Source organism: Gymnodraco acuticeps, unplaced genomic scaffold (assembly GCF_902827175.1).
Source record: "Gymnodraco acuticeps unplaced genomic scaffold, fGymAcu1.1, whole genome shotgun sequence".
Classification (NCBI taxonomy): Eukaryota; Metazoa; Chordata; class Actinopteri; order Perciformes; family Bathydraconidae; genus Gymnodraco; species Gymnodraco acuticeps.
In genome coordinates, this window is record NW_022990454.1 from 575,074 (window position 1) to 647,162 (window position 72,089).

At 42.2% G+C, this 72,089-nt stretch overlaps 1 protein-coding gene across 1 annotated transcript; it reads right to left on the reverse strand.

The window, feature by feature from the left end:
* Positions 1–25,476: 25,476 nt before the first annotated feature.
* Positions 25,477–26,898, reverse strand: LOC117552388 (zinc finger BED domain-containing protein 1-like). Its single transcript, XM_034225761.1, has 2 exons — positions 26,007–26,898; positions 25,477–25,670 (listed from the first exon to the last, which is right to left on the reverse strand). The coding sequence occupies exons 1-2, from the start codon at positions 26,476–26,478 to the stop codon at positions 25,477–25,479; spliced, it is 666 nt and encodes a 221-aa protein (XP_034081652.1). The 5' UTR covers positions 26,479–26,898.
* Positions 26,899–72,089: the final 45,191 nt, after the last annotated feature.

Below are 72,089 nucleotides of genomic sequence, written 5' to 3' on the forward strand. Positions count from 1 at the left end.
AAATAAAAACATGGGGATGTTTAGTAAATGATTACATGTCTCTTATTTAGCACAGAATATGATCCTATCCGTGACATATGGATCTTAACAAATATCCGCTATATCAGATACCTGTAGATCAGCTGTTTATTTCACATGAGATCCAGTGTGGCAGCTTTTTAATCACGGCTCCCCCTGGTGGATCCATTATCCATTGCAGCTGGTTTCATTATAATTAAATGTATTTATCAAGGGGGCGTTTCAAGTCCTGCGGGGGGGTTTTCCTTTTCAGCAGGGGCCCACCCCGTGCCGATCACGGACCCGCACGGGTAGGCGTCTGAAATGGAGCGCTTCATCTGTATAAGTACATCAGGTTTCATAGAGCCAAAACATTTCAAGTGCTACTCAACTGGCTTTAGATAAGCCAGTCCTTTATTAGTATATAAGTGCTTTGTTAATAGTTCTATTGCTCGAAGTGGAGTCGAAAGAGATGTGTTTTCTGTCTGCGCCGGAAGGTTTGTAAGCTATCTGCTGTCCTGATGTCAATGGGGAGCTCATTCCACCATTTTGGAGCCAGGATAGCAAACCCACGTGTTTTTGCTGATGGGAACTTGGGTCCCCTTCGCAGCGAGGGTGCAGCGAGCTGTTTGGTTGATGCAGAGCGGAGTGCACGTGCTGGGGTGTACAGTTTAACCATGTCCTGGATGTAGGAAGGGCCAGATCCATTTGCAGCATGGTACGCAAGTACCATTGTCTTGAAGTGGATTCTAGCAGTTATCGGAAGCCAGTGGAGGGAGCGGAGGAGAGGCGTGGTGTGGGAGAATTTAGGAAGGTTGAAGACCAGACGAGCCGCTGCATTCTGGATGAGCTGCAGAGGTCGGATGGCACATGCAGGTAGACCAGCCAGGAGGGAGTTGCAGTAGTCTAGGCGTGAGGTGACGAGAGCCTGGACCAGAACCTGCGTCGCTTTCTGGGTCAGCTGGGGACGTATCTTCCTGATGTTGTAAAGCGTGTATCTGCAGCAACGGGTTGTAGCAGCGATGTTTGCAGTGAAGGACAGTTTGTTATCTAGGGTCACACCCAGATTCCTTGCAGTCTGAGTCGGGGAAACAACAGAGGGGCCGATGTTGATTGTTAGGTCAAGAGTGGGACAATCTTTTCCCTGAAGGAAAAGCAGTTCAGTCTTGTCATACAGTCTTGTTCATATTAATTCATGAGCGCAGTTTAGGAGTATGGAAATGTAGAATACATTCTACTCATCTTTTGGAGATGTACAGTCAGTGTGTAGTAAAGTGAACATAACTTTTCCTGTATGTAACAAGGAGAGGAAGGTAAATTCGGTCCTGAGAAACACTGATGAATGCAGAGCAGATGCAATGGGTGAGGCTTTGGATAGAGGCTAAAGATGAGGCTGTGTTCTGACACCCTATACTTTATTTAAGAGCTTATTGTTAAAGATCAAATGCAAAGCTTTTTGTATAATTGCCAGTACAATCGAAATCATATAGCTACAACACTATCTAAGATATTGCAGTATTAAAATCGGAGATAATATGAGTCTGGCAATGCGCAATATTAATTTTGTTCAACCCCCAACACCAAGTCCGACGATTTATTTTCTCCGCCGCTCCTCCGCAAGATGGCGGCGCGTGACGTCAGATGTGCCAAACATATTTCCACCTGGCTTATCAATCACAGCGGCTTCCGCCGATTGTACAACTAGTTTTGTCTATCATGTCTGATTCTGAGTAGACTATAGACTAAAAGCTTTAGGAATCCAAACTATAACATATAATAAGTACCCTGTATCAAGATTGATGCAAAACAAGTGAAATTTGACCTTTTTAGAGAGGTTTAGAAAAGTAAAGTCCAGGCGCTCTGAGTGAGCCTCTGAATTAGCCCCGAGCGAAAAATGCTCGCAGCGGCTCACAGCGGCTTCCGCCGATAGTACAACTTAGTTTCGTCTATCATGTCTGATTCTGAGTCGGAGGCCACCCAATATCTGGAGTATGTTGTCGACATCCAACCCTATCTATACGAGCCTCTGATGTCGAAGAGGAAATACAAGGAAACGTCACCTGATATCACCGATGAAAGTGCTGATGGCGATGATTCAAGTTCGCCATCTGAGGAAGAGGCCGAGGGTGCTGAGAATTGGTGTAGATGTGGAAACTGCCAGACCATGCCTACAAGCCAAGAAAACAAGTGCTGCCACAACTATGGGAAAGTGAAGGAAGAGATGGGAGAAGAAGTCCGCATCACCGACTGTAGGACGTTCGACATTTTCCGTTATGAGTGGAGGAGCGATGAATGAGCTGCAGATAAACTACAATGCTAACAGTGAATTAGCCCCGAGCGAAAAATGCTAACCTATCACTCCTAGCGCCCTTATTACTTATCCTAGCTCCACATCCAACACATTGTTTATGATCGTAAAGACACAGAATCTAACGGTGCCCACCTCTGTAAGCAATAAAACTGCAATTCTGTTATCTGCGTTATCTGCTGTGCTCCGTGCGCTTTGAAATCTAATCAAAAGTTGTTTACCTCAATTATTTGGCGTTTCTGCATCGCCCGGCTCTTTCGTTCTTTCAGTGGTTTCTTGTGCTGAAATATGGAGGGGACGGCTCCGGGTTTCAGCCTCCGACATACTATTAATGCTTCTGCACCAACAGACTTCATGATAGCAGGATCAACGTCGTATGCATCACACGCGAAGTGATCAGAACACAACCTGCTCCATTTTGTCGGTTGCCATCCAACACGATTCACTAACAAAATCCTTTTTTTGCGGATGATTTGGTCTTTGGGAAATGCATGTAAAACTCTCCCAGATCCCGCACCGTTCGTACAACAAAAAGCTCAACAATAACCCATGTTAATTCAGTTTTCTTTTCGAAAAACATGTGACCGAGACTGCCGAGTCGGGATATTTGGTCCAGAGACTGTTTGGCCACTATTACGTCACGCGCGCGGAGGCTGCTGGGAATTACATGTCAGAAATTCAGACGGCTTTGGGTCGAGTTTTGGATCAATAAAAAGCTTTTTTTTGGGTGTATTATCTCGATTTAAATAAAATAAAAAAATACAGGCAGTCTTAAAAACAACATTTCTATAAAAATGTAGCATATTTGGAAGCTTTGCATTTGATCTTTAACAGCATTTATCTAAACTGACTGACAATAACACACTACAGGAGCTACAGGATCAAAGCAGGCTAATTAATTTTGACACAACAATAAAAAATAGGTTACCAGAAAAGGAGATTTAATTATCTCATGCTGATGTTTGTAACCCAACTGATGCTTCATAATTGATATACATTTATGGTAAATATTTTTATTGATTTTCTCAGTTTTTTAACAAAAGCAAGTGATACAGATTCAGTCAAGATATATACACACATGCTGATAAATCAAAAACTTCATTTCAATCCCACCACTCGAACCACCCACCCACCACCCCTTAACCCATTGAGTTACAGGATACAGAGCCCTTTAACAGTAAAATACAGTATTTTCATTAGTTCAAGGGGGGCAAAGGAGGAGAAAAAGAAGAAAAATAAAACAACACAGAGATAAACACAAAGAAAGAAAATAATAATAATGGAATAGGAAAAAAAATGATGAATCAACTGCTCACCGCTCAATCCAACCTTATTCTTTATGAAGTGGATCTTGTAAGGAGTCATAGAAGTCCAGAAAGGGTTTCCATGTTCTAATAAAGGTGTTAGAGGAGCCCCTGAGTAAGAACTTAATTTTCTCTAGCTGTAAGAAGTACATAACATTTTTGACCCACCGAGAAAAGGATGGAGGGGAATGTTGCTTCCATTTTAGAAGAATCAGACGTCTCGCAAGAAGTGTAGAAAAGGCTATAACTACCTGGGCACTGTTTGGTAGGGATGCACAGGTCACCTTTGGTGCCAAACCAAAAAGGGCACAGACCGGGTCAGGCTCAACACGAGTTTTAAACATTTCACTAAAAGATTTAAAAGTACATCTCCAGAAAGTAAAGAGGCTGGGACATACCCAAAACATGTGTATTAGGTCTGCTGGCTGGCTTCTGCATCGGGGACAAGACGGTTCAACCTCTGGATACATTTGAGCCAATCTAGCGTTGGTTAAATGAGCTCTGTGTACCACTTTCAGTTGTATCAGGCTGTGTTTAGCAGAAGAGGAAGATGTGTGCACCCGGTCCAGGACTGATTCCCACTGGTCATCCGTCAAAGTTCTTCTCAGATCAGATTCCCAAGCAGCTCTTAAATGTTCATTAGGGTGCGGATTGACATTACCAATGAGATCATAAATCAGGGAAATCAGTCCTCTACGGTCTGACTTCAGTTCGAGGATATGGTCAATATGTGACTTTATGGGCTTATTTGGAAAAGAGCTGAATGTCTTAAATACAAAGCTCCTAATTTGTAGGTAACTCAAGAAGTGATTCTTAGGTAGGCTATACAGTTCAGATAATTGAGAGAAATATGCAAATGTGTCCTCAATGTAAAGATTATAAATTGATTTAATCCCATTATTAAACCAAACAGTAAAAGCCGGGTCTGTACAGGATGGGGTAAACATGTGGTTTGACTTAATGGGGGAGAGAACAGAAGCACCCTGTAGTCCAAAGTGCTTCCTAAACTGAGCCCATATTCTTATTGAATTACTTACTATTACACTCGACCAGGGGCGGACTGGCCATTGGGAATACCGGCCACTCCCTTTTTCTTTTTTTGCTTACCTAAATCCTACCGGCCCACATTTGTAAGTGTTCCGGCCCAGCCCAGCCCAGTGGGGTGTGGCCAGGGTTGGGTTGTAACGGAATACATGTAACGGTGATCAGAATACAAAAATCAAGTAACTGTATTCAGCTCGCGTTACATTTGAAAAACGAGTAATCTGATTACAGTTACTTTCGTAAACCTGAAGTGAATACATTTTGGATTACTTATTGGAATTATTGGTGGAAAGATTTCCTCACAACATTTAATATTCATTACTAAAGGTACAGCCGAATCATCACAGCGCACAAAACCGCGCAGATGGACCAAAAAGGGGAGCATTTGAAAAGAATGTGCGGGTCCGCTCAGTGAAACAATAACAACGTAACATGGAGGAACAAAAGTCTGCGTTTAAATCGTGTGTGTGTGTGTGTGTGTGTGTGTGTATGTGTTTATAGAGGTGTGTGTGGTTAAAACACATCAGCCACACTGCTCTTTAGCCTTTCTAATGATTCTGAAGGTAAACACAGTGAAGGCGGTGCGTGAAAGGCACTGCGCGCTCCTCTTCTCAGAGGTTAACCCTCCCGCTGCCTCCTGGTGCTGCAGAGATTTCATGAAGTGAAGGAGGTTTTCCTTCTATAAAACAGCTGTGGGCAGCAGATACTGTGAGGGTCACATACATGAATACATAGATCAAGGCAGACTGGTGCACACACTTTCCTGTTTTGCCGATCCGGTGCTTAAACAAATATAGCTCTACACCCCTGGCCGAAATGTCCTTAAAATGAAGTCCGAGTTCGACATTTTAATTCATGTCCTGCCAACACTGGCAGGACAGAAGGCGACACGCCCTTTCTAAGCCATGTCCTCACATCCCAAGCTGCATCCCCAAAAAGTGTATTATGTTGTTACAACAGGGTTCAGGGGGAGTGGCTGTACGGCTGTACCCGTAGGATAGAAAAGGGGGAAGTGACGTCTGACTCAGAGGTTGCGCGGCTGTGGAGAAGAACGTGTTGCCCACATTCTGTTACTGAGTTTAGGCTAGTTAGCTAGCAGGTTTATTGTTTTGGGTGCAGTCACTTTTGCCTCCACTTGCTGTTCAAATAAATGTTGAAAGAAAAAGTTAATCTGTTTACAGTTCTGTTTTATATGGGTGTTGAAGAAGAAGAAGAAGAATTGGGAGGGATGAAACCCTCTTTAATGGTCACACATGCAGAGCACACAGCACACACAGTGAAATGTGTTCTCTGCTTTTAACCCATCCTAGTACCAGGAGTCTAGTACTAGGAGCAGTGGGCAGCTATTGTACAGCGCCCGCGCAGCAATGGGAGTGAGGGGGGAAGGGGGATGTCTGGTGCCTTGCTCAAGGGCACCACGGCAGGAGGTGAACTGGGACCTCTCCAAGTAGAAGTCCACACTCCAAATAGGTCTGGACGGGGACTTGAACCGGCGACCCTACGGCTCACAGTCCAAGCCCCTACTGACTGCCATAGATTTAGTCCCTAATTTTGCTCTCAAAATGGACCAGATTGATGCATTTAACTTCAACATTTAATAAAAAATCTTCCCGGGGGAACAAGCCCCCGGACCCCCCTAGAGGAGGTGAGGTCCACCACCTGCCCACACCCCCTGTTAAATTGTCTCACCCACATTGAGGATGCTTCCTACGCCCATGTTTTATTCCATGTGTCAAGTCAGGCAAATTGGGTCAAAATGTTATTGCATCAATGATCTGTTAACATTAAAATCACTAAATATATGCCGTAACTATTTTGCTCTAGGCAACTCAAGGGCTCAGGTAATGTGATTACTATATGAATAATTGTCCAAAATTACATAAAATGCATAGGGTTTTTTGTTAAGTAACATACTTTCGTCGCCGGCCGGCCGATACATACCGCGCATTAAGTAGGCCTGTCTGTCAATTAATCCCCGGGCCACTTTTTCCCCCCAGTCCGCCCCTGCACTCGACTTCAAATTAGTGTTGAGAAGGGGTAAGCCTGTGCAAACCACTGAGCCCAGGTGGTGTTATGAAGAAAACTCTAATTTCACCCAGTCCGCTTTTTCTGACATCGGTTTGTTTTCAAACCAGCGTATCAACTTCTGAATGTTGCATGCCCACTAGTAGAAAAGGAAATTAGGTAGAGCGAGACCTCCTGATCGTTTTGGCCTTTGTATATGAGCTTTACTGATCCGAATAGGTTTATTCCCCCATAGGAAATAAATAATACATTTATCAAGAGTCTTAAAAAACAATTTCTTAATAAAGACGGGGATGTTTTGAAAAAGATATAAAAACATTGGTAACACTATCATTTTAACAAGATTGACGCGCCCTGTTAGAGATAATGGTAAGGAGGCCCAGCGGTTCATATCTTGTTTACACTTATTGAGAAGAGTGGTAACGTTTTTAGTGAAAGTAGTAAGGAGAGAGCGAGTGACCTCAATTCCTAAATATTTGAAGCCATCTTGAGCCCTTTTAAAGGGGAAAAGGGGCGAGTACATCGGCTGCAGAGTTTAAAGGGAAAAGTTCGCTCTTTTGTACATTTAATTTATAACCGGAGACTTTCCCAAATTGATCGAGGATATCCAGGATATAGGGAATTGATGAGGCAGGCTCGGATACATATAAAAGCAGGTCATCCGCGTAAAGGGACACCTTCAACTTTTGTCTTGCCCGATCAATGCCTTTGAAATCCTTACATAAACGGAGTTTTGTTGCCAAAGGCTCAATTGCTAGCGCAAAAAGAAGTGGGGAAAGCGGGCATCCCTGTCTTGTAGCCTACCTCTTCCAAGGGGGAAGTAATTAGACCGAGTGTTATTAGAGATTATAGCAGGCAGGGGAGAGGAGTAGAGAAGTCTAATCCACGCCAGAGTTCCCGTTAGCCGGTAATTACCGGACTATGACCGGTAAAATATGCTGAAGACCGGCAAATCTAAATCTCTCCGGTCAAAGTGTCCATCCAAATAATTTCCGTTTAGCGCAATACCGCATCAGTTGCGCAACTTGCGCCACATATGTGACAGACAAAAGAGTATGTGACAGACAAGAATAGTCAATTATAATGTTTAACACTTAATGTGGAGAAAGAGATGTCCTGTATGGGTTGATTGTGCGTTGATCTGTTGGTAATGCCTCGGGGTTCCGGTGGGCATGTAAACAAATGCATAATGCTGCGCTATACTTTGCTGCCTCACCCGGTTGCATAGCGACGCTTATTGTTTAGGTGTCTTTTAATAAGCAGGTAGTCCTATCATTAGCTAGAACTAGCTAGATCTGATCGATATGGAGATAAACGCGAGTAAAGTCTAATCTGACGGGAGAGAGAGATCAGCTGCTGCTGACGAGTCGACACGCAGCTCTGCATAACCACATGCAGCGGTGAGCGGAACAAAACACACACTTCAGGTTAGAATATCACACGTAGCTATTTTAATGACCTCTCAAACTACCGTAACTAGTTATAGATATGTTTAGTTTTACTGTCGGTTTACTGTTCCGCCTGCTGCATGACGGGCTGTCAGGAGAGGGAGAGAGCGCTCCGTTTATTATTCCCGTGTTATTGTAAATTACTGTACACTTTTGAATAGTTAATCTACTATAATTAGTTTGTTTAATATCGAATCATCCATTTGTTTTAAAGCTCAATAAATAACAAAGAAGACCTTTGACCGGCACTTTTCAAATGTTGTCCGGAAGATTTAAACTTTAACAGACATGTTGACCGGCGAAAAAATATTCTAACGGGAACTCTGATCCACGCAATTAATTATTTTTTAAAGCCACATTTTTGGAGGGCAATGAATAGGTATCTCCATTCGACCCGGTCAAAGTCCTTTTCCGCATCAAGTGATATTACTATCTCTGGGTCTGGTGACCGGGCCGAGTGGACAATATTAAATAGTTTTCTCAAATTTGAATACGAATGTCGGTTCTGGATAAATCCTGTCTGATCAGGAGATATAATATCTAGATTCACATTTTCCAGACGTTTAGCCAGGACCTTAGACAGCACTTTAAAATCTACATTTAGTAGGGAAATAGGGCGATATGAGGAGCACAACAATGGGTCTCTGTCTTTTTTCACAAGGAGGGAGATAGAGGCTTGTCGTAAAGTCATGGGCAGGGAGCCTGAAGAGAGTGCTTCTTTAAACATTGTCTGAAAAATTGGTGCTAGTTGAGGGGAAAACTTTTTATAAAATTCAGTAGTGAATCCGTCTGTGCCGGGTGATTTATTGTTTTGCATTGATTTAATGGCCATAATTATTTCGGGTGTTGAAACATCTGCGCTCAATTTAATGTTTTGTTCCTCTGACACAGTAGGAAGAGTAACATTTTGAAAGAAGACCTCAGGGTCCTCATTACATTCTGAGGCATAAAGGTTAGAATAGAAATGTAGAAAAGCTTCATTTATGTCCTCATGATCTATCAGTGTCTCTCCTGTATGTGACAGAATTTCAGTAATTGACCGAGCGGCAGCTGTTTGACGAGCTTGCAGGGCCAGGAGCTTGTTCGCTTTGTCTCCAAATTCATAGACATTATGCATGGATTTCAAAATAAGACGCGTTGCCTCATAAGTAGTTAGAAGGTTGTGTTCAGTTTGCAGCCTTACGCTCCTTATAAAGATCTGGGATTGGCGATAGAACATATTTCAAGTCGATAATCGCGATTTGATGGGATATCTCTTGTAGCTTTGAATATTTGTCTCTATTAATTCTAGAGGAGTAAGCTATAATATGCCCTCTGAGGTAAACTTTAATGGTCTCCCACAGTGTGGCGTTAGATATTTCAGGGGAGGTGTTTGTTTCTAGACATTTTTTTATTTGGTCCTAAATGAATTCAACAAAGCGATCATCAGATAGTAGGAGAGGATTGAGTCTCCAAACTCTGTTCGGAGGGGGACGATTTGGAAGATCCAGTTCGAGTACCATGACACTATGATCAGATATAACTATGCTATTATATGAGCAAGTCTTAGCCCTGGGTAATAGTCTATTATCAAGCAAAAAATAGTCTATACGGGTGTAGGTAGGGTGTGCGTTGGAGAAAAAAGAGTAAGCTCTATTGTGGGGAAACTTAAATCTCCATACATCGGAGAGGGCACAATGGCTCATGAAATCCTTCACAACTCCAGCTGATTTTGAAAGATTTTGAGGGGAATTTGACGACCTATCCAGGGTCGTGTCCAGTACACAGAGATGCCAATGTCTAAGATTTGGCCGTAGCAACTACGATTTTTAACCTAAACTACGCTTCTACGATTTTTCAATGTTTTGCTACGATTTTTTTACACAAGATATTATGTCTGAGAAAATAAAGTGGCGCCACCTATCGAATGCATTTGAACGAACATCTTTGATCCCGAAAGTCCGGGTTTCACTTCCGGCGCCCCATGCGATTAACCCGTAGCATTCATATAGCTATAGTAAGCTTAATGATACCAGATCCGGATATCCGTGTTTAATGAGACTAAACCCCGGACAGGCAGGCGCGGGTGAATAGAACACGATCGAGTCGATGAGTGTCACGAGAATCTTATAAAATCGGTTTAAATCCGCGAAAAATTGTCCCCAATGCGATGGCAGCACCACCCGCTAAAAAGCAGAGGACTAACGACCAACGATTTCTGCCAGAATACTCTGTTGTGTGGCCTGTGATTCATAGGTCAAAACTCGACGAGTTTCATGCGTACTGCACGCTGTGTAGCTGCGATGTCAGCATTTGACATGGCGGGAAGAGTGATGTCGAGCGACATACAAAAACGTTAAAACATCTCTCTTACAAGAAATCTCGCGAGTCGACATCAGCCATCGGAGGTTACTTCGTAACAGAGAAGGATTCCAGTGTAATCAACGCTGAAGTGCTATGCGTGGACTTTTTGGTGGAACACAACATCCCGTTAGCAGCCGCGGATCACATGGGAGCACTCTTCAAAAAAATGTTCCCTGATTCAAAAATTGCAGGTAGGTCTGAACGAAAATAAATTATCTTGTCAACGAATGAAAAGAGATTCTGAAACGTGTTTTCAATGAACCAACCGGCCGCCTTGTATACATGTAGGTCTAAGCATTGGCCGGCTCTGTTATCAGTTTGGTTGTGCCCGCGAAAAACCACGTGCTTTTTTTTTCAGGAAAATATGGCTCGGGGAGAACAAAAAGTGGTGCCATTGTGGGTGTTCTTGCCAGAGATGATGCTTGTGCAATAGCCACTGCAATGCAACATGGCGCCTACTCCTTGGCTACAGATGGCAGTACCGACTATGGGGACAGTAAGCTCTACCCGCTTGTGGTCAAGTACTACAACAAGTCTATCGGCCGTATTTTAACTGTGCTGCTATGCATGCCTGAGTGCAAGGTGGCATCAACAGGAGAAAACATTTTCCAGTTGATGGATTCGGAACTGTCAAACCGCAACATTCCCTGGGAAAACTGTATCAGTTTTGGTGCAGATAATGCCATGGTGATGCAAGGCATGAATAAGGGCTTGGCAGGTTTTTTGACAAGAAAATATCAACCCATCTACATGCTAGGCTGTCCATGCCATCTGATGCACCTGGCAGCAGAGAAAGCTGCTGCTCAACTTCCAGTTCCTTTGGAGGAGTTGCTAGTTGACATTTATTATTACCTGGACAAATCCAGCAAACGAAAGCAGGAAATGGTGCATTTCCAAATGCTGTGTGGTGTGGAGACCAGGAAGATCTTGAAGCATGTCAGTACACGATGGCTTTCTTTGGGGAAATGTATTGAAAGACTGCTTCAGCAATGGCCTGCTCTGTTAAAATATTTTGAAACTGAAAAATGCAAGATAGAACAGAAGCCTCACAAGCAACAAAGTAGTGTTGATAGCATCAGCACCCAGTCTGACAAGGGGCACAGCGCCAGCACCGCCAAGGGGCACAGCGCCAGCACCGCCAAGCCTGACAAGGGGCACAGCGCCAGCATCGCCAAGGGGCACAGCGCCAGCACTGACAAGGGGCACAGCTCCAGCATCGCCAAGGGGCACAGCTCCAGCAACGCCAAGCCTGACAAGGGGCACAGCGCCAGCACCGCCAAGCCTGACAAGGGGCATAGCTCCAGCATCGCTAAGGGGCACAGCTCCAGCACTGACAAGGGGCACAGCTCCAGCACCGCCAAGCCTGACAAGGGGCACAGCTCCAGCATCGCCAAGGGACATAGCTCCAGCACCACCAAGTCTGACAAAAGGCACAGCACCACCAAGCCTGACAAGGGGCACAGCTCCAGCACCGCCAAGCCTGACAAGGGGCACAGCTCCAGCATCGCCAAGGGACATAGCTCCAGCACCACCAAGTCAGACAAAAGGCACAGCACCACCAAGCCTGACAAGGGGCACAGCTCCAGCACTGACAAGGGGCACAGCTCGAGCACCACCAAGCAGTTTGACATCTCTTCGTACCTGTTTAAGCAACAGGAACTTGCAAAACTGAAACCAGTTCAAGAAACTGAGAAGAAACTTCCAACAAAAGAAAGGGGATATGCCAAATCCCTACCTGAAAGTAGAGTGTATAGGGTGTGTGCCCACATGCAGGATGAAAACATTCAGCTCTACTGTCACTTTCTTGATGCAGCACTACCGGTGTTTGAGAAGGGTAACGTTCTGCTACAAAAGGATGAGCCCTCCATTCACCTGCTGTTGGGCACCTTGCTCAGTCAACTGAAAGAATTGTTAAATAGGTTTGTGAAACCTGACGTTATGAACGCTTGTGACAACATCATCCAAGTGTCATACAAGGAAAGGGAAAATCAAAAGAGCAACAACAGTCTGTTCGTGGGGCAGAGAACCAAACTTTTTCTCGAAACCCATGGTGAACACCTTGACCTGCCCAGCTTTTATGAAGCTGTACGCTGGTATTATGCAGCAGCAGTCTGTTACATGCTAAAAAAGTTCCCATATGAGGACCCACTACTGTTGCATGCTACTGTGGCAGATGTGTCAAGGAGGGAAACTGTTGGGTTTGATTCGGTTGTTTACTTCACCAGGAGGTTCGCCTGCTTGGCCACGACTCCCGTTGAAATGGATCAGTTGGAAGGCGAGTTCCTGGGCTATCAGACAGATGGTCTCCCAACAAGCGTCACCAGCTGCGAGAGAGCTGATATGCAGTGGCATCTGCTGAGTCAGCTGAAGGACGGAAATGGCCAGCCCAAGTACTGGAGACTAGCCAAAGTGATGCTGGCTATCCTATGCGTATTTCATTCGAACGCTGACTGCGAAAGGGTTTTCAGTTTGGTGACCAAGAATAAAACGGAGTTCAGGCCAAACATGAAGGCAGACACCTTGAACAATCTCATTATACATAAACAGTTCATGATAGCAACAAAATCTGTGTGCTACCAGCAAACGTACAGCAAAGATACATTGGCAAAGGCCAAATCTGCCACCTATGCATCCCTAAAACAAGTGACTGCAGATTAGGTAATCACTACCAAAGAGAGATACCCCGGAATATCATATGGATAGTCGAGTGTGATGTTGGAGGCAGGGGGGGGGGGGGGGGGGGGGGGATTCTAAGATGTGTACAGTTCTATGCGTTATGTTGTAATCCTGGCAGGCCATTGCATGATGGTAGTCAATTCTGACATTAGGAATGGGGCAGCATGCTGAAGTTGTTACGTGCTAAGCTATGTAAAGGATTGGCGGGGAGGTGGGGGGGGGGGGGATGAATAAGTAATTGAGATTGTATATAAACATTGAGATTGTATATAAACATGCACTTTAACCAGTGCCATAGATTAGTACTAGGATATTCATGTATATATAGTTGAGTGTGATGTGGTAGTAACATAGTTATTGATGTGCAAGGAGTCGAAAATGCCATCAAGAAATAAGATCCAGGTAGTTTAATCTTATTTTCCTTTTTTTTTAGGTTAACTTAAGGGAATGATAGCACATATATATAGCTGAGTCATTGCATTAAGATTATGGATGAACATGTGTTGGGGTGGGGGCAATGTTGGGTACACTATATCTGACCTACATAAAAGAATACTTCACACTGGATCTTAGTAGATGCTTCCTAGCATCTACTAAGTTCCAGTGTGAAGTATTCTTTTATGTAGGTCAGATATATGGGAAATGGTCTCCTTGAATAACTTTACTATGAGTACACTTAAACTTAAAGTAATATCAGTTGTACATATATGTTATATTGCATGTTTGTGAGCAATTTATTACTATGGATTATGATATGACTGATCAACATGAAGAAAATAGAAACTGAAGCTCTATGGTTGGTTTAATAAAATGACAAAGGTTGCAGTGCTCACTCTCTATTTATTGTGTTCATTTAATGTTTATATAATTAGCTGCATTGTTTTCAATAGCATTTAAGGAAACATTGGATAGATAAACATTAAAATAGGTCAGGGATCCCGGATGAATTTTTTTTGCATCTGTCCACTATTTCACCAAAAGGTTCTGCTTGAAAACAACACCTGATGAGAAATAATAGCAGCTCACAGAGCCCCTGAGAGCCTTTAATATAAAAAAAAATCTCGGGGGCTTACAGCGCCCCCCGAACCCCCAGCTGGTTCTTTGCTCGCTTCGCTCGCAAATGCTACTCTTTTTACATATTCAATGTTGGCATTTCTGAGTACAAGGTTAAAATCACCTCCCATAATAACAAATCCATTCTCAAGCCTTGGTATTTAAAAAAATAGTTTCTTTAAAAAACTACTGTCATCGCAATTGGGGGCATATACATTTACCAAAATCACTGGGTTAGCAAAGAGCTGCCCAACCACAATAATATACCTAATAATAATAATATACGTCACTAATCATTTCCTTTGAGTGGAAAGAGATGTTCTTGTTAATCAATATGGCTGTTCCTCTAGCTTTTGCATTGAACTTGGAATGAAACACTTGACCAACCCAGTTTCGTTTGAGACCATTAACATTGATATTACACAGATGAGTTTCTTGTAAGAAAGCAATGTCAACCTTTAGTTGTTGTAAGTGGGACATAACCCTCTGCCTTTTATTTGGGTTATTAACTCCTTTTACATTCCAAGACACAAACTTGGTAGGGTTGCTGATCATCCTAGTGGATTTACCTGCCATATAAACCTAGGATAAGAAAAACGAGGGGACCAGCAGAGAGCAAAACATAAAATGCATAAAAAAATAAATAATAAAACCTCGGACTCTAAACCTGTAAACTCTTACCTTGTGTGATAACTCACTCTGTGCTTGTTTTGCTCACTACACTACAAACTCTGTCACCAAGAGAAAACAAAAAAGGATTTAGCAATGAAAAGTAGTAATATGAACTTGCTAAACCATTGCTTCCCGGGTAACAAAGTGACCATGTGGGAAAACCACCTTAAACTATTGGCCACGAACAATCAGCACGTCCTTAGAAACAGAGAAAGATAATCAATACAAAATAAATAGTAGGAACAGCCCAAATAAAATAAAATAAAAAAGTTACCTGATAAGGCGAGCAATGCAACGTATGGGATCACTAGGACATGCTTCTATATCAACTCTCATAACTCCGTAACAGCCGACAGGAAAGCTGTATTTTGAACCTTACTCCGTACCCGGTAAGGGAGACCCGACAGCTTTTATCAGAAGAGGAAACATAAAAGCCCGAGCAAGATATGTGCTCAACCACTGTCAAAAATTACCAGGTAAGATGACTGGAATTAATATTAGAAACCAATTAACAGTTGAGCAGCAATAGCAATATGTAACTTTTACCTCCTGACGAGTAATTCGTAACATTGTCTGTTATGTCTTATTTTCGGAGCACGATGCTCGTAAACTACGAAAGAATATACTCAGTGTCCACTTGCCGGTCGGCTTAATTAGCCAGCAGCTTAGTTCACTCACCGGCTAGTCCAACACATCTAGTTTTCAGCAGGTTGACGGCGCTTCAAAAAAGCAGCAACTTCAGCCGGAGAGTTGAATTCGTGCCTCGTTCCGTCCACAACAACCCGGAGTTTAGCGGGGAAGAGGAGGCTGTAAGCGAGCCCGGCGTTTCTCAGCGAGGATTTGATGGGGGTAAATGCGGCTCTCTTCCTGGCTACTTCTGCACTGTAATCCGCATATATGTGGATCTCTGCGCATCTGTACATCAGGGGACCCTTCTCCCGTGCAAGCTGCATTATCCGTTGTTTCAACTGGAAGTGGTGAAGGCAGGCTATGAAGGGACGCGGTGCGCCGTCTTGTCTCCTCTGGGCGGCCAGCCGGTGTGCTCTATCCACGGTCAAGGGGCGAGGAAGCGCGTCAGGGCCGAATATTTCAGCCAGAAAGGATTCAATGAAAGTAGTTGGACGGGCACCCTCAGGTATACCTGAATATATACGAATATTACACCTCCTGGATCTGTTTTCAAGGTCGTCAACTTTCAGCTTCAGTTGTTTGTTCTCCTGCACTATATCAGCCAGTGTAGACTCCACTGTAGTTATTCTTCCTTGGAAGTCGTTCATTGACGTTTCAATGGCCTGGATTGTCTAATCGGGCCTGATTATAGCTGTGTGGTTGGATGTTATTTGTGCTTTCAAGCTTCCAATTATACGCTCTTCCATGCGGGTGAGTAGTTTCTGTATGTCAGAGAGAGACAGCGCCTGGTTGCCGACCTCGCCATGTGCGGAGTTGTTGCTAGCTTGTGAAGCTAACTCACAGCCCTCCTCGCCTCCGCCGTCGCTTTCATCGCTTTTCTTGTTCTTCCTCCCCATGACAAATCGTGTACAGTCGACACCAAGTCAAAGTCACTCTTAGAGGCAGGCCTTGCAAGTTTAGATGGGAAATTAGTAGGGCAAATGACAAATAAATGTTAAACGGTATCTTCCGGCTAGCAGCTTACTCCGCCATTCGCCAGACTGTTTGTGAGGATCTGCAGTACTTCCTCCTTCTTTTCCCCCTTCTGTGTTTGTTTTGTCTGTTTGTCTGTCTTCCTGGCTGGGCGCGGCTGACCTACATTCTGATTCCCGCCAACTCACCTCCTCAGCTGCTGCTCATCTCACTGATTGCCACTACTCACCTGCACCTGCTTAAAACAGACTTCGCCAGTTCTTCTTTTATTCTTCAGTGGTAAACTATCGTCCAGGCCTACTAGTATTTTTCCTAGTGAATTTTTGATGCTCCTTGTGAAAGGATATTCTTTCCTAATCCTACTTGTTTTTCCTGTTCCAGATACACATACACCTAGTGATGGCAAAATGAAGCTTTGAATGAAGCGTCGAACCACTTGGACAATTGTGTCGGAAATAGGTTCATTTCTCGAAGCTTCAGTTACAGCGACCTCTCCTGGCGAAGTGCAAGGCTGCAGTGGGTTTATCGTATCATTGCCTTGAAAAATATTCGATGCACACACACTAAGACTGAATATCATGTTCTATTTGCAATTAAAGATTGATAATTGTGTGTATTGGGTTATTGAGAAGAGACTAGAGAGTGCTAGACATGTTTTTGGGTGGAGAGGGCCTTTTATCAGTTATTAAAGTTGAAAAGCAATGATTAAAATACGTCCATTCCGGGATTTGAACCAGCTGCGCGGAGGACATCGCCGCATTCGGGCCGCCGGCTGTACCCACTGGGCTATCTATTGCTTGAAATATTTAACTGTTTTTATATTACTGATAATTGTCTTTTTGTTCACAACTTCTCCACATTTCGAAGTGTTTCCCGAGCCAGAACGACCTATCTTACTTCCTGGCTTGCTCTATAATGATACTACAATTCAAATGCAATACCAACAACAACTCAACAGCAACAACGCAAACTACGACAACAACCCACACATTGCGCATTGTTTAGAGCGGTCATAAAGTGTTGAAGCGCTCAAATTTGAAACTGTTTCAACCTGTCACCTGTCAGAATCGAGACGAGGCAGTGCATTGAATCGCGTGAATGGACCGTGAACCAGTCAAGTGATTCATTCAGGAAATGAAGCAGTTGCTGCTTCTGACATCACATGTCACGTGATTTGAAGCAGTTGCTGCTTCGGACGTCATATGTCACGTGATTTGAAGCAAGCTTCGAAGCACTGCTTCTATGGAATAGGAAGTCCAGGGTTGAAGCTCCGTTCGAAGCTTCAGTGTCAAACTGCCATCACTACATACACCAGCCGCTCTGCCTGCCACGTCCAGCCTCCCCTCCTGGTCAGCCCAGCTCCACGTCTCCCCTCTATGTGCTCTTCGTCAACTCCTTGCCAGTGTCGTGGACAAAATAAAGCCCTTTTTTGACACTTCACCACTGTCTCAGTTTTAGTGCTTGCATAGCGGGTTCTCATCTCCAGTCCCTTCTCGGGAAGCCTAACAGAATAACTGGCCAACAATGAACCCCGCAGACACTGGAGCGGATCCCGCCACAGTCCATCATGCCCTGTCTAGTCAGGGTTTCCTCCTGGGTCAACACGACCAGCTCATGCGGGCGTTAGTAGAGAGTGATCAGTCCATGGCTCATCATGTCTCTGAGTTAGCTTGCTAGATCTCAGCTCTAACTACCTCGGCTGCAGCTTCTCATGCCACTCCCAATCCAGCTATTTTTCCTACTCCACGCCAGGATTTCCCCATCACCGACCCTGAGCCATTCCACGGAGAGGTGGAGAAATGCAGAGGATTTCTTTTTCAGTGCAACAAGGTTTTTCGCCAGCGTCCTGTTTCGTTTGCCGCTGATGTTACCAGGATTAATTACGTTCTGAGTTTGCTCCGTGGCAAGGCTTTAACCTGGGCAGAGGCTTTGAGTTCTTCAGTGGATTATGACTCTGCGTTTTGAATGCTTCTCAGATCGTTTTTCTGCTGTTTTTGATCATCCCAATTATTCTGGCTCCGCCGAGAGTCAGCTGCTCAGTTTACAACAAGGAAACCGCACTGTAGCCGAGTATTCCATTGAGTTTCACACACTCGCTGCAGAGGCTCGATGGGACGAGGCGGCTCTTAAGGCGGTGCTTTTGAGAGGATTAAAGGATCAGCTCCGGGATGAATTGGCAGCACGAGACGTTCCAGCGGATCTCCCAGATGTGATTTTCCAATCTTTATTCCAGACTCAAGGTCCATATCACATACAAAAAGACAAAACACACATTTCCTTGGTGTCCCGCCTGGACTGTCGTTTGCGTGAGCGCCGAGCTGAGCGGACACAGTAAGCCCAGTTTTTCCACCTACCCTGTTCCCTCAGTGTTTAAGTCTCCCTCCGTTTTCTCGCCGCCCAGCGTGCGCACCTCTTCTCACGAGGAGGCTATGCAACTGGGGCGTGCTAGACTCTCTCCGGAGGAGCGTCAGCGCCGGATGTGTGCTGGCCAATGCATGTATTGTGGCAACGCTGGGCATGTCATTGCCAACTGTCCAGTACGCCCAAAGGTGGGAGCTCGTCAGTGAGATTGGGGGTCCTGACGAGTCCACAGCCATCATCTTTACCCCCTTCCTTGAGTCGTTTTCTAATACCCGCCAAGATCTGTGTTAACACTATGACTTTGCCTCTCCAAGCCCTCACTGATTCTGGTGCTGAGGATAGTTTTTTGGACCGTGAGCTAGCTGAACAGCTGGGACTCTGCCTGGAGCCTTTATATGAACCTCTAACAGCCTATGCACTTAATGGGCAAATAATCTCCTCTGTAACAGCACAGTCAGCCCCTTTGACATTGATCATCTCCGGCAACCACAGAGAGCTCATCCAGTTAAAGGTAATCTCTGCACCTTCCACACCTCTGGTATTGGGTTATCCGTGGCTTCGCACCCACAACCCACACATTGATTGGGCTAAGGGAAAAATCATTGAATGGGATCAGGACTGTCTCGCTAACTGCCTGTTATCTGCCGTGCCTCCTGTCTCTGTCTCCCCAAACCCTGCCTTCTGCTCTGCTGCTTCTGTAGACTTAACTGGAGTCCCTACGACCTACCACAACCTGATATTGGTCTTCAGCAAGGAGAGGGCTATCTCCCTTCCTCCTCACCGGCCCTACGACTGCTCCATAGATCTGTTTCCTGGGGCTCCTCTACCCACCAGCCGCCTCTACAACCTGTCCCGTCCGGAGAAGGAGGCTATGGAGCTATATATCACTGACTCAGTGGCTGCTGGGATTATTCGTCCTTCCTCCTCCCCCGTGGGTGCCGGGTTCTTCTTCGTTGGCAAGAAGGATAAGTCACTGCGACCTTGCATTGACTTTCGTGGGTTAAACAACATCACTGTTAAGAACAAGTACCCATTACCCCTTCTCACCTCTGCTTTTGAACCTCTCCAAGAGGCAACCCTGTTCACCAAGCTTGACCTTAGGAATGCCTATCACCTGATCCGTATCCGTCAAGGGGATGAATGGAAGACGGCTTTCAACACTCCCTTAGGTCATTTTGAGTAGCTAGTCATGCCTTTTGGTCTCACTAACGCTCCAGCAGTATTTCAGGCTCTGGTCAACGATGTCCTGCGTGATTTCCTTAACCGCTTTGTCTTTGTGTACATAGACGACATCCTGATTTTCTCCAAGAACCAGGAGGAACACGAGAACCATGTCCGCCTGGTGCTTCAGAGACTGCTGGAGAACAAGCTCTATGTCAAGGCTGAGAAGTGTGAGTTCCACCAGAACCGGATCAGCTTCCTGGGCTATATCATCAGGCAAGGCAGAGTGGAGGCAGACCCAGGAAAGATCGAGGCTGTGGTGGAGTGGCCAACCCCTACTACGAGGAGGGAGCTTCAGAGGTTTCTGGGCTTCGCCAACTTTTACCGCCGCTTCATCAGGAGCTTCAGTAAGGTTGCTGAACCCCTCTCAAGACTCACCTCTGTCAACATTAAGTTCTTTTGGACCCCAAAGGCAAATGAGGCTTTTCTCAAACTCAAGTCCCTGTTCACCTCTGCTCCCATCCTCATCCAGCCAGATCCTGAGAAGCAGTTTGCTGTGGAGGTTGATGCGTCAGACACTGGTGTGGGAGCTGTCTTGTCGCAAACAGCTGGTTCTAATAACATCCTCCATCCTTGTGCCTTCTTTTCACGCCGCCTCTCTCCTGCTGAGTGCAATTATGATGTTGGAAACAGGGAGCTTCTGGGAGTCAAGTTGGCGTTAGAGGAATGGAGACACTGGCTCGAGGGCAGCAAGCAGTCATTCCTGGTCTGGACAGACCACAAGAACCTCGCCTACATCCAGTCAGCGAAACAGCTGAACTCCCGACAGGCCAGGTGGGCTCTCTTCTTTAGTCGTTTCAACTTTTGTCTCACATACCGTCCAGGTTCCCGGAATGTAAAACCCGATGCTCTATCCAGACTGTACTCGCCTGACTCTCCCGAGTCCTCTGCTGTTTCAATCCTGCCCAAGAGTTGTGTTGTAGGCGCCCTCTCTTGGGATATTGATAACACCATCCAGGAGGCGTTGAGAGAGCAACCAGACCCTGGTAACGGTCCTCCGAACAGTCAGTTAGTTCCCGATGCTGCTCGCTCCAAGGTCCTACAGTGGGTCCACAGTTCCCGGTTCTCCATCCATCCCGGAGTAAACCGCACACGTTCCTTTCTTAAGAGACACTTCTGGTGGCCAACTGTCAACAAGGACACTCAGGAGTTTGTTTCTTCCTGTCCCATGTGTGCTAGGAGTAAGTCCTCCCACCAAAGACCTGCAGGATTGCTCCAGCCTCTACCCATCCCTAGTCGTCCCTGGTCACACATCGCCTTGGACTTTGTTACCGGCCTGCCTCCCTCCCAGGGTAACACCACAATTCACACCAGGACCTGGAATCAGCCCTCCGCTCCATCGTTGACCGTAACCCCTCTACCTGGAGCACCCATCTTCCCTGGGTTGAGTACTCTCATAATGCCCTAACCTGTTCTGCTACTGGTCTCTCCCTGTTTGAGGCCTCGTTAGGGTACCCTGTTCCCTGAAGAGGAAAGAGAACTAGCAGTCCCCTCGGTCCCGCAGCATGTTCGTCGTTGTCAGAAGATCTGGAGAGACACTCGCTCTGCTCTCCTCCTGACTTCAGCTCGGAACCAACGGTCAGCCAACCGCCACAGACAAGCTGCCCCTCCTTACATTTATTTGTATTTATTCATTTATTTAACAGGGACAGTGCACATTAATGAACATTTCTGTAAACGTGCCAGAGTTAGCCAAGAGGCTATTTTTCATCTGTAGTCCCTGGACAGATTTTAAAAGTCAACCTAAAACACATTTCATTTTAAACAAGTAAATACAATACATTTAGAACATGCAACAGACATTACTGGGATACTTAAATAAAACAATTTAAAATACAGAACATTAAAACAAAACAAATAAAACAAAACAAAAGAACATGTTAAAACACAGGCAGTGGGTTGTAAGGAGCAGAAGATTGGGTCAGTGTTGGCAGAGCTGATTCCTCATTAACCATATTTTGAGTTTTGATTTAAATAAAGTGAATGTGGTCTGGTCTCTGATTGGAGGTGGGATTGAGTTCCATCGCTGAGCAGCTTTAACAGAAAATGAAGACTGACTGAAATAACTTTTTCTGAGTGGAATAATGCAATCTCCTCTCGCTGCACCTCTTGTTACCCTCGTTGCAGTTGTGCGTATGTTAATAAACTGTCTAAGAGGAGGTGAGGTAAGGCCGTTGACAATCTTGTAAAAAAGGCAAGCATTTGTTTAATGAGGTTTTCCCACCCAGCTTAGCAAGTTGTATTTTTGGAGTATTGGGCAGTGAAGCGAAAAAACAGATTTTTTTGTCCAGTATGTTGAGTGTTTGTTTGTACAATGACTCCAGTGGTTTTAATGTTGTTGTACTGGCATGTGACCAGGTAGTTAAACAGTAGGTGATGTGTGAAATAACCATAGAGTGTGTGTACATCAGAGATGCCTCAATTGACATGTAATCTCTGGTGAACCTAAAATTCGACAGACTGAATTTGACCCTATTACATATTTTTTTAACCTGAGCCTTGAAATTGAGTGTTGAATCAATCATGACTCCAAGGTATTTGTATTGTGTCACCACCTACAGCCTCTCCCCTGACACAAAAACATCTGGCGCAACACAAGAGGACTTTGTTTTGGTGAAGAAGATGCATACTGTTTTACAAATATTTAGTTGCAAACAGCATTGTTCCAACCAAGTTGTTACATGAACCATGGTGTTTGTCAGTTCATTAGCCACTTGTGTCATATTGCTTCCATGTACATATATTACAGTGTCATCTGCATACATTTGGATGTTTGTGTCAGGACATACAGATGGTAAATCATTTATATAGAGCGAAAATAGTAATGATCCCAGGATTGAACCTTGTGGGACCCCTGTCGAAAGATGAAGGTCAGCAGATTCATGATTTTGAACTCTCACATACTGAGATCGGTTAAACAAATATGATTCTAACCATCTAAGTGTTTGTGAAGAAAAGTTAAAACTGGAAAGCTTAGATATGAGTATTTTATGATTAACAGTGTCAAAAGCCTTTTTTAGGTCAAGAAACACAGCTCCTACAACACCACCTTTATCCATTTTTGATTTGATTTGTTCTGTAAAAAAAACAGTTGGCGGTCTCTGTTGAGTATTTTGCCCTAAAGCCAAATTGCATTGTTTGCAGAGAAAATGTACTAGTGTTTAAATGGTCAATGATTTGCTCAGACACAAGTTTCTCAGCAACCTTTGACACTGTAGGAAGGATACTAATTGGCCTGTAGTTACAGGAAGACATGGGGTCTCCACTTTTAAATATTGGGATAACTATAGCCGGCTTCGAAACACTTGGAAACATTCCCTGACTGAAGGAGAGGTTAATCATTTTGGCAATAGGATTAGAAAGTGTTGTGCTGAGATCTTTTAGCATAACCATGTCCATGCCAAGTATATCCTTTGTTCTCGATGCTTTAAGTGATCCAATCACTTTTATAACTTCAGATTCAGTGATATTTCTTATGCTGAAAGCCGGCTCATTTGTATTAACATAACAAAAATGTGTGCAGTCAGGTGAGAAACACTGTGCAATGGTTGCAACAGAATCAATTAAGTAGTGGTTAAAAACTTCAGCTATGTCAGCTGGATTGTTTATAAACTTTCCATTGACTTTAAGTTCAAGCTGTTTTCTTTCCTTATATTTATTTCCAGTGAATAGTTTTAACTGTTTCCAGATCATTTTAGAATTACCCCCTGCCTTGTCTATTATAGTCAAGAAGAAGTCTGCCTTAGCCTTCCGTAACTTCTTAATGACTTTGTTCCTCAGCATAGCAAAGTGATGCCTGTCATGGCTTAATTTAGTTTTGATTGATTTTTTTAAGACTAGATCACATTCTTTCATCAGTTTTAAAATATCGTCATTTATCCAAGGGACAGTGTTTTTCTTATTTTTCTGCTTGAATTTGCAATTGAAATCTCTGATAGTGCTCTCTAATGTTTTTGAGAACATTTTACTGTCGTCTTCGTGGTCTATTCCCAGCAAAAGATCATCCCATTTAATATGCTGAACAGCATTTATAAAGGTCTCATATTTGTTTTTGGGAATTCCAAAAGAATCATTTTTCCTGAATGAAGGGCTAAATTGCCTCTTGGTTAGGTTACTGGCGATTAGAATCATATTGTGGTCAGAGAGACCAGTTAACATATTAAAAGATTTAAAAATTCTCTCTGGTTTGTTACTAAAAATTAGATCAATTTGTGTCCTGGTGGAATTAGTGATTCTTGTAGGTCCATTGATCAGTTGCACAAGGTCAAAGTTATCGGTTATCTGTTTAAGATTCTATCTAACAGATGTATCCTCCCAGTTGATGTTAAAATCGCCCATTATAATAACTTCTTTGTTAAAATTACATTCTCTTAATAATTTCCTAAAATTCTCATAAAATTGATTGTTTGAAGAAGGAGGCCGATAGATAGCTATTACAACAAATGACATTTGTGGTGACAAAGTTATATTGACACCAACACATTCTAGTTCATTGCAATTAGACCACTGAATTTCACTACACTGGATGCTATCCTTCACATACGCCATAACCCCGCCCCCTTTCGAGCCGCGTCCAACTCTCCGGTAAATGTTAAAACCGGGCACGTCAAAGGCTGCTGTAGGAGCGGACTCATGAAGCCAGGTCTCAGATAAAACACAGGTAGTCTAGATTAGAGTCCAGTAAAAGATGCTGGATTTGCTCACTTTTAGATTTAATGCTTCGTATGTTCAAATGTCCACCTAAAAGGCCCTTTGGCTTAGCTTTGGAATCTCAGACTGTCCTTGAGTGATTCAGTTTGAAAGATACTCCGGTTCCTGTTCTTCGTGATCACCGGATTCTCCTGTTTCCTGTTTACCTTTTGAGTTGTACTGATTCCAAATGTACGTGGATTATTACACCCAGATACAGCGGTGTTATGAATGTCTTGCCGTGCTGGTGCATCGTCCCCCCCACTCCTCGCAGCAGTCCGTCGTAGTCGGTCAGCCCCGAACCGCGCAGCTCCAACCAGCCCGCAGCCGTCCGCCGCGACTTCCACTCCATCTCCGACACCCGTGGTAGGCCAAACAGCACTCTGTTGGAAATGTGTATTGCTTGTAGCATCCGCCGTGATGTTGGCTTCATTCTCTGGTGTAGTTTGGTATGGACCAGGGCACGGATGAATATCTCCAGATAGCAGCAGACAGATGGTGATTAGCAGTGCATCACTTTGTTGAAGGCGAGCTTGTGGCTTTGAGTGTTTCTTTAGCCGTTTGTATAAAGATGGAAAAATGAGAGACACCGCTAGAGTGTGCTTCCCATATCCAAAGTTTCCAAGAGTTGTATGGGTTTGTTGGCTCAACAGATCAGCCTTGTTCGCATATTGTGCATTTTGTTGCTGGTTTATGTCAACAGGTCTTAAAAAGTTCAAAAGTATTGCGTGTATTAAGAGAGCTGTGACTGCACCCACTGCACCTGCCGCCATTGATCACACAATGATGTCAGTGATGGCAGATTGAGTTCCTTCTGGGCTTTTTCAAGAGCACTTCTGGCCTTCCAGCTGTGAGAGAAGTGACCCACCAGCTTCTTGCACACACCCGCAGTACGGTTGATGCGGCCATCCTTTTTCACTGCATTTTCTAAGGGGTAATAAATAAATAAAAAGTAAAGATTAAATATTATACACATTTATATTAACTATACATTTACAAGTGTGTGTGTGTGTGTCCTCCAGTTTGAAATTAGCTGCCTTCAACAATGAATTATAAATATTATATATATATTGCTTATAAAACGTAACATTTATGAAACTCATTCAAATTAAGAAAACTGTTGCATTTCAGGACAGGTTGTTAAGCACTCCTGGAAAAGATAGCATTACTCTGTTACACTTCCCTGAATAAAGGTTATTTAAAAAAAAAACACATTCGACACAGACACAGCTTAGTAAATAAAACGTGGGCGGGGTAACTTACCAACTGCAAGATGAAGTCTGTGGCCAAAGCACTGCAGCCTGGTCCACTCGTTCAGGGAGGCAGCCTTCACCATATTTGCAGCATTGTCTGTTGTTATACAGACTTGACGTGTCTCATCCAGGCCCCAAGCAGCCACCGCTTCTCTCAGCCCCGCTGCGATGTTCTCACTTGTGTGATTTTCTGGGAAAAATGCCGTTTGCAAACAGCGACTTTTCAGTGTGAAGTCCTCATCAATAAAGTGCACCGTCAGGCTTATGTACGGCTCCGTTGTCCGGCTGGACCACAAGTCCGTTGTAACAGCATAGTATTCCACTTTAGACAGCTCTGTTTCAACTTTTGCCCTGCATTTCTCGTACAGGTCGGGGATGGCGACTTGAGAAAAATAGGTGCGTGACGGTATTACGTACCGCTTATCAAGTGAGCGGATCATTTTCTTAAAACCCTTTTTGGTAACGGTGTAAATTGGTACCATGTCTTTTGCCAGGTGAAATGTTATGGCATCTGTGATGTCTTTATGCCGTTTTGAACCTTTCTCATATGGTGTAACACCGGCAAAGGCATCTGAAATCGTTTTTTGCTTTGGCTGTGGATGGCAATCAGATCTGACTCTGAACTCGTCATACAGAGATTTGTGGTGTCTGTTTAAATGGGCGAGTAAATTCGACGTGTTGTCTCGGGTTGCCGACACAATTGCATGGCACTGTCTACAAAGTACCTTTGTTTGGTCAACATCAAGCTTTTTGTATCCAAAATAGTTCCAGATGGCAGATGTTGCTTTTCTTTTTGGAAGTAAATCTTCATTCTCTCCGGTATTGTCCTCCTGTGCCTCGCTAATTTTTTACCGGTGTTTTGATGGTCTGCAAACTAGCGGGGCGGGGCCTGGTGTGATCTGATCAAGAATGATTGTGATTGGTGGTTTGCTGTGCATGCAGAGCCTGCATGTCACTCACTCAAGTACCCCTGACATGAGAGCCGCGCAAAATAATTGTAACATGACGTGTTTGAGTTAATTCACCTACTTAAGCACTGAGCCTGTTTTTCAGGTCTCAGGCTCGAAAATGACATTCCCAGAACACATGACCATATCTTCCCTTCTAAAAGGGTTAAATTAATAATCTTTTTTCTCAAAGTAATGATAAACCTGTGAGTTGGATGTAGAAAAGTCAGAATCAATATAGATGTTTTTTATTTTAAAGAAAATCCAGATTGAACATCGTAAAAAACTGTAAATTATAGTGTCCGTCCAAAAATTATTTTTTACTTATAGTGAAAACTACCCTTGGATGATGGTAAGGTAGACTAAAAGCTTTAGGAATCCAAAGTAAAACATATAATAAGTACCCTGTATCAAGATTGATGCAAAACAAGTGACATTTGACCTTTTTAGAGAGATTTAGCGAAAAAACCCCACTTCTGGGGTCATTTGGGTGGATTTTCCATATCTCTGGACCCCCTTGGTCGATTTTGACAAATGAAATCTCTTTATAACCGCTAGAGCCAATGGAATCGAGGGGAAGTTCTACACACACCAACACATGAACAAATAAGGAGTGAGAGTGACGCGTAGCCAAAACCGGAAGCTGCATACACTCTGGTAGCTACCATTAGCAGCTAACTTTTGTGCTCCGATTTTACATAAAAATGGAATTATAAACAATTGCTTCAAAGCTACAGATACATTATTAACCTATGGATCAACCGATTCAGCCGCGTTTTTTCTCGTTTTAATGCCATTGAACACGTCTTTTGATCAGATTGACAGCTACGGTGAGACGATCTCCCGTAAAAGCCCCGTAAAGGTACGTCGTGTTGTGATGTCTGTGTTTGCTTCCCCTGTCGCGAGATCGGATCGCTTAGATACTATACTTAAATAATCTGTGGAGTATCAGCTTTAATCGGATATATTGTATGTGCAGTTTCGATAAGTAATAAGGGTATCTTTATTTTTGAATTCTGTGCTAAACCGCACGTCCCTGCGGTGTGAATATCTCGCATATCGCGGTTATCGCCATGACACGATATATCGTTCAGCCCTAGTCCCCACGCTTTATTGGTCCCTTCTCCATTCAAAGGATTATTAACCCCTCTGCAGTCCGGCTGAAGCTTCCCAGAACATTGAGAATCCATCCCACCTTTCATGTCTCCCAGATTAAGCCTGTTCACACCAGTGACCTGAGCCCTCCAACCATTCCCCCTCCTCCCCCCCGTATCATTGATGACCAACTACACAGTGCACCGTCTCATGGACGTCAGGCGTCGGGGCAGGGGCTTACAATATCTGGTGGATTGGGAGGGTTACGGCCTCGAGGAGCGATGCTGGGTCCCTCGCTCCAGAGTCCTGGACCCTGTGATGATAAGGACCTTTCACAGGGCTCATCCAGACAAGCCTGGTGGTCGCCAGGAGGCTCCCGTTGGGGGGGGGGGGGGGGGAGTACTGTGAGGATCTGCAGTACTTCCTCCTTCTTTTCCCCCTTCTGTGTTTGTTTTGTCTGTTTATCTGTGTGTCTGTCTTCCTGGCTGGGCGTGGCTGACCTACATTCTGATTCCCGCCAACTCACCTCCGCTGCTGTTGTTCATCTCACTGATTGCCACTACTCACCTGCACCTGCTTAAAACCCTGGTTCCCATCCTCAGACTTCGCCAGTTCTTTGTTTATTCTTCAGTGGTAAACTATCGTCCAGGCCTACTAGTATTTCTTTTTCTTTTTCAAATATTTGTATTCACATGTAAAAAACAAAAGTGTAACAGTGCATTACAGCAATTAAGGCATTTTCATTTTTTCCCTCCCAAAAGAACCCTTACTCACTTTCCCTTAACCCCGCCCCATCAAACCCATCCCAACCACCCCTCTCCCGGAGCACTGAGGCAACAGTACATCAATACAATACAAAATGATGGATACAATAATATACATGCACATACATACATACATACATACATACATACATACATACATACATACATACATACATACATACATACATACATACAAACACATATCCAGGGATGTCACATGGGCTGCCTATGTGGTGGACAGGGGAGTAATCATATCAGAATTATAGACGGATAAATAAAGGGAGAATCCCTACAGCGACACCATATCAGGGGGAAGATGGTCTACATAGCTGATCAGTGGCCTCCAATGAGCGTAAAACTTATCTGAGGAACCCCAGAGAGTAAACTTAATTGTTTCCAACTTTAGAAGAGACATAGTATCACTCAGCCACATTTTAAAAGAGGGAGGTAAAGGAGATTTCCACAAAAGAAGGATTTTCCTACGAGCAATCAAGGAGTTAAAGGCAATGACATTGGTTTGAGTGTTTGTAATGTTGATTTCATCTGGGGGCCTACCGAAAATAGCTACATGAGGGGATGGAGAGATTTTTAGACCTACAATTTCAGAAATACATTCGAAGAAAGATTGCCAGAAGCTAGATAATTTAGGGCACGACCAGAACATGTGAGTCAGGTCGCAGGGGGCCTGAGAGCATCTATCACACCGGTCATCCAATCTATCTGGATAAATCCTGGAGAGCTTAGCCTTGCTACAGATGAAGCACTCCAGATCAGACTCACATGGGTGTGTCCCAGTCAAAAGCCCAGCGGATGCCAGTGGCTGGGGGTGTTGCCAAATTGCTAGAGGGCGTTGCCCAATTTCCCCATTTGTTCAATTACAGGATTTAACCATGAGATGGCGCTTCATTCACAAAATACACAAAGACAACTGGGTGTTGTAGAACTTAGTCTGTTTGCAATGTTTGCAGCTCTGCAGTTGTGTTTGCTGAATACTGTAGCATTTAATCACTTATTTGTTACTGTATGGTTTTCACAGGCTACTATAATGAAAAAACATCAATGTTTTAGATCAAATAAAGTATATAGTTTGCTTTATGCAGTATATTTCTTGTAATATTGTTGGGGTGTTTTTACACAGTACAGTAGATTGAAGTAAATCAACTTATACATTAAGATAAGATAAGATGGACCTTTATTAATCCCGTGGGGAAATTCAGTAGTTCAAACAGCAACAGGGTGAGAGTGAAAAACAGGACAGCACAGATTCACAGATTAATAAAATCAAAAATAAGATGAGCGATACAAATAATAATAATGAGAAACTATGAAATAAGAAATGAATAAAACTAAAATGTAATTATCATATCATATATTATAATGTATTGTATTATTAAGTAATATCATACATTAACCCCATTATAGCAGATGCCACATTGAATGGATGAACATATGTATGCATCAATAATTACAACAGAGTATTTCTAAATACAAGTTGTAAAAATACTTATATGTATTTAATATGAACCCTTTGGAGTCGACCGTCACGCCGGCGTGATCAGATCACATGACCTGTTCAAGCCGGTGCCGCATAAAAACAACAGTCCGGACAACATTGCCGTGTGTTTCTGTCGAAAGTACTGGCTTGAAGCTATATCCCAGTCTTTGTTTCATGCAAAAAGACCCAGTAAACACGGAGATACGATGATATAAAGTTAATACATTTCAAAAGTATGAAAAATGGAAGCACATATTTGAATATCTTCGCCGTATTTGATCATTTTACGAAACGGAAAATACTGGAAACTGTAGATCCTGCTCAACAGGATGTATATGTGTATTTCTGTCGAAAGTACTGGCTTGAAACGATATGCCAGTCTTTGTTTCATGCAAAAAGACCCAATAAACACGGACATACGATGATATAAAGTTAATACAGATATATTTCAGAAGTATGAATAATGGAAGCACACATTTTAATATCTTCGCCGTATTTTATCATTTTACGAAACGGAAAATACTGGAAACTGTAGATTCTGCTCAACAGGATGTATTTACCAGGGAGGGGGTGAGGTAATCAGGTAAACAGAGTGATACGAAACGAGACGAAGAGGGACGGCGGGAACCGAAGAGAGACGGCGGGAAATGGAGAGAGACGAAGACATACGAAGACAGGCGGCGGGAGACTGCGATTGAAGTAAAGTGACAGACCAACATTGAGAATTTAGATATAGTTAGATAGATTTAGAGTTTTGAAGATTCAACTATGATGAAGAGAACTCTGAACGTGAGTCAAGCTTTAAGCTTGTTTTTTGACATGGAGGAGGAACCTGTGCTGTGGCCCTCTGTGTCGTAGTTGACAGAAACCGCTTTGAAGCGTGGCACAGATAAAGACAGAAAAAACTGATTTTGTACATAATGTGTATATATATATATTTGTATTATATTTATAATAACACTATTTTTGCCTTATCAGAATGAAATCCCATGCTACTGTGACACTTGGGTCCTGCTTTGCTGTTGCTTTTTGTACTTCACCGGAGTCAGTTTGAGATATCAATTAGTTTATTCTGCAAACCATGGAATAAACACACAGATCCACAGTTTAGCCACAGTTCAGTGAGATGTTGCTCCAAGCTAAGAATCCTCTAATACTTTTACAGTGATCGTATAGTGGTATCATTTGTTTAGAGAAAAAGGATTCTAAATATAAAGAAACTCAATAACATTTATTACAAACATAAAACTATTTAGTTTGTAATTGTGACAATAAAGATTAATCAAATTACTTAGATGAACAGTATTCAATAAAATATTTAACAGTTCAAAAATAAACATACCTGCAAACCATGGAATAAACACACAGATCCACAGTTTAGCCACAGTTCAGTGAGATGTTGCTCTACAAAGGAAAGTTTCACGTCAGTAACGTAAATGCCACGTGCACTCCTCCACAACGTTAGTGGCTAACTAGTTAGCGGCTAACTAGTTAGCGGCTAACTAGTTAGCTGGAAAACGGCTCACTCTCAGTTTATGTACAATTATTTTAAAAAGTGATACACTACAGAATCTAAAGACATTTAGCTAACCAATAAATGCACATAGATTATACACAAAATAGTACACGTAGATCACAATTATTATTATATCTACAACTGAGTGAACAGAGCAACAACTCACCCAAGCTAAGAATCCTCTAATACTGACAGATTCCCAAAATGCACCACATTCAGCGCAACACTAGCTTCCGGTTGCGGCTTTTCAAAATAAAAATAAAATAACAAAATTATGGCTGTAGTCCCAGTTTAACAGTATTTAATAAAACAAACATTCATTATTTACACTGTTACATACACCCCCCTTAAATTCTGTTAAACTCCAGGCAAATACTGAACATCATCAAGACAAGAGGGTAAGAAAAATAAAAAAATATTTGTGGTGGCTGTTTAAGGTGAAACCAAATCAAAGACACAAATTACAGTCGATACAAAATCCTTCCATAGGGAGTGAAAAAGGATAGGGAGGTACCAGGCCCAAAACCTTTCTCAGACCAGCAGAAGATGCCATTTACACCTTCAAAGCATCTCATCTAAGGCAACACACATACAGATGAAGCACTCCAGATCAGACTCAGGTGGGTGTGTCCCAGTCAAAAGCCCAGCGGATGCCAGCGGCTGGGGGTGTTGCCAAATTGCTAGAGGGCGTTGCCCAATTTCCCCATTTGTTCAATTACAGGATTTAACCATGAGATGGCGCTTCATTCACAAAATACACAAAGACAACTGTTTGCAATGTTTGCAGCTCTGCAGTTGTGTTTGCTGAATACTGTAGCATTTAATCACTTATGTGTTACTGTATGGTTTTCACAAGCTACTATAATGAAAAAACATCAATATTTTAGATCAAATAAAGTATATAGTTTGCTTTATGCAGTATATTTCTTGTAATATTGTTGGGGTGTTTTTACACAGTACAGTAGATTGAAGTAAATCAATTTATACATTAAGATAAGATAAGATGGACCTTTATTAATCCCGTGGGGAAATTCAGTAGTTCAAACAGCAACAGGGTGAGAGTGAAAAACAGGACAGCACAGATTCACACAGATTAATAAAATCAAAAATAAGATGAGCGATAAAAATAATAATAATGAGAAACTATGAAATAAGAAATGAATAAAACTCAAATATAATTATCATATCATATATTATAATGTATTGTATTATTAAGTAATATCATACATTAACCCCATTATAGCAGATGCCACATTGAATGGATGAACACATTTATGCATCAATAATTACAACAGAGTATTTCTAAATACAAGTTGTAAAAATACCTATATGTATTTAATATTAACCCTTTGGAGTCAACCGTCACGCCGGCGTGATCAGATCACATGACCTGTGCCGCATAATAACAACAGTCCGGACAACATTGCCGTGTGTTTCTATCGAAAGTACTGGCTTGAAACTATATCCCAGTCTTTGTTTCATGCAAAAAGACCCAGTAAACACTGAGAGACGATGATATAAAGTTAATACATTTCAAAAGTATGAATAATGGAAGCACATATTTGAATATATTCGCCGCATTTGATCATTTTACGAAACGGAAAATACTGGAAACTGTAGATCCTGCTCAACAGGATGTATATGTGTATTTATGTCGAAAGTACTGGCTTGAAACTATATGCCAGTCTTTGTTTCATGCAAAAAAGACCCAATAAACACGGACATACGATGATATAAAGTTAATACAGATATATTTCAGAAGTATGAATAATGGATATTTTAATATCTTCGCCGTATTTGATAATTTTACGAAACGGAAAATACTGGAAACTGTAGATTCTGCTCAACAGGATGTATTTACCAGGGAGGGGGTGAGGTAATCAGGTAAACGGAGTGATACGAAACGAGACGAAAAGAGACGAAGAGGGACGGCGGGAACCGAAGAGAGACGGCGGGAAATGAGAGAGACGAAGATATACGAAGACAGGCGGCGGGAGACGAAGAGAGACGGCGGGAGACTGGATTGAAGTAAAGTGACAGACAAACATTGAGAATTTAGATATAGTTAGATAGATTTAGAGTTTTGAAGATTCAACTATGATGAAGAGAACTCTGAACGTGAGTCAAGCTTTAAGCTTGTTTTTGACATGGAGGAGGAGGAACCTGTGATGTTGCCCTCTGTGTCGACAGAAACCGCTTTGAAGCGTGGCACAGATAAAGACAGAAAAAACTGATTTTTGTACATAATGTGTATATATATATATTTGTATTATATTTATAATAACACTTTTGCCTTATCAGAATGAAATCCCATGCTACCTCAATCAAACTTTCACATTATCATAGTGACATCCCATGTATATATTTCCAGCTTTTAAATGGTTTCGTTGTGTATGTTTGTGTTACCTATGAAAAATAATATCATTTTCAAAATCTGTTTTTACGTTTTTTTTGTGATATTGGGTCCAAAATGTTCATATAGTAGAAGATCACTGCTCTAAACAAAGTCAAAAATCCTACATCCAAACGAAATAAATATAATTAATTATGATGAATAGGCCTACGTTAAGTCTTGTTCATTGTTTTTCACTTTTATTAAATGTTTGATATTTCCGGTGGAAATGGTGGACTATCGGACATTCAAAATGCAGCATATTTTCACTCTTACACACATATATTCTCCTTTTACATAGCCTACATACATTTTCACTCTCACACACGTATATATACTCACACATTCATACATTTTGCTCTCATATTATCATATTTCAATGCACACATTCATATATTGTCACTCACACATTCATGCATTTTGTTCTCATATTCATATAATTTAATGCTCATATTTATACATTTTGCTCTCATGCGAAATCTACTAAAACAAAGTATGTCATGGTAGTGGTCAGCTGTTAAACACAAAAGTGTATCTTAAGGGCTGTAAATATAATAAGCCTGTTGTCAATTTTAGACACAGGCTTATTATATTTACAGCCCTTAATAACATTCATTTTCTGGACTCAATGTGTGTCTTGGCCGTTTTCTTTGTTCCAAGCAAACGAGTGCTTTTTGTTTTGAAATCACTTCCGCGAGTTTCGCGGGCCTCCCCCCTCGCTCCACTGACCATTAGACCATTTAGTAAGGTAACAAGCAAAAGGGCAAAAACGCCTCTCAGACGCTCTTCCGTTTACTTTTTTAATAAAGAAAAACAAATGGTCCGTAGATACACGGACTCATATAGCCTATGTATGTATACTGTAAGGAGAATGTATGTGCGTGAGAGGACCAGTATGAATTACGGGATAGAAATATGCAAACACAAACCTACAGACTGGGGGATGGGAGATCACAGGAGGGGGGGGAGAGCTGTGGAATGTGACCCTTGGGAGAATTCCTCCACACATTCCGATGGCCAATTCGTTTTAAACAAAGAGTTCGCAACACAGGACAGCATAGGCAACATGGGGGGTGGGGGCTGGTGAACGGTCTGGTCAATGTTTGTAAATTAATGCTGTCAAAATTATCGCGTTAACGGCGGTAATTAATTTTTTGAATTAATTGCGTTAAAATATTTAACGCATTTAACGCATGTGCAGAATGGCCCGCCCCATACGTGCCACCAGTGGCAGCGCCAGGGTATGGCTGGGGTAGGCTACACCCATACCAAGAAATGGCTTAGCCCCACCATGAAAAATTATGTTAAAGTAAGCAAAATATAGTCTGCCAACTCGCGCGGAGTAAATTGCACAGACAGCAGTTAGTAAGATTGATTTCAGTAGCCACGGTTTTGAAAACTTTTGTCACATAGTGACAATAGAACATCTTTGATAACGGCGTGGTGTTGTTGCAGGAAGTCCTGACGGAGAATACTTTTGCTGTAGTACAGGGGTGCACATAACTGGTACGCAGGTTATGTGCGTAATCTGAAATGCGTACCGTCACTTGTGTCACAAAGCGCATTTGCGTACCGACGTACTTGTGAAGCTTTTCCAGAAGGCGGTTAGATCACCGGACGACAGAGTCGGTCTCCGTGTGCACAGACAGGGCTGCTGTTAACGTCGGTCTGTACAACGGAATTGTGCCAAAACTACGCCAACCGACTGCGGAGGGATACTCCCCCCTTCACTGGAGAACTGCGCTAAAACAGCTGATCACAACGTTCACACTGTGGTCACGAAGTACTCCACTAGCCGCCGCGCCCCCCAACCCCCCCCTGTTGATAGAAATCAACACGTAATGAATTAAGACCCCACTGTTTGATGATTGATAGGTGTGTGGGCTGTCTTTCATTTTGACACGCAGAAAAATGTTATAATAAACATAGATACTGTATGTTAAATGGATATATCCGCCTTCTTTCATTTATCTTTCCATTCCCACAACAATATACATAAATAAATGGCATATTTTGGACATAGTTCGAATGGTGATTAATCATGATTAATTAATTTTTAAGCTGTGATTAATCTGATTAAAAATTGTAATCGTTTGACAGCCCTATTGTAAACACAATCCCCAGGATGTGTCCTAATCAGGAGCCGGGTAAATGAGAGACTGAGGAGCCCCCGAAAAACAGATCCCGAAATAGCTCGTCCTGGTTTCCGCAGCAGATAGGCCTACAGTATGGTGTCTGTTATGTCAGTTATTTTAAATAAAACGTTGAAAACTGAACTTGAAAATGGTTTCCTCTTTTTATTTTATTTATCATTTTCGGGACGGGGAGACGTGTGTGATTAAAAATTAATTTGCAGAAATGTAAAGTGATCTAACTAAGTTCTATTCATATTCTTGACGGGAAGAGCAGTGTAAATGGGTGGCCATATGCATTTGAAAAGCAATATAAATCACACAGTTATTATACAATAGGCTATAAAAGCACCATCGATAACCATTACCTTTATCCAATTCAAACTTTGGACGGGAAAAAAGGAAGGTGTACATGGTCGGGCTATACTGTAGGCCCAGGGGCGGCGGGTGCTGTAGGCTATGAAGGCTAAGCCTTCCCAAATATTTGTGTAACTGCATCCTGGTAAAATAAAAATATAATGTCTTTGACATTAGCGCTGCTATGCAGCCACCTGTGCCCTGTACCACGAAGCCAGTTCAACAGACCCTGGATATGCTTGAGTTATCTTAACTAACCCTAACAAACGAGATCTCGCTAAACGGTCCTACGGCGCTGGTTATCAACTCGGTAAATCAAGCCAGGGTTTCTCTCTCCAGCTGAGAACGCGTTCACGTGAAAGGGGCGGGGTTAGCTACATTTGACCAATTACAAACAGGGACAAGTGTACTGACAGCGCAACATTATACTTCATTAATGAAAAGTAAACTAATATTAGACAAATATGAACTTTAAACATCCATGATGACTTAAACATATAATCCAGGATACAAGCCACATAGTTGCACCTGCAAGGAGAATACAGAACAACTCGTTAAAAAATAAACTACCGAGTGTTTGAAAGCGTACAACAGTTTTATGATACTGCCCCATCTAAAACACGAGGGGATCTGACTTTATTACATTTGAGTTGAGTGTTTCGTCAACTTAATGTGTTGCTTAAAATAATCCGTCTGCATACAGTATATGTGACAATGTAACTAAGTGTTGCACGGCCAGATACGGCTCGAGAAGCTGACTCAGATAAGGAAATATTGTGATATCGATGTGAGATCGATGATCTGATTGATGATGTGATGTCAGTGTGATATGAATTATAAGTGCGACACGTCGGCGTCTTCTCTGCATACGGCAGTTTAAACTGCATTTCCTTTTTCCTGTAATATGACTTGAGAGATTTAAACTCCGCACACTGAGCTCTGATTGGTCAGCAGGCGGTGCTTTCACTGAGTTGATCTCTTTTCTATAGACGCCGGAGGCGGGCAGCGTAAGATGAAAAAAAAAGTTATTTAGCCTTCCCAAACCTGAGCCTCACGCGCCGCCTATGTGTAGGCCTACTGTATACATACAAAGGCCATTCAAGCTAGAGTTCTTCTGGAAATGTTCACATCAGGCACCTTCAAGTTAAACAATACTAAACAATTAACACAGTAGGCCTAAATTATGTGGATTAAACCACATTTATTTCGTTAAAAATAAACGAAATATGATTTAGTTTGAATGATTAAATGTCATCAGGCACCTTCAAGTTAAACAATCAGGTGCACACTTTAATGTGCCCACCTCCGGACTCGGCTTGACTCGGTTTAAAGAATGCACAAATGTGTTTAATCGTTTATGTCAGATATGTACTAAGTAGCCTAAATACATTTGTTCCTGCTCAAGATTAGATTCATCTTTATTGTTATTGCACATATTGCAGGTACTGAGACAACGAAATGCAGTTTAGCTTCTAACCAGGGGTGCAACAAGCAGCGAAAAGTAATGTGCACAATACTACAGTAAACAATTAACACAGTAAATTATGTGGATTAAACCACATTTATTTCGTTAAAAAGAAACGAAATATGATTTTGTATGAATGATTAAATGTAGGGTGAATTGCCCTAATGTGGGACATTTTTGCATTTCAGACTTCGGGAATATATTGCGATATGAAGCCGATACAATAAATCAAAATCCAGTAGACTACCATTCCGAAATCCCCAGTAATATTGAACACTAATAATACAGTAAACTATTAACACTGTACATATTATTGTTTGCCCGTGGGATTAGGATGATCGGTAGTGAGACCCGTGCTGCATTTTCCTCCGGTCGGATGTGATATAAAAACAAAGCGATTATTTTTGTTGTTGTAAACTCACGTGGATTAAATTTAGTGCATTCATTTCAACTCGCGAACATATGATACATTAAATGATCGTGAGGATGATGATTGAAAATCGTTTGTTTGAGCCTGGATGCATTTCCTGATCTAAAAACATAGCGATGGTTTTGGACTTACGCCAACGTGAATTAAACATGGGGATGTTTAGTAAATGATTACATGTCTCTTATTTAGCACAGAATATGATCCTATCCGTGACATATGGATCTTAACAAATATCCGCTATATCAGATACCTGTAGATCAGCTGTTTATTTCACATGAGTTCCAGTGTGGCAGCTTTTTAATCACGGCTCCCCCTGGTGGACCCATTATCCATTGCAGCTGGTTTTATTATAATTACATGTATTTATCAAGGGGGCGTTTCAAGTCCTGCGTGGGGGTTTTCCTTTTCAGCAGGGGCCCACCCCGTGCCGATCACGGACCCGCACGGGTAGGCGTCTGAAATGGAGCGCTTCATCTGTAGCATACCCACAAATCTACAAACGCATACAAATACTACTCGGATATAACCCATAAAAAAAACTGGTAGAGTATCCTGACTGCTTAAACCTCAAATATCTTGTGGAAGAATGCAAAAACTGAACTAGTAACAGATGAGGTATCTTCAACCTTCTGTGCTGCCATCTCATATATCAACTTTTTAGGAGGTTTGACATGCCTCCCACATCTAGTAGTGACTGAACCACCACAGCCCGCATGAACACCATGGGGTTGCGTGCAAATAGCATTGGTTTCATCAACAACTTCTGTGAAAGTTAAACGAGAAACACCAACTGAGTCTGGGTCAGTCAAGTCAGCAGCACTCACAGGGTCTGGGTCAGGTGGTAGAGTCACACTGTCAGGGTCTGGGTCGGTTGGTAGAGTCACACTGTCAGGGTCTGAGTCAGATGAGTGAGCATCACTGGCAGGGACTGGGTCGGGTGAGTGAGCATCACTGGCAGGGACTGGGTCAGGTAAGTGAGCATCACTGGCAGGGACTGGGTCAGATAAGTGAACATCACTGGCAGGGACTGGGTCAGGTAAGTGAGCATCACTGGCAGGGACTGGGTCAGGTGAGTTCATGAGCCAGTCCACAGTGCGATCGTAGCCATCTTCATTGTCCACATGCACAGAGACTTGACCACTTCCACATTCGTCATCCCCATTATCTGAGTTGACAAACGAGGCAGGAGTTTCAACCTTGTCCATGAAAAGAAAGTCAACCGGGAGAAGCAGGTTCCGATGCACAACTCTCTCTTTTCCAGATTGGGCATCTCTTATCCTGTACACGTTAATCCCAGCCCTCACCGACACAACATCATAGGGCGTAGAAACCCACTTGTCAGCAAGCTTTCTTTTGCCCCTCTCACCACGGTTGGCCAACAAAACTCGATCACCCACAGCCAGCGGAGAACCCTTGACTTTGTGGTTGTAAAGCCGAGCATGACGGGCTTGCTCCTTAAAGCTGTGATTTTGAGCAATCCTTGCAGCTTCACACAAGTCCTGTCTCAACTGAGAGACAAACTCATTATGGCTGACCACTCTTTCATCCTGAAGCCCATGCTGGAACACAATGTCAATAGGGAGACGTGGCACCCGGCCAAACATGAGGTAAAAAGGGGCAAAGCCAGTTGTCTCATGTACTGTGCAGTTGGAGCAAAATGTCAGCGTCTGTAACACCCGGGGCCACCTGACTTTCATTGTTGGGGGAAGGGTTCTCAACATATTCCCCAGCGTCCTGTTAAAGCGTTCTGTCACGCCATTACCCATGGGGTGGTAAGGTGTGGTGTGTGACTTTTGCACCCCCGCCACTTCCAAAAGTTCCTTAATTAGTCTGCTCTCAAAGTTGGCACCCTGATCTGAATGGATTCTCTTGGGAAAGCCGTATACACAGAAGAAATAATTCCATAACCGGCAAGCAACATGTTTTGCAGACTGACTCCGACAGGGGAAAGCATGTGCCATTTTTGAGAAATGGTCAGTGACAACCAATACATCAACTGTCTTCTTGTCACCAAGTTCAGCTGTCCAAAAGTCAATGCACACCAGTTCCATAGGTTCGGATGTCTGAATGCTTTCCAGAGGCGCCCGGGCTTCGGGTTCAAGTGTTTTGCCAACAACACATCTCTCACATCGTCGCACATGGTCATTTATATCTCTTTCCATGCCAGTCCAAAAAAACCTTTCCCTAGCAAGGGACAGTGTTCTCGCACAGCCCTGATGACCAGCATTGTCGTGGAGGCCAAGGAGAATCTGAGGCTTGAGATCATCCGGCACAATGAACTGGAAAAGCTTTTTGTTCAGTCGATGGCATGTTCTCATTCTGTACAAAATTCCATTGTGGACTTTAAGCTTTCTCCAGTGTCTGAGGAGTTTTCTGACGCCGCCTGGTTCAGATGTTGCCTCGCGTCTGGTAGGTTTCCTCTTTTGATGCATATAGAACAGGACCCTGCTTATGGTCTTGTCTTGCTCCTGGAGATTCAAAAGCTGGCTCTGAGGAATAGGAGTGGAAGAGTCTTCCTCAGGTAACTGTGGCAGTGATAAGTTAGCACTGGGTAGGCCACGATCACCATGAGCCCTCAATGCAGCTGACACTTCTTCTGAGCTGATGGAACTTCCCACAGACTGGTGAACAGGCCCAGCACCAAGGTCAGATGACGTTGACCGAGTGTCTTGGACAACCTGGCAGTTGTTTGTCAGCCGAAAAACATCCTGCACTGTGCCCTTGACAACTCCATTGACTTCGTCCAGTAGTGCAACATATGGCTCTTTCAACAAGCGGTAACCAACACATGACTGGACAAAAGGCTCACGGCTCAAGGCATCTGCAACAATGTTTTTAACACCCGGAACGTACTTAAAGAGCCTGTGACAGCATCCCAACAACTGTTGTGCAATGAAATATTGGGCTACTAGTAATCTCGAACCGTCAGTTTAAAAAAGAAAAAGCGATACCGTTCCGTTAAATATCAATAATTTCGAACATCGCGGGGAAATTCCTCGACTCATTTTGAAGTTTTGGGGGAAGCCGGAAGTGACGTCAATGCGGGAACGCTTCACTGTGCGGCGAGAGAGCCAAACACGGACAAAGTGTGTTGTCATGCGTATAAATGGTGAATTACTGAGTTTAGGCACGTTAATAACGTTTTAATGAAGTTGACTACAGTATATTCATATTTGTCAGTGCTTTCATGTCAATTCGGCGAACATAAACATACATGATCGTGGTGAAGATGATGATTACATTAGGATTAAAAATCGGTAGTGAGAGCTGCTGAATTTCCTCCCGTAGGATGTGATATAAAAACAAATCGATTATTTTTGTAGTTGTAAACTCAAGTGGATGAAACTACATTTATTAGTGCTTTCATGTCAATTCGGCGAACATATGATACATTAAATGATCGTGAGAATGATGATTAAAAATCGTTTGTTTGTGCCGATCTGCATTTCCTGATGAGAAAACCACCCGATGCTTTTTGTAGTTGTAGTACACCAACATGGATTAAACGTGTGGTTTTTTCACCACAATGTTGGGGAAATTAATGGATAAAATGCACGGATTATTATTATTATTATTCCCACTCCGATCGGGACACCAGGTCCACCGTTTCCCCGCAGCGAGGCTCCCCCCGTTGACAGTTTACCTGGGCTGGGTGCAGTGGCGGACTGGCCATCGGGACGAATCCCGATGGGCCGGTACCGAAGTGAGCCGGTCGGATAAGTCACTAGCACCTCCCCCATAGGCGGCGCGTTAGGTTCAGGTTTGGGAAGGCTAAATAACTTTTTTTACCTGACGCTGCCCGCCTCCGTCGTCTATAGAAAAGAGATCAACTCAGTGTGCGGAGTTTAAATCTCTCAAGTCATATTACAGGATAAAGGAAATACAGTTTAAACTGCCGTATGCAGAGAAGACGCCGACGTGTCGCACTTATCATTCATATTACATCATCAATCAGATCATCGATCATATAATGTATCATATATTTCCTTATCTGAGTCAGCTTCTCCAGCCGTATCTGGCCGTGCAACACTTACAGTGTCACATACTGTATGCAGAAGAGAAGTATTATTTTAAGCAACACATTATGTTGACGAAACACTCGAGTCAAATGTAATTAAAGTCAGATCCACTCGTGTCTTAGACGTGAACGCGCTCTCAGCTGGAGAGAGAAACCCTGGCTTGATTTACCGAGTTGATAACCAGCGTCGTAGGACCGCTTAGCGAGATCTCGTTTGTTAGTTTGTTGTTGTTAGTTTGTTTGTTACTCAAACATATCCAGGGTCTGTTGAACTGGCTTCGTAGTACAGGGCACAGGTGGCTAGCAGCGCTAATGTCAAAGACACAGACATTGCATTATATTTGTATTTTACCAGGATGCAGTGACACAAATATTTACATATTTACATTTACTATCTACAGCACCCGCCGCCCCTGACATCCCCCACTCCCCCTGTTGACAATTTACTAGCGGTACCGAAGTGGGCCGGTCGAGAGTCCCGGGATGATTTTTAGTCCCACTGGCTACATGACCGTATGATCGCCCATATTGACGCACCTAATTCCTAAACTTCTAACAGATACAACATAAACCGATCCTTCAGCCTCATATGAGCTCTCAGACGAGCTCTCAGACACGTTCAAAATTAAACTGTCATCGCTGTCTGAGCTTGCTGCTGTGTGCGCCATCGTGCGTTTACATGCAGATGCTGGGATCCTGAACGGTGCAGCTGGAGCGCTGTGCCCGCAATGACGTCACACATAATTTGGCAGGACTTGAAGAATCCCCGAGAAGATCCAGAAAATGGTCAACATTGAAGGGCAGATTAATGGTTATCAAAGTACAAATATCCAAAATCAGTTCAGTAACGGTTTTCAAGGGGACAATATTTACTCAAATTGATGGGTTTGGATGATGGGGGAAACTCGTGTCACAGGCTCTTTAAGATCGAAGTTGTATGCTGCAAGCTTGGCCACCCACCTTTGTTCACAGGCATCCAAACGTGGTTTTGTCAGAATGTACGAAAGGGGGTTGTTATCTGTCCAAGCGGTGAAATGTCTCCACTTCAACCAATGGCTGAATTTGTCGCACACAGCCCACTTCAGCGCCAAAAACTCCAGCCTGTGTGCTGGATAGTTCATTTGAGACCGGGTCAGCGTCTTACTTGCAAAGGCGACAGGCCGTGCAACTGTCTCACCAGGTGACACTTGTGACAAGACGGCCAATACCATCAAAAGAAGCGTCAACAGCGAGGATGAAAGGCTCATTGAAGTTCGGGTGAGCCAACGTGACACCATGAGTGAGCTCACTTTTCAGAGTTTGTAATGATTCCTGACACGCAGGTGTCCAGTCATTAGACGTTAGAGCTGCTGGGGCCGAGGACTTTTTCTTGAATTGCTTGCCTTTCTTCGCATGTGATTGAACTTGTCGGCCAGAAATGAGTCTGAACAGAGGTTTGGCCTTCGCAGAGCAATGAAATGCTGATAATAGAAGACCGTGCCCAAGAATGACCTGATCTTCTTCCAGGAAGGCGTGACACCATCGCTCTCCATCAACTCTGCTTCCCCCACATCAGCAATGGTCTTCACTTTGTCAGGGTCTGTTCTCACCCCATCTGGACAAACAATATGACCCAGAAACTTAACATTTGACATTTCTTAGGGGCCAGCTTGAGGTTGTGATTTTTCAGACGGGAGAACACCATTTCCAGACGTTCAAGAGCCAGCTGTTCATTAGGGGCAAAAACCATCACGTCGTCAAGGTAACAGAGTAAGCTGCTGAAGTTTTCATCTCCGAATATTGACAACATCATCCGCATGAAGGTTGCGGGACTGTTGGACAGGCCTTGAGGCATCCTATTGTACTCATGGAGGCCGAAGGGTGACGAAAAGGCTGTGTACTTTTTGTGCTCCTCATGAAGTGGCACGTTGTAGAACCCAGAAGTCAAGTCCATGGTAGAGAAGAAGACATTTCCTCCCAGTGCAGCAAGAGCATCAGCTTGATGAGGCAATGGGTGTGCGTCTTTTACAGTCTTTGCATTGATCCATCTGAAATCATTACAAATGCGCAGACTGCCATCCTTCTTCCACACCAAGACCAATGGGGATGCATACTCACTGTGAGATTTCCTGATTATGCCCTTTTCCTCCATCTCATTCAGTGCAGTCCTCAGCTTCTCATACTGGCTTGGTGGAACCCGGCGGTAAGGCAAGCGAAACGGCCTCTCATCCACAAGGTGTATTTTGTGGACAAAGTCTGTAGCCTCCCCACAATCCATCTTGTTTCTGGAAAAGATGGACTCATACTTCTCAAGAAGCTGAAAAAGTCTATCTTTCCACTGCTCAGACACCTCACAACTCTCCAAGTCCAAATCTTGTAGCCCCAGCTTGTTTAGAGAGTCCTTTCTTTGTTCAGGGGTCTTTGTTGTCGAAGAGCACTTTGAGACACTATGGCTATTGACTGAAACCTTTTCAGCTGGGGGCAGCTCTTCAACTGCAACACATGGGAAGACATCTGCAATCTTACAGTTTCTCCTCAGAGTAGGGCTGTGCAATTAATCGTATTTTAATCGCGATTACGATTATGGCTTGTGACGATTATGAAAACAGCATAATTGACAAAATACGATTATTTTGCTGGGTGTGCTTTCGCCCCTCCCTAAAAGCCCACTCGGCCACGTGGGAGTGACATGTGTTCAGCGCGAGCGAAGATGTCAGAACAAGAGCAGCAACTCGTTAAAAAGAAGGGTCGCGGGGAGATTCCTAGTCGATCGCGAGATGTGTCTAAAAATAGAACAACAATATTCTGTTTTATCGTTAATGTCCTGTAACATAATCTTCCTGTGCCAGAATAATGCACTTGAACGCATCAAAACGTTGTGATTGGCCGGCGTGGCTGGTGGGCAGTGCAGTGACAGTCCGCACACACACAAGACCGCAATTATGGCAGAAGCAAAAAAGCCCAAAATATATAATTTTCACTCCGAGTGGGAGGATGATTATTTTTGTATCTATTCCAATTCAAAGTCCATCTGTCTCATCTGCAATGCGAGCGTGGCTTTATCGAAGAAGGGTAATTTAGGAGCGGCATTTCAAAAGAGTGCACAAACGCTACGAGACGGAATTCCCTCCTAATTCTGCCCTACGCTCCCAAAAGGGGTGGGGCCTGAAAGGACAGCTAAATGCACAGCAGTCCATTTTCACCAGGTCCAACAACAAGAGCAAGGCTGCTACCAGAGCATCTTATCGTGTCAGTCACGTTCTTGTGAAACACATGAAGTCTTTCAAAGACGGCGAAGTTGTGAAAGAAGCTTTCCTGGGGGCTGCCGACGCGCTTTTTGGGGACAATAAAAATAACAGAAGCATTTCAACAGGTTTTTGATATAATAAAAACTCAAGTTAGATACCGTTATTAATCAGCTGTAAGTTTTAGTTTGTTTGAACTTATTCATTATAATTATTGTACAACATGGTATAAGAATGCAAACATTAAGATCTGTTCTGTTTAAATTGATTATAGTCTATGATCAATTCAGGTTAAGAAACTAGTGTTGCTATTTTAAAGGCATTTCTTTTTATACTCTACTAAAATGCAACAAAAAAAGGGTTTGATTCTATTAATGTTGTCTTTTTTATTGCACTGTTGCAGCAGATTCCTGTGTAGCTTCAGATCTGAGTTGTCTTATTAGTAAGCCTCATTTATACTTTTGTAGCAACACTATTTTTATATAATGGCAAAGAAAGGGTTCTTCAGAGTCTTTTCTTTTTTTCCTGTGTCATATGTGGCAGCACTGCCACAAGTTCCTCTTCAGAGAGGGTCTTCAGTAGGGTTGGGAACCGAAACTCGGTTCCAGATGAGAACCGATAAGAAAATGCCGGGTACCGGGTACCCATACAAAATACACAATTTCGGTTCTGCTTAACGGTTCCTAAACGCGGTAGACCCTGTATTCCAGCGGGTCCGTCTGCACCGCGGTGCTGCGGTGACCCGGTGGAATACAGGGCGGACCTGGAGAATCACAGAACGGCCGGTCGTCAGCGGGCCGTTGACGGCCGGCTCGGTACGCTGACGGCCGGCACCGCCCTTCATTTTTTTAAACGGCATCATATAAATTGCGCTGACAGGCGACAGAGGTCCACAGTTGCCCCGCAGCGAGGCTCCCCCCGCCCTCCCGTAGACAGTTCACGAGCTCAGTCACTTCATAACACCAAAGATAGGTCGCGGTAAACGCTCTGAAGTGAGGCTCCACTACACTAACAAATAAAAATAAAAGGCAAAGTGTAATGCCTGTTAATAGCTTGCCACAGGCATAGCTCAGTTAAAATAAAGCACAGCTATTGTGCAATACATTTGTATTGCATGTATATTTTTTAGTAACAATTTCAGTTAAAGCTTTTAAGAATAAATATATTTTTGTTATCTAAACGTTTGACCTCTTTATTTTACAATTTTGGAATCGAAACGGGGAATCGATAAGAACCGGAATCGATAAGCAGAACCGGAATCGAAATCGGAATCGATACATTTCAAACGATACCCATCCCTAGTCTTCAGTACAGGTGGCAATATCGTCACCTGCCTGCGCTCATCTCTGAAACCAGACCATGTCAACAGGCTGGTGTTTATTGCAAAAAATCTTTAAGAGATGACATGAGCAGCCCTACCAGCATTTGCCATGGTGGCCTAAACATTTTTAATTTGGTCTTAAATTGTAGTTCAACATTTATTTCCTGTTACTTCTGGACCATGACGGTGGGCCAGCCTTCAACGTGTAACTGAGTGGAATATGTTGAATATGTTTTACCAAAATGTTGGCTATATGTTAACCTCTTAAGCCCCACGGACCCGAGCTCGGGTCCGAAAATGCTATATATGTAGCAACAGTGCTATATCTGAAGTGTCATTCATGAAACTATTAATATTCCATACCCATCTGACCGGAGGAAACTTGGCTTACTGACGATACGGAAAAGAAAAAGAAAATTCGAAAAAGAAGTCTCACAAGAAGCCTCTAAATGACCCCATGTCAAAAACGGGCAATTGCTATGTCTGCTCATAACTCACAAAAACGATCATTTATAATTCATCCTTTCCGCACAAACAACACATTTTCTGAGAGCTGAGATTCCACAGATTCCATGGGTGTACACCCCATCACTACAGGCACAACATTAACCGAGCTGGCAGCCACAACATAGCAAGTAAACAATATCAGTTTTCAAATCCCTGACAATAATTAGGTCTTACCTTGGCTGTTTTGTGATCAAAAGTTGTGTTCAAAGGAATAAAAACGCTGCTCAGGGTTAATCCAATGTCTCTTGTCACTTTAAAATGATTACTGAGAATCAATCCTTTCATTCACGGCAGAAGAGTAGGTCCAACGATTAACAGTCCGTGGATTCAGCTGCGGGAGCTGCTTTTTACGCATAGCTCCCCCTCCGCAGGCATGACGTATTTACGTAATTTGAAACTGCTACTCGATTCGATTGGCTCTAACGATTAAAAAAAGGTGTCAATCACCCAAATCGACCAATGGGTTCCAGAGATAGGAGTTTGCGTAAGTATAAATAAAGGCAATAGAGCTGATTTACGCACGACCCAGTCTTTGTACGCTGCATACTAGGCTATAGCGTAGCATAGCATGTCCCGCGGCGACAGGAGAGCAGAGAACGGCAGATCGATCAGCGAAACAGCAGGATTTGTTTTCTTTGTCTTCATTGTAGCAATGGCAGCCAGAAAGAAGACTTTTTTGTCCGTCGAGGAGGCATTGGACATCGTATTTCAGGACTCTCCGTCGGAAGATAGTGATCTCGTCACGCAAGAAGGGGACAGTAATGACTCTGATTATGAACCTCCGTCACCGGAAAGGTAATCTCTCTGTTTGTATCTATTACTTATTTATTTGGTGTAAGAGTATTCATCTGTTTTTATCTTTTTGTTATTTATTTGGTGTAAGAGTGTATTCATCTATAGTAATTTCACACACGTGACAATAACACGACGGCATCCATCTTGTGATATAATGTTCTTTCACACACAACAACAAAGAAGATGGATGCCGTTTCTTGTTGTTGAAAAATACAAGACATGTTGAATTTAACACGGTATTACATTTAATTTAGCTAACGCTTTTATCCAAAGTGACTTACAACTAAATATATATATATATATATATATATATACACACGCATATATACATATACATATATATACATATATACATACATATATATACATACATACACACATATATATATATACATACACACACACATATATATATACACACATATATATGACAGACAGAATATTAATATTAAATATTGAACAGATTATATGAACCCCGTCTCACATAATTTACACGGTATACATTTTGAGTGATATAATGTTATTTCACACACTCAAAATTGATGTTCTGCTGTTGTTGTAGAGAAATTATTTCTGATTTGAGTTACATTTTTGAAAGTACAAGCCAGAGAATGAATCTATTTGTTTTTTCCACATTTGTTTTCACAGTGAGGAAGGCGATGAGGATATGGCTTCTGGATGCCCGAGTATTATGGGGAAGATGCCACCAAGGTCAGGAGGTACTGCAGGAGGTTCTCTGATGCTGGCAACTGACGAGTGAAGACACCTGTGTACTGCAGGAAGTGTCAGGTCCCTCTGTGCTTCACTACCAAACATAACTTTTACAGGGCATGGCATGACTTACTGGAGTAATACTGTAACATTCAGGGTTTGTATAAAGTTGTTTTTTTACCCCAAAAATGCTTGTTGTATAGTGTGTTGCTAATTTTTTTTAATAAATCTGCTCCAGTTGGAGTCAAATGTTTCCCAAGTTTCCTCATCTTTATTGTGCAAGTAACATGCATCTCATGCAAAGAGGGAACTTCACACACACACACACACACACACTTAATTATTTATTTATTTTTTAACAATAATTTTTATTTTTTTTATGGAATGAATACCTATAGTGATAATTAAATGTTGTTAGGGGTGCACCGAATGGGAAATTATTGGCCGAAACCGATACCGAAAATAGGAAACAGTTGGCCGAAAACCGAATGCCGAAAATGATTAATAGAAATATATATATATAATGTATACATTTTTTACCAATGTTGTTCAGCTACCTGATTATGGAAATAGACATGATTATGGCAAAACTTAACTTAAATAATAATCACTATTATGGGTCCATAAAACATTTATTCAGCACTTTTGAATGCATACAGTACATTTATATATGTCATGTATTATTGCTAAAAAACATTATATCGCAGTCTTAGTGTCGCCAACTCGTTTCTAATATGCAAAGACAACAAATGCGTCTATGATGTATTTTCGATCAGACGAGATCTCTCTCCCCCGTCTGTGTGCGAGGGGGCGGGGCAGTTTACACACACGCAGCTGCTACATGCAGCGGAGCACACTGCGGAAATGGCGGAGAGAACGCGCTCCGAGGTGTGGTTAAACTTTACCCGTCTCGATGTGGAGAATACTTGTTACCATAAGTGCAATAAGAGTTTAGCATGTAAGCACGAGCAATTTGTCTAAACATTTAGCAAAAGTGCACCGCATGCAGACGGAGGAATGTACGTAAGTAAGTCTGTTCTGACATTCGGTGATATTTTTTCGGTGCTAAAACCCTTTCGGCCGAAAGCCGAAAGGGCCTTTTTAACCATTTTCGGCCGATAATTTTCGGTGGCCGAATATTCGGTGCATCCCTAAATGTTGTACAATGATTTTTACAGTCTGGTACCTGAAAAAGGTTAAATGGCACTGATGGAACCAAATGTACCCAAATGTGCCCAAAGCTTAGTCCGCTTGGACTTTTTTTTGCTAAATCTCTCTAAAAAGGTCAATTCTCACTTGTTTTGCCTCAATCTTGATACAGGGTACTTATTATATGTTATACTTTGGATTCCTAAAGCTTTTAGGCTACTAACCCATCATTCAAGGGTGGTTTTCACTATAAGTAATGGGTTTTATTTGGGCGGAAACAAAAATGTACACTTTTTGACTATGTTCCATCTGGATTTACTCTGACACTGAAACATCTTTATTGATTCTGACACTTCTACATCCAACTCACAGATGTGACCTTGCTTTGATAAAAGAAATTATTCATATTGCCCTTTTAGAAGTTAAGTTATAGTCCTTTGTTTTGGGCATGTCATTTTTGAGCCTGAAACCTGAAAAACAGGCTTGGGGCTTAAGAGGTTAAGGAGTTTTCAGTAGGTTGTGACAGTGCACTGCAACATATTTGATTTAATTTATTTTGGTCTAATTTATTTTTATTTATCATATTAATATATGTTTAGTATGGTTTTGGAAGTGTGCTCCAACATATTTTGTTGATCTTGTTTATTGGTAAAATATTATTTGTTTTAAAGTTCAATAAATGGTCAATGAATAATCGTCAAAATAATTGTGATATCAATTATTGACCCAAATAATCGTGATTATGATTTTTGCCATAATCGCACAGCCCTACCTCAGAGTCACCGGCTCACTGCTTGGGTTAATCAGTTTGAGGGGAACCCACCTGTCACCCCACAGAGGTGTGACTACACGGCCAACCAACACATTTCTGGGCCTTGATCTTGAGTTAATCGGTTCAACAACCACTGTGCTCCCCACTGACAAAGGTGCTGATGCGGGCAATTTTCCCCAGACAAGGTGTTCAGACAGTGGTTCAAGAGTAACACTCTGCCTCAACTTCACTGTGCCGATCTTGTCAGGCAGGGGTCCCCCACGCCATTTCTCAGAGTTGGAAAGCAGGGACAAAAATTGGCAACAATCATCATCTGCAATGTCAACTGGTGTAGCCAGAAGTCTCCAATAATCGTCAGACTTTGTCATCAGATGTATGAGAATCTTGATAGCATTACTACCAACAATCATGTCGTCTGTTTGTCCAGGGATGACTAATGTTGGGATGAGCAACTTGAACCCATAGATTGTCACCTCCAAATCATAGACTGCTGTCGGGTAGATATGGTGACCACCAGCACCAACAACAACAATGTCATCAGCAGGACTTCTCTTCAAATCAGGGCATTGCTGCAAGAGGCGTGCAGCTGCAACTTTGCTCAGAGAGCATGACATAGAGCCACTATCAATCATGGCTTTCAGTGGAACTCCACTTGCAGCACTAACATTTGTGTAGAACAAGCTGTCGGATTTCTGAAGTTTCTGCGTCATTTGGAAAATGACAGTCTTTCCAGACGGTGCAAAGGAACAAAGAGATTCATACAAAGACTCCAAGTCATCACTGTCACAGCTGGGAGGGTCACTATCATGATCCACACTGTCCTCCCTGAAGTGCGGACCCATTAGTTTTCCGACTGTGGGGGAGCCGCAGGCGACGTACGACCAGGACAAGTAAGCCTAGAATGGTTTGGTGAGTGGCACTGAAAACAGAGTCTATGGTCACGACAGTGGTTGAAAGTAGAGTGTGCAACGTCATGACAAACAGAGCAAGGCGTCTCATGCAGCCCTTCAATCCTGGGACGTCTTGGGCCAGACTGTCTGGCTGGACTCGACTGAACAGGCCTCTGCAGAAGCACCTTCTCCAGCATGCCAATAAGGCGTTCCAGGGTAGCAGAGTCTGTGGCGTGTGCTTGTGGTGCACCCTGTTCCCCGGTAGGTGGCATGTGTGGCATAGGGGTAGTGTGCTGTGTGTTCACCCTTACCTTCTATTCAGTTACCTTACTCATCCTGGATGTCTTCACTGAATGATACTCATCTAAGATGTCCTGAACCTCATGGGCAGTCCATTTGTCCATCGTCTTGGACCGAAATGTCATAGAAAGCTCAAGGGAGGGACAGTTCCTTATGAACATTCGAGTTACTTCTGTGCCAGGACTATCGAGCGTCTTGCCCTGCTCCCTGAGACGCTCAATGGCAAGATCCGCAGCACGGTGCAGCCTGAGCCAGTAGTCAAATGCATCCTCACCTTTCCCAGGCAGTGTGGTGTAAAAGTCTGCTAAAGGGAGCTGTGAGCATTGTGCAGAGTCAAAGTGCTTTCTCAGGAGAACATAGATAGCTTCAGGTTCACGTGTGATGTCTATGTCACTGTTTCTGGTACCAAAGTCTTTTGCTTTGCCTCTTAGATGGGTAAGGATCTCCTCAGCCTGTTCCTCAGGTCTCAGGTTGTTTTTCCTAATGAAATCCCTCATGAGTTCCTCCCACTCTCTGACTGAAGTGAAATCAGAGCTGTCTCCTTTAAAGCATGGGGGATCTTTTAGCTTTCTGTGGGATACAAGCTGCATGTGAGAGGCACCAAGCACGTTTGAAGTCGACATGTCAACATTTACTGGTGAGGTGGCAGTATTGGTCAGAGGGGCACTAAGAGATGGGCTTAGTTGAGTCATAATGTTCTGTACTACTTTCTGACTAACCTGCTGAAGTACATCTCCCATCTGATTAGCAATCTCAGTAGCAAGGGCATCAGGGCTAGGAATAGCAGTGCTTGCATAACGAGGCTGATGTAAAATGCTTACAGAGGGGCTACGAGAAGGGGCTACATCCCTACTGGCCAAAGTGAACCCTGGCGTACCCTGACTATCCCCCATTACAATACCACGCCCACAAACAGGGGTCTCAAACATAGGAGAACCCAACATTCCCCTCCCCCTGCCAAAACTAGTTCCCCCCAGATTAAAAGTCATCACAAAAAAAAAAAAAAGACAAAGATATTCAAAATACAAATGTCAAGCACAGATCAGTAGCAGAAAAAAAAAACTAAAACAAACGCCACATGTGCTATATATATAGAGCCAAAGTACTGTGTCCACCTGACAACACGGAGGAGCAGCAACAGCAGAAACAGTCCCCGGGCCGGGCTGAAGAAATCACCATCCAGCCGGAGAGTCGACGGGTCACGGCACAATGTGACACTTGGGTCCTGCTTTGCTGTTGCTTTTTGTACTTCACCGGAGTCAGTTTGAGATATCAATTAGTTTATTCTGCAAACCATGGAATAAACACACAGATCCACAGTTTAGCCACAGTTCAGTGAGATGTTGCTCCAAGCTAAGAATCCTCTAATACTTTTACAGTGATCGTATAGTGGTATCATTTGTTTAGAGAGAAAGGATTCTAAATATAAAGAAACTCAATAACATTTATTACAAACATAAAACTATTTAGTTTGTAATTGTGACAATAAAGATTAATCAAATTACTTAGATGAACAGTATTCAATAAAACATTTAACAGTTCAAAATAAACATACCTGCAAACCATGATGACCACACACAGATCCACAGTTTAGCCACAGTTCAGTGAGATGTTGCTCTACAAAGGAAAGTTTCACGTCAGTAACGTAAATGCCACGTGCACTCCTCCACAACGTTAGTGGCTAACTAGTTAGCGGCTAACTAGTTAGCTGGAAAACGGCTCACTCTCAGTTTATGTACAATTCTTTTAAAAAGTGATACACTACAGAATCTAAAGACATTTAGCTAACCAATAAATGCACATAGATTATACACAAAATAGTACACGTAGATCACAATTATTATTATATCTACAACTGAGTGAACAGAGCAACAACTCACCCAAGCTAAGAATCCTCTAATACTGACAGATTCCCAAAATGCACCACATTCAGCGCAACACTAGCTTCCGGTTGCGGCTTTTCAAAATAAAATAAAATAACAAAATGATGGCTGTAGTCCCAGTTTAACAGGATTTAATAAAACAAACATTCATTATTTACACTGTTACACTACCTCAATCAAACTTTCACATTATCATAGTGACATCCCATGTATATATTTCCAGCTTTTAAATGGTTTCGTTGTGTATGTTTGTGTTACCTATATGAAAAATAATATCATTTTCAAAATCTGTTTTTACGTTTTTTTTTTGTGATTTTGGGTCCAAAATGTTCATATAGTAGAAGATCACTGCTCTAAACAAAGTCAAAAATCCTACATCCAAACGAAATAAATATAATTAATTATGATGAATACGTTAAGTCTTGTTCATTGTTTTTTCACTTTTATTAAATGTTTGATATTTCCGGTGGAAATGGTGGACTATCGGACATTCAAAATGCAGCATATTTTCATTCTCACACACATATATTCTCCTTTTACATACATACATTTTCACTCTTACACACATATATTCTCCTTTTACATACATACATTTTCACTCTCACACACGTATATATTTACACTCACACATTCATACATTTTGCTCTCATATTATCATATTTCAATGCACACATTAATATATTGTCACTCACACATTCATGCATTTTGTTCTCATATTCATATAATTTAATGCTCATATTTATACATTTTGCTCTCATGCGAAATCTACTAAAACAAAGTATGTCATGGTAGTGGTCAGCTGTTAAACACAAAAGTGTATCTTAAGGGCTGTAAATATAATAAGCCTGTTGTCAATTTTAGACACAGGCTTATTATATTTACAGCCCTTAATAACATTCATTTTCTGGACTCAATGTGTGTCTTGGCCGTTTTCTTTGTTCCAAGCAAACAAGTGCTTTTTGTTTTGAAATCACTTCCGCGAGTTTCGCGGGCCTCCCCCCTCGCTCCACTGACCATTAGACCATTTAGTAAGGTAACAAGCAAAAGGGCAAAAACGCCTCTCAGACGCTCTTCCGATAACTTGTTTAATAAAGAAAAACAAATGGTCCGTAGATACACGGACTCATATAGCCTATGTATGTATACTGTAAGGAGAATGTATGTGCGTGAGAGGACCAGTATGAATTACGGCATAGAAATATGCAAACACAAACCTACAGACTGGGGGATGGGAGATCACAGGAGTGGGGGGGGGGAAGCTGTGGAATGTGACCCTTGGGAGAATTCCTCCACACATTCCGATGGCCAATTCGTTTTAAACAAAGAGTTCGCAACACAGGACAGCATAGGCAACATGGGGGGTGGGGGCTGGTGAACGGTCTGGTCAATGTTTGTAAACACAATCCCCAGGATGTGTCCTAATCGAACCAAAAGAGAAAATGCAGATATCATTCTCTCTCTCGACTCGCTGGTATCTCGAGCTGAGCGCTCATTGGTGTTCATACTGCTCACAGGCTGGGCTTTTGTGTATATCTAGTGTATTCATACTGTACCCCTCCTCACTGTTTATTCATCATTCAACCATTTACACCTTCCTTTTTTCCCGTCAAGAGGTTGAAAAAGATTGAGTCCTATGTTTCCAAATCGTTCCCAAATCTGAATATTGACCAGTGGCATAAGATCAGGAGCCGGGTAAATGAGAGACTGAGGAGCCCCCGAAAAACAGATCCCGAAATAGCTCGTCCTGGTTTCCGCAGCAGATAGGCCTACAGTATGGTGTCTGTTATGTCAGTTATTTTAAATAAAACGTTGAAAACTGAACTTGAAAATTGTTTCCTCTTTTTATTTTATTTATTATTTTCGGGACGGGGAGACGTGTGTGATTAAAAATTAATTTGCATAAATGTAAAGTGATCTAACTAAGTTCTATTCATATTCTTGACGGGAAGAGCAGTGTAAATGGGTGGCCATATGCATTTGAAAAGCAATATAAATCACACAGTTATTATAGGCTATAAAAGCACCATCGATAACCATTACCTTTATCCAATTCAAACTTTGGATGGGAAAAAAGGAAGGTGTACATGGTTGGGCTATACTGTAGGCCTACTGTATACATACAAAGGCCATTCAAGCTAGAGTTCTTCTGGAAATGTTCACATCAGGCACCTTCAAGTTAAACAATACTACAGTAAACAATTAACACAGTAGGCCTAAATTATGTGGATTAAACCACATTTATTTCGTTAAAAATAAACAAAATATGATTTTGTTTGAATGATTAAATGTCATCAGGCACCTTCAAGTTAAACAATCAGGTGCACACTTTAATGTGCCGCCACCTCCGGACTCGGCTTGACTCGGTTTAAAGAATGCACAAATGTGTTTAATCGTTTATGTCAGATATGTACTAAGTAGCCTAAATACATTTGTTCCTGCTCAAGATTAGATTCAACTTTATTGTTATTGCACATATTGCAGGTACTGAGACAACGAAATGCAGTTTAGCTTCTAACCAGGGGTTCAACAAGCAGCGAAAAGTAATGTGCACAATACTACAGTAAACAATTAACACAGTAAATTATGTGGATTAAACCACATTTATTTCGTTAAAAATAAACGAAATATGATTTTGTTTGAATGATTAAATGTAGGGTGAATTGCCCTAATGTGGGACATTTTTGCATTTCAGACTTCGGGAATATATTGCGATATGAAGCCGATACAATAAATCAAAATCCAGTACCATTCCGAAATCCCCAGTAATATTAGACACTAATAATACAGTCAACTATTAACACTGTACATATTATTGTTTGCCCGTGGGATTAGAATGATCGGTAGTGAGACCCGTGCTGCATTTTCCTCCGGTCGGATGTGATATAAAAACAAAGCGATTATTTGTGTTGTTGTAAACTCACGTGGATTAAATTTAGTGCATTCATTTCAACTCGCGAACATATGATACATTAAATGATCGTGAGGATGATGATTGAAAATCGTTTGTTTGAGCCTGGATGCATTTCCTGATCTAAAAACATAGCGATGGTTTTGTACTTATGCCAACGTGAATTAAACATTATTTTGTTAAATAAAAACATGGTGATGTTTAGTAAATGATTACATGTCTCTTATTTAGCACAGAATATGATTCTATCCGTGACATATGGATCTTAACAAATATCCGCTATATCAGATACCTGTAGATCAGCTGTTTATTTCACATGAGTTCCACTGTGGCAGCTTTTTAATCACGGCTCCCCCTGGTGGATCCATGATCCATTGCAGCTGGTTTCATTATAATTAAATTTATTTATCAAGGGGGCGTTTCAAGTCCTGCGGGGGGTTTTCCTTTTCAGCAGGGGCCCACCCCGTGCCGATCACGGACCCGCACGGGTAGGCGTCTGAAATGGAGCGCTTCATCTGTATAATGTAGTCTATGGAGAACTTTAAACTGTATTAGGCTGAGTCTAGCGCAACTGGAGGATGAGTTAACGGCTCTCAGGGCCTTCTTCCAAAAGTCATCAGGGAAGGTGAACTGTAGTTCCTTTTCCCAATTAGTTCTAATCTTGTTAATGGCAGATCATCAACCGGAGAAAAAATATCATAAAAGTAAGAGACATGGCGCCTAGACAAAGTTCTTGCTCTAAGTACAAGATCCACTCCACTGGGAGGCAGGGATTGAGGGAATTGTGGAGAGTGGGTTTTAGCAAAATCCCTTAGTTGAAAGTATCTAAAGAAATCAGATCCTCTTAGATTAAAGGCAACCCATAGTTGGTCAAAACTGGCAAACAGGCTATCAATGTATAACTCCCCTATGCAGCGGAGGCCTTCCCTCTCCAAGTGAGAAAATCGGGGGTCAATTGTGGCTGGTAAAAATAGATGGTTGTTACAGACAGGAGTTGCTTGAGGAAGAGTAAGCCAACCAAAGTGATGTCTAACTTGTGCCCAGATCTTTAAAGTGCCAATTACAACGGGGTTAGATGTGTATTGTGAGGGGGAAAGGGGCAGAGTGCTACACGCGAGGGCTTGAAGTGACGTGGATTGACATGAGTTGGCCTCCACAAGACACCAGTCACTCTGGGGTGAAGTGAACCAGAGCATGATTTTGTGTGTGTTTGTGGCCCAGTAGTAACCCATAAGGTTAGGTAAACCAAGCCCACCCAGGAACCTGTCCCTCTGCAGTAATGGTCTACTAGCTCTTGCATGTTTACCAGCCCAAATAAATGAGGAAATAATATTATCAATAGCAGTGAAAAAAGATTTAGGCAAAAAAATAGGTAGGCATTGGAAGATGTATAGATATCTGGGCAGTACATTCATTTTTATTGTCTGAACTCTTCCTGCTAAAGAGAGTGCCAGATGGCCCCACCTCTGCAGGTCAGATTTGACTGTTGCCGTCAGGACAGTAAGATTTTGTTCCCGTAGCGCACTAAAAGACTGCGTGATTGCAATGCCCAGATATTTAAACCCTGAGTTGGATATTCTAAAAGGCAACGACAACGGAGGTAATTCTTTAGCCAATTGGTTGATAGGGAAACATTCACTCTTTTGGATGTTTAATTTGTATCCTGAAAATGAACCAAAAGTGGTCAAAAGTGAGAGAATGTGTGGATTACTAGCTATATAGGATCGCGCACATACAGAAGGAGGTCGTCAGCATATAACGAGACCCTGTGTTCGATATCCCCTCTCTGAATCCCCTTAATTCCTCTCTCTGCTTTTAGAGCAATCGACAATGGCTCGATAGCAATTGCAAATAGTAGTGGGGAGAGCGGACACCCCTGACGCGTCCCGCGAAAAAGAGGAAAGAATTTGGAGCGCTGGGTGTTCGTACATACAGAGGAGTGAGGAGAAGAGTTCAGAAGTCTAACCCAGGAGACGAGGCCTGGACCAAAGCCCAGCTGTTGAAGGACAGAAAACAGATAGGCCCACTCAACCCTGTCGAAGGCCTCTTCGGACATTTGTGAAGGAGTGCCTCCCCCCTATGAATCCTGTCTGATCTTCCGAAATGATGGAGGGTATAATAGATTCCAAACGGCGAGCAAAAATCTTCGCAAGTATTTTCACATCTACAGACAGGAGCGAGATTGGGCGATATGATGCACAGCTCAACGGGTCCTTACCCTTCTTAAAGATCAGAGAGATAGAGGCTTGCATAAGGGTGGGCGGCAGTGAGCCTTGGACGTACGACGAATTAAACATATCTAATAATAATGGGGAAAGTTGATTTGAGAATTTTTTGTAGAATTCTACCGGTTATCCGTCAGGTCCCGGTGATTTGCCACTATTCATGGACTGTATTGCCTCTTTAATCTCAGCAAGCTGCAGGTTGGCATCTAGTGTCTGTTGGTCGTTAGTCGAAATCTTGGGCATATCCAATTTATCCAAAAATGTATGTAGCTGATCTTCGTTATCAGGGGATTCAGACGTGTAGAGATGAGAGTAGTAGGTTTTAAAGATGTTATTAATCTCTCCCGGGTCAGAAGTGAGAGAGCCCAACCCGTCCCGAATCTGGGTGATTTGGTTCGAGGCCATCCTAGCCTTTAGTTGATGGGCCAGGAGACGGCCAGCTTTATCGCCATGTTCATATATAGACCCTCGTGAGTGTAGAAGGAGTCGTTCAGCCTCTCTTGTTAGGAGAAGGTCAAGTTCTGTTTGGACCCCCTTCCGTTCTTTAGATAGATCAGGTGATTGAGTGGAAAATAGTTGGTTGTCTAGATTAATGATAGATTCTTCCAGTTCTCTTTGGCGTGCTCTACGAAGTTTATTAACATGAGACGTATGCGAGATGATCTTACCCCTAAGAAAAGCTTTAAGGGTTTCCCATAGTAGGGACGCAGAGGTCTCTTCATTTTGGTTGGTCTCACAGAAGAATGCAATTGATTCCGAAATACACTCACAAAAGGCTGCATCAGAAAGTAAAAGAGGGTCAAGACGCCAGAATCTAAATTCCTTAGGCTTATGATCAAAGTGAAGGTCCAGGATCACAGTTGAATGATCTGATACAGTTATCGGTGAGTACTGAACGGAGACAATCGACGAAATAAATGTTTTTATCAACAATAAAATAATCTATGCGAGAGTATGAACGATGTGCATGGGAAAAGAAAGAGTATTGCCTAGCCGAGGGGTGTACAAATCTCCACGGGTCGACGTAGCCATAGTGGTCCATAAAAGCAGAGAGAGTCTGTGCCGTTTTAGAGGGCGCCACAGTTCTGGAACTAGATCTGTCTAGTGTTGGGTCTATAACACAATTCATATCTCCTCCCAGTATCAATAGGTGGGAATTCAAATCGGGGATGGTGGAGAATAGCGATTTCACAAAATTATGATCATCCCAATACACAGAAACTAAGATGACCGGCTTCTGATAGAGAGTACCAGAAATGATGACATAACGTCCATTTGGATCTAAAATTGTATTAGTAGGGGTGAAATTTACTTTTTTCCGAATTAAAATGGCTGTGCCCCTTGTCTTTAGGTTAAAATGTGAATGAAACATTTGTCCAATCCACGGCCCAGAGCCCTAGAGAGATAAGAGTTATGACACTCTTTGATGTCGCCGCCAGCCGGTCACGTGGTTTATGTATGCCGGGATAGTTCAAAACGCACTTCCGTTGCAATGCTTCTCTATGGCAAAAACAGCACAAACATGGTCAAAATAGTCATAGATTAAACCAACGCTGGTATTTTTTAAAGATTGCTTTCATATTTACATGATGTGGTTACACTTTGTATGGATTGGCACTATTTATAAGTTTCGTTATTTAACGATATTTTGAGGGGAAAGTGTGGTAGCACAAGCAGGCTATGTTGCTGTCACTGCCAGGGCAGTCACATCCGTAGTATAGTTGCGCTGCGCTGTCATGTTCTTCTATGGGACAGACAGACAGCAGCGATTGCGTTATTGAATGGTAAATATATATATTAAAAAAACACACACCCAAGTACTTTTTCAGCTGTAATTGCATTATTGCATACTTTTTATTGACAGTTTTAACTAAAGTCTGATTCAACACTTGATTAGATTTCACATCATTCATCCACATCTGCAAAGTAACTAAAGGTATTACATAAATGTAGTGGAGTAAAAGTACACCATTTACCTCTGAACTGTAGAGGAGAAGAAGAACAAAGTAGCAAAACATTGAAATACTTAAATAAAGTACAAGTATCTCAAAATTGTACCCAAGTAGGCTATAGTACTTGAGTTTATGAATTTAGTTTACACCAGATGCCATAAAGATAGAAAGACTAAGCCTTGCACAGAGGCATGACAATAGATTTTCAAAATGCTCAACAGTGCTGCCAAAATTATAAACTGACTGCTACACAATTAAAATAAATGCTTTTATATATATTTCTATTAGATGTGACTCTTTAGCATTTCTGTTATTATTAACACTGCTGCTTTAGTTGTTTTGACTGCTAAAATCCTCTGTTATTCCTCATTTTAAAGCCGATATTCCGTGGGGTCGGGGGGCTCGGGTCCTTGTCACCTTTTCCATACCTGATGAGTTTGCATCCCTGATAATACTTAGTAAGGAGGCCATAATATTTTTGACTCATGGCTGAAGTTAAGTTTCTCCAGCTCTCCCCAGGTTGGCAAAAAAATGCATCTCAAAATGCATCAGATTGATGCTTTAAAATATGGAATATTCAAAATGTTTTTCCGGGGGAGCATGCCCCCGGACCCCCCTAGAGGGATAATATCCTTCTCACCTTTTTCACCCCTGATCCGTTTTCATGCCTGTACTTAGATACGTTTTACATTTTTGGAGGGAAACGTTTGTGTTCATGTTAGCATGGGTAGCATGATCATGTTAAGACTATGAATATCATTTTACCACAACAGTGGATGAACAATTGATATATGTGTTTGAACAAGAACAACAGGAAGAACAAAGTAAAAGGGACGAACAAATGTGTGAACAAGTATTAAGAACAGTGTATGGAAAAAGTGATGTGATGTGGGATGTGTGTTAGAACAAAACAAAGTAAAATGAATGAGAAGGAGAACAAAGAGGGTTAGGGTTCAACAGAAAAAGATTAATTCAGCCAAAAAACACAATTTTGATTAATCTAAAGTGTAAAACAATCTTCAACACAGACCAAATTAGTGCCCTTGGACAACAAAACATATGGTGGGGCAAAGAAACGATAAATTAAATTGAGAGAGTGGGAGACAAAAAATGATTACTATGATAAATATTCAAACTATTTACAAAACTATTTACAGAAGCTCCTGTTGAACCAGCAACAAAAACAGGTTTGTCAACAATAACGAGGCCACTTTGCCAGGGGGAGGTGATCCAGCGACGAGACAATAAAGCAATTCATATTAGGTTCTGTTGAGACACTACAGAATATAAAACCTTCCAAGCCATGACCTCTCAGAGGACAATGCAGCACATCAAACTGGAGTCAGGAGTGTGAATAACACATTTTGACCAAAACAAATTGTTGCTTACCAATACAGTGACTGAACATTGGACACCAAAAAGTTTGACCTCATGTCGTCACGCAACACTGTTACTGCCCTAAGTCATTTCAAGATGGAGGAGTATGATAAGGCCATCAGCTTCCTCCGGGACTCCATCCATCTGTTTCGGGGCCTGAAGATCGGTCCCAAGGGCAGCTGGAAACCAGTCCAGACAAGACTGGTGATGGCCACAACAACAATCCTGGAGGTCCAGCATGACCTGTTGAGACAAGGGCACACATTTGTTCTCATAAGCCGCTTCACTCAAGACTGCCTGGAAAACACATTTTCATCCATTCGTCTGAGGAACTCTGTCCCAACACCTGTAGAGTTCTAATATGCTCTGCGCGTTGTCACTGTGGGTGAAAAAAAAAAGTGCTAATTATTTTTTTTTAAAGTGTTTATTTTGTTAAAAATAAACATTTTGGATGCATGACCATGTTTTAGGCTCATCCTTCATTCACTGCTGTAGAGTAGCCTATTCAGTAGGCTATTATTTGTTTAAGACTGAATAATACCTTTGAAGAACAATCATTAAACTAGTGTGTATATTACAATACAAAGGAATCTATTCTAGCATGCCATCAAGCATGAGTAGCGCTAGGCTAGTTGTACAGTACAGATGAGTTAACACGGAACAGTACCAAAAAAAACAAAGTACAGTCAACATGTCACATAATGAAATGTTAGTATATCCCAAAATTCAATGAAATATTAAATGAAATATTTATCACAAACGCCACCTCATTTCTACTAGTGCTAGCAGTTAAGTCATATCATACAGAAAAAGCCGACTAAGGATGGCTGACACGGTCAGGTTCAGCGGATACAAACCAAAATAACAATAAAAACACATAATCAATCTAAATCCTGCTTGTTAGTTACCCAGCATCATTGATATATAAGCTGCTAGCGATTCATTACTGAAATCTTACCTTCAAAGCTGACGAAGTCGCGCTAGCTAACTAGCAGGCAATGCTAGCTAAATTGGTTGTAACAACCAAGATAAAATATAGATAATTACGCTGTGCATATACAAATGAGGACCAGTATAAGCATCATAAAGGGCCTCTGATACAATATAGACAGTTGACAATTCAAAAGAGTTCGATATTTCAGCAACTTACCTCTGGAACTAATCGACGCGCCGTAATGTAAGTGAATGAGGTTCAACGCCCAAATGACAATATTTTGAACTATTTCGATGTCCATACCCCGGAAGTAGGCGCCGCCATTTTTTACAACGGAGGTCTATGGGAGTGTCGTAACTCTTATCTCTCTAGGGCTCTGCCACGGCCTATTCAGCTTTCGCTGATCAGATTTACAGAGATGTGTCTCTTGTATAAACATTATATCCGCCTTCAAGTTTTTAAGATGTGTCATAATCTTTGTGCGTTTCACCGAAACATTCAACCCACCAGTGTTCAAAGAGAGTATCCTGACCGCCTGTCCACCACCAGTCCCTGTACCAGTTACATTAGCCATGACAGCATACGAAGGTGTAAGATCAGCCTTAGAATATCCACAACTAAAAATGGAGAGAACAGTGTACATAAAGATGACAAAACAGAATATAAATGAAACAGCTGCCTCAAACAAATGGAAACCTATAGCCCCATCAAGATAAATGCCCCACCCTCTCCCTCCCATCCTCTACTCCCTCCCACCTCCTCCCATGCCCTAGCCCCCCTCCCTCCCCACCCCTGAGCTCCATCTGCCAATGAAATTGGCAATAACTTCCCTACCTGAATCATCTCTCCTTCTTCAAGGTGTCTCAGTACCCACATCATGCAGATACAACCTCCTTAGTAAGTGTAACAATTGTGAACAGCAAATGTTAACAAGAACATTGCAAAAGTGCAAGAACATCCCGGGTATAGAGTGTAAATACAAAAATGAAAACAATTAAATAAAATAAAAATAGATGTAAACATGTCACATCGTGTGCTGACTTGGCCGAGCAACGTTAGTTATAAAATAAATTACGTCCCAACAGAACGACGGCTGTAAAGTGCCCAGAAACAATTGTGAACAGCATGAGTTAACAAGGACCAGAGATGGGGTCGTTACTAAAAAAAAGCAATATATTACATATTACATATTACTAATATATTACACTACTTTGTTACTCTCTAGATAAAGTAACTCGTTACTTTACTCGTTACTTTACTCGTTACTTTACTCGCAGGGCCGGCCCGCCCCTACAGGCAGATCACGCAGACTGCGGCGCACCTACAGTGTAAGCGCGCCACAGTTTTGCCTCTGCGAGACTCCACTTGCACCCATAATTACTATTGCATTAAGGAAGACATAACACAAGTCTTTCTTTTTATATGCTCTAAAATAGGCTACCAGCCACACAACAAGCTAACAGTCTGTGAAACGTCATGACACTAATTAATGAAACCAGTTCAAGACGCATTATTCATATCATTCTTTATGAGCGCAGTAACGGTAAGGTATCTAATTACTTATGTATTTAGTATTCCATAACTTAGTAACAGAGATGGTCAAACTAAAGTGGTAGAGACAGAATTCCTACAATGAAGCGGGACATTGAACTGTTCACCCGTGAGAGGGCGATCAACAAAAGAGAGCGAGCGGCCCCGTTGAGGGAGTTTACAGATGAGAAGACTCAGCCATGTTTATGCAGCACTGCACGTGGAGATGTGGTCTCGCAAATCGCGCAGATTACATAGGCCTACATGTATATAAACCGATATAAACCTGCGGCGGAAACCCCTCTTGTCTGTCAGTGAGTGTGATTATTTTATAAAAGTAACGAAGTAACGCGTGTCGGGGAAATGTTAGTAACTGTAGTGTGATTACTGAATTATAAAAGTAACGCGTTACACTACTCCGTTACCAACATAAGTAATATTATTACAGTAACGCGTTACACCCAACTCTGACAAGGACATTCGAAAAAGTGCAAAAAACACCCCGGGTATATAGTGTAAATATACAAATGTAATCATACAAAAAATACAATGTCGCATTGTGCGCTGTCATGGCTAGGTAACGTTAGATTATACAATCAATTGTGTCCCAACATAACGGTTGTAACGTACCCAGTCCACCATCAATGCAGCGCCAGCGCGGTTTAGCCTAGCCTAGCCTAGCTTAGCTCAGCCACCACTAGCTTAGCACAACATCAGTGGTTAGTTAGCCGGCTCACGTTCATAGCCAGCTGCAAAGGCTACAGCCTCCAGGGGCGAGGGGAACCTTTTCTTAGCCCCGCTTCCAAGTGTGATCTGCAGGCGAGCAGGGAACAGAAGAGCCGGTCTGAGGCCTAGGTTGTACAGCTTTGACATGATGTCCCGGTATTTCACCCGCTGTTCGAGAACCTCCTGTGTGAAGTCCTCGTAGATCTGCACTGGTGTCCCACGGTAGCGGAGATCCCCTCGTCTCTTGCGGGCCTCCCGGACAATCAGGTCCTTGACTTGGTAGCGATGCAGCCGCAATATCACAGGTCGCGGTCTCGTCCCTGGCTGCGGCCTAGCAGCCAGCGCTCTGTGTGCACGGTCCAGCTCGGGAGGGGATTGGAGAGTTTCATTGCCTAGCAGCTCGACCAAAAGTTCAGAAAAGAAGGTTGTAGGCCGGGGTCCCTCAATAGACTCAGGAAGTCCAATGATTGTAATGTTATTTCTGCGGCTCCGACCTTCCAGATCTGCGGTCTTCGCAGCTAGCTTAGCATTGCTATCTGCTAATACCGCACACTTCTCCTCGAGTATACAGAGTCGCTGATCTTGCAGATTGGCATTGGTCTCAAGAGAGTCAATTTGTTCCCCATGTTCTGCTACTGTGGTCTGCGTTTGGTTCAGCTTCGCCTCCAGTACCGCAAAGGCAGCTTTGAAGTCAGCTGAAATGCTAGCTCTGTGCTCCCTCTGTGCTAGCTCTGAGCTAGCTCTGTGCTCTTCAAGCAGGCTAATTATGCTAGCCATGTCCGCGCCAGCAACTTCACTTGCAATTGAGACAGCAGTTTCGGTCTTTTTTGCCTGTTTCGTCTCCGTTTTCAACGCAGGTTTCGGCATCACATCGGCTTGTTCTGATTTATAGTCCAAATTATGTTCACACAATACGGGTTTAACTCAACTTCGGTGGTTTTAAACTAAATGTAGAAAGTATAGTCGTGGGAGAACGAGACAACGCAGCCCTCACATGTTCGTCCAACCGGAAGTCCCTACTAGTATTTTTTGATGCTCCTTGTGAAAGGATATTCTTTCCTAATCCTGCTTGTTTTTCCTGTTCCAGATCCACATACACCAGCCGCTCTGCCTGGTCAACACATCCTCACTCCCAGGTCGGCCTATGTTGACGTTATGTCAAGTCCCCTGTCGGCTTTTTCCAACGCAAGGGGGGGGGCCTTAGCGTCCATTTTCAACGCAAGGGGGGGGCCCTTAGCGTCCATTTTCAGCTTTCCGGGATGTCCATATGCTTCTATAGACGCTCATGGAAGCACGGCATTCGTTTGTGTCGGCTGCCCTTAAAGGCAATGTGAGCGTCCATTCTCATTGGATAACGGAGAATTGTACACCCGGAAGTAAGTATTCCCCTTACTGTCGATTGATTTTACAGTGATATCTGCACTACTCATCGACTAAAAAACACCAGATTATCCTTGTTAATTACACAACATGGATTGGTTTAAATTGTGTGCAATGCTTTTGTATTTTTCCCCTTCGATTCGGAGAAACAAATGTTTTTTCGGAGTAAAGGATGGCAGAAGACACTACACTACCCAGAATCCTCAGCTATCGTTTGGACTACACCATGTGCTCTGTTTGACAATCCCCGTGATAGTCCTCAAGCTCAATGATTGGAGAGTGTGCTCCGAGGGTTACGCCGAGCCTCGAACAGCACTTGAAATGGGATGGAATCACGGCAGACTGTCCAAAACTGGATTTGAACGGGTCCACCGCGTCCCTCCCTCCCCCACCCTGTCCCCAGAACTACAAATGCTGGCTATTCTGTTTCGCAACATGTTCTCTATCTATGGCACGTCTCTACTGGGAGTTGTAGTTTTAAAAGACGTTTTCGTATTTCCCATAATAAGAAGTTGCCAGTATTAAACTGTGTACATCCCTGGAGGTTTAGGGGATAGGAAACACTCACATTTAAAACATATAATTAATAAATGGGTGAAAATTGCTTGTGCCCATAATGGGCAGCATTAATATATATATACACACATGCCAGCTAAGGTCAGAAGAGCTTTATTTAACAGCTGGTCTTATGTTTGTGACCCCTGTTGTTAATTGATAACATTACATTACATTAATTGATAAGCCTGAAACATGCACTTGTTAAGGTTCAGAGGCACATTTTGCAAATATGGCAGTAGCCATCGATCAGCTTAAGATAAGATATACTTTATTGATCTCAAGTTGGAACATTTGCGTTACATCAGCATGTGTAACAGTTAAATATGCAGTGGTGTTTATTTGTAAATCATTTAGTATAATCACACAAATTCTGTGTTTTATATTCAACAATTCTGTGTTCTTTATTTATTGATTGTTCAATACCTGACAAGGTCGGAGATGAAATATCTACATACATCTTATAAGAGTATAATACATTATCTATAATATTAGTTAAAATAATTGCTTCAACATAGTTAACATTGCTGGAGGTATGCACAAATATTGATAGATGTCTTGTAATGCACTATTGAGGAACCTGCGACCCAAGTTTTTCATTCAATGCATAACTACACCATAGTTGTGTAGGCCTATATGATATGTCAATAAACCTTAGAAAATCTTGAAATCTTGAAAGGGATGTGCAAAATAGTCATTATATACAGTCTTTAATGAACTATTAGTAGAGAATAACGAGTAATTAATATACTTTATAGGGATCCTATTAATATCTAATAATAAAAATAATGAAATTCAATAACATGCTTTAACCACTAGGTGTCCCTTTATATCAGCTGTGCACCTTTATGGTGTAAATACAGCCTATCTACCAATTGGATCAAATATAAAAGTCAGCCGAATTAGTGTTGATACTGCAAGGAGACGTATTGTGTGAAAAGAAATGTAAGATGTTGTTTAATGGCTGATATATTTATGATCCACGTCACGTTTTCAGTTCCACATGTTTGTCTAGAAGTCTTCTCATCAGGGCTCTATAAATACAGAACTACGGCAGATATGTAATATTTAATGCAGCCGAACCGTGTATTACAATGCCGTTATGTGATGACTTCCAAAGAGAAAAGCAAGCACACTCGGAATAAAGTATTATTGTATTTTTTTAAAATGTTTTCGGTCTGTTTCCGTTATTTGTTAATGACGATGTGCTGTGAGATGTGAGACTGGAATTGCACAGGGAAAAATAACGTAGGCTATCTTTAGATGCGGATTTTGTTAAACTAATATGTTTGCGCTGTGGACCAACACTATACATTGACGGGGAAGGGGGTAACAATAAAGATAACACCATTAAACAGTTACACAACATAACAGAAATAATATCGATAGCAGCGTCCCTAGCAACCACCTAACAATGAAAACGTTATGGACGCAATTTCCTGAAGTAATCTTCGTAATAACTAGCAAACTAAAGATCATGTACATCCACTGCACACATAATCTGAAATAACAACTCATATTTCTCGCATCAAATGACATCAAAACGCATTTTAATGGCCAAACTAACTTTAAAATAGGCATTTTCCATCGAGAATAAAACGAAGTTCGGCCATGTTTTTTTTTTTCTGCAGGGAGAAATTTGAAGATCACGTGACGTCAAACAGAGCACATGGTGTAGTCCAAACGATAGCTGGGGGTTCTGGGTAGTGTAGTGTCTTCTGCCATCCTTTACTCCGAAAACATATTTGTTTCTCCGAATCGAAGGGGAAAAATACAAAAGCATTGCACACAATTTAAACCAATCAATGTTGTGTAATTAACAAGGATAACCTGGTGTTTTTTAGTCGATGAGTAGTGCAGATATCACTGTAAAATCAATCGATAGTAAGAGGAATACTTACTTCCGGGTGTACAATTCTCCGTTAGCCAATGAGAATGGACGCTCACATTGCCTTTAAGGGCAGCCGACACAAACGAATGCCGTGCTTCCATGAGCATATGGACATCCCGGAAAGCTGAAAATGGACGCTAAGGGCCCCCCCCCTTGCGTTGGAAAAAGCCGACAGGGGACTTGACATAACGTCAACATAGGCCGACCTGGGAGTGAGGATGTGTTGGCCTGGTCAGCCCAGCTCCACGTCTCCCCTCTATGTGCTCTTCGTCAACTCCTTGCCAGTGTCGTGGACAAAATAAAGCCCTTTTTTGACACTTCACCACTGTCTCAGTTGTAGTGCTTGCATAGCGGGTTCTCATCTCCAGTCACTTCTCGGGAAGCCTAACACCATTCCCATAATTGATATACATTTAAATAAAGTTTAGGACTCTGAAAGAAAGTGGATTTCCGCTCTCATAGTTGTTTGAAATCTTGTCAATGATGGTAGTGGGATCTTCAAACCTCACAGCACGGTTCTCTTTGTGTTCTCTTCATCTTCACTACAGTCGTGGTTGTACAGTGTGAATCAGAGCATTTCATGTTTACATGGTAAACATGGTGAAGCATTTAACAACCATTTTCATATCAGCTTTAAAATGATGATATTTTAGTTCTGTGTTTGACTTGATTCAGTGTTAAAAAAAAACACTAATAAAATGTAATTCATTCGAAACTTACAGACAGTTAAATAATTCAATAATGGTTTGTTATTCATTTCTCTTGTAATTTTTCCTTGAGTATTTATATGGTAAGTGTAATACATTACATTCATAGTTTGGATACATTTTAAAAAGTGTTATAAAAGCATCTGAAAAGAAAGAGTTTAACTAGTTCTACCAAACCCACCTCTCTCTCTCCTGGCTGATTGGGAATATATATAATAATAATAATAATAGATTTAATTTGTTAGCGCTTTTACAGGTGCTCCAAGACGCTTTACAGATATAGTGAAGAGAAAAGAAAAGGAAGGAACAACAAATAAATATATAGTTAAAGTTAAAGTCAAATAATACAAAAACAATCACACATTAAAAGCCAGATTGAAGAGGTGAGTTTTTGTGAGTTTTTTGAAGGTGGTGAGGTCAGTGCAGTCTCTGATGGGTTGTGGGAGTGAGTTCCAGAGGGAGGGGGCAGTGACGGAGAAGGCTCTGTCCCCCCAGGTCCGGTATATGATATATGTTATAAAGGTGGGAGCCTAATTTAGTGTTTTACAGAGAAAACGATGGTCGACTGACAGCGGAGTCAATCTTGGAAATGCATTTAATAAAAAGAGAAGAGTAAAATCAACATATCTCAGTAGGATTTCAAAGCGTAAGGTCTTTTCTGCATGCATTATTGAAGAGGCTGGGGTTCCTGGCGGGGCCGGGGAAGATCTTCTCGCTCATGAGTAGCAGCCTGAGCATCACACATTCTAATGGGAAATTCTAATGAGTGCAGATATTTAGAATACACTAACCCAAAAACGCAGTGCAATTACTCATTAGATTGGGCACAGTAATGGAAAAAAAGAAATAGCTTTTACAACGCTTACAATAAATCATGGGAATCAGCCTCCAAACAACTTTTTAATAACACTCCCCTTTGCCATGCATATTAATTATTCACAGTTATCTATGCATAGCTGAGTGTGATCATTTCTTCTTCAGCTACATCTGTTATGCGTACAAGAAGCTCATTTAAATGAATATTTGTAGGGCATTATTTCACAGCACTGGTGGGTTAGCATCTACATGTTGGTGTTTGTCAGTGACCTCTCTGAAGCTGGCCTCTTCTCTGTTGGAGCATCTGAGCATTAACCCTGTAAGGCCCACCCTTGTAATTTTACAACATTACTTTAAGCTATCCTAAAAAAGTCAGTAAATGTTTTTTTTTTTTTTAAAGACTACATTTACATAGTCAAAAGGTCCTTTTGTTCAGCCTCACAATGCTATTGGGTAGTAAATGTCTTTATAGGTCTAGAACATGTACATATTTAGTTTTTGTGGAATACATTCATCAAATTTGATTTTGAGCAGCTTATGTCTTTGTTGTAATATTACAACACTGGGTCAGTGTGGTAGTCAAAATAGCATGAGCACCTGTCATGGACCCCGCCCTTCTTATATGTTCACATATGGAAATAAAACACTAATAGAAATATAAAGTCTTTGATAATTCACTATAACTAAGTTCTAAATGTATCCTCTGTCAATATTTAGAATTAAGACCAGAATTGAATGTTGTGCACCGACAGAAATGTTGAGTCTAGTCATGTTTCATGTTTTGTTTAACCATTTTCTGTCTTGTCTCCCACTTCCTATCCTGGTGTGTGTCTCCCGCCCTCATCACCGTCAGCCCCGCCCCTGATTGTTTTCACCTGTGTCTTGTTGTCATGTGTTTAAATTCCCCTGTCTCCCAGTGTTCAGTGTCA

What these genes read in the sequence shown, in the direction of transcription:
- LOC117552388 (XM_034225761.1), bottom strand. Translation starts at nt 26,478, where the DNA reads ATGGTACCAATTTACACCGTTACCAAAAAGGGTTTTAAGAAAATGATC. An exon ending in CAGACTTCATCTTGCAGTTG is followed by an intron (nt 25,671 to 26,006) that starts GTAAGTTACCCC and finishes ATTACCCCTTAG; the next exon opens with AAAATGCAGTGAAAAAGGAT.